Raw genomic sequence first — 72,089 nt, 5'->3', positions numbered from 1 at the left:
AATTATGTTGTCACGTACCCTCGCCATTGCCAAATCTGTCAACTTAATACCGTATCATTTACAACTCGTCCCAGCCTATTGTTTTCTCTCTCTCTCTCTTTTTTTATTCTTTTTGTTTAATTTTTGTATTTGGAAGTGGCAGCTGCGTTTTTGGCGGGAAGGAAAATGTGTTCTCGCTTATTAATTTATGATAGAAGCAATAGTCATCGAATAAATTTCACTGACCAATTTTGTACGTGCTTCTTTGCAAGTGATTTAGAGCAAGCTATGAATGTCCATTCTTTTGAGAGCTTTTAATTCTTAATTCGGGAAATTTATTAAGAGAACGTCACGAGTATAATTTTGATGTTTTTACTCTTAGTTGTGTAGTCAAGATGAGTAAATGGCTGCAAATGAAAGGCTTGAACTCAAATGAAATAATTTTTATGTGCATATTTTTATATTTTGTCATCTAAACTTTTAAAAATCACGGTTATTAAAAGTATAAATCTCTTGTTTTAAGAGTATACTAGGTTTAAACTTTCTACGTTTAATCTCTCTCTAGGTTTAATCTCTTGTTTAAAGAGTATACTAGGTTTAAACTTTCTACGTTTAATCACTCTCTAGGTTTAATCTCTTGTTTTAAGAGTATACTAGGTTTAAACTCTCTACGTTTAATCTATCTCTAGGTTTAATCTATTGTTTTAAGTGTATACTAGGTTTAAACTTATCAAAGCAGTTCTGCAAAAGTTACAAAATGATTATTCAGTGCTAGAGAGTCAGAGTCGAAGAAAATTTTGCGAGCCATGGTGGTTCAGGGGATAGAGCACTAGCCTCCCAATAAGGTGGCTCGGGTTCGAATCCCAGAGATGTCTGTCGATACAAATGCAGCACCCAGCTCGCATTTACCTCAGTGCTGATGTAAAACATTCGCAGTGGTAGACGACAGAACACGGGTTAGAGTCCCCTTGCCATCAGGTTAACCGTGGGAGTTTTTCGTGATTTTCCTCTCCATGTCACGCAAATTAGAGTTAGTTCCATCAAAAAATCCTCCCAGGAAACAAGTTTCTCCCTATTGATCCAGGAGTTCCCTTGTCTTATGGATTGGATTCAAAATTACAAGGCTAAGGAGTTGAACATTGGTTGTCGTAAACTAAAAGTCAGCTGTTCGACGACGGTTATATATATATATATATATATATATATATATATATATATATATATATATATATATATATATATATATATATATATATATATATATATATATATATATATATATATATATATATATATATATATATATAAAAGTCGTAAATTAAAAAAGAAATTTGCTCAGCTTCAGCTCCTGATCCGGTTCGTTAAAAACTGAATCATGTAGATAAAGAGAGGAAAAAATAGATTTATGATCTAAGAAAATTATTTAGACAAATATTTATAATTATTTAAAGTAAACAAACATCTTATCGAATGGTTGTTATGACAATTATTTAAATTATTACTTATCAGAATTATTGAAATTAATTACTGATGAATTAAGTTATCGAATAAATTTATAAATTAAAGAACCACTTTTATTTAACAAAAAAAATATGCAAATAAATGGAAAAGATGTGCGAAAAAAATTAAATTTAAAGTTTTTAATAGTTTCCTTGTTCATGATGGAATATTCACAATATACAATTTTAAGAGGTTATAAATTGGTTTAGCACAATTTTAATTTTTATAAAAAATACTAGCTGTACCCTGCGTGCGTTGCAACGCTTTCAGTTTGAATTTAAATTTTGTATTTAAGTGTGTAAATGAGATTTGTGGATTTGTGATTATGATTTGAATAGAGAATTTTATTTAATGGGGAAAAAGCCAGTGACAGTCTCAACAGTTAATTCTCCAGGATATCGTTAGTGCATTTTCAAACAGACATGTATGGTGACCATGAAACATATTTTGGATGATAATCTGAAATAATTCTGGATCAATGGCGTCATGAATATTTCTGCTGATATGAGCTGACCAATTTGTCCTGGTGTGAGTTTTTCAATAAGCCAAATCATGTGGCAATTCTCTTTTTCTGCCGTTCAATAAAATGCATCAAACACCGTGTCTCTCTAAAAACATGACTTTTCGCAATAAAACCAAGTTTAGAGCTTAATATTTGTTTTAACTCACGTGTGATAATGTATCATGAAGATCCGATGATGTTTGCCTAAGTTACTAAAGCTCTTTAATTTTAGCTCAAGCAGGATTGCATGTGAATGTAATAAATAACTCTAGCTGTCCATATGCGCACCGATATTTGTAGCAGCACCGAATGAAGTCATTTGGAAACACGAATGTACTGACCTATATTCGCCAAGAAAAGTTTCTATTGATTTGCTTGACCCGATAACAACGTTGATAATGGCTCGGCTGGCGATGTTAAATCTGGTAGTTACACTTTGCCTCCAGAACAGCAAATTCCAGCTGTTTCATTCTTAAATTTGAGAGTACTACAAAACATACATAATTGATCCATTTTTCCGATGATGACGCTTGGCTGAAAGACTATAGTTGGTTGTCGGATCATAGTGAATTGCACTGAGATTCAAATCAGAGTATTGGCAGCGTCTGAATAGCGAAGTGCGTTCTTGATTGATTTTTATTCTTGCATCCCGTTGCTCTGATGTTTCCAAGGAACAGGCTTGAGTAGTGCGTAGTTGATTTGTTAACAGTCTTCTTTCCCGCTGCTCTGATGTTTCCAAGGAACAGGCTTGAGTAGTGCGTAGTTGATTTAACAGTCTTCTTTCCTGTTTCTCAGACGTTTCTAAGGAACGGGCTAAAGCATTGTGTTCTCGATTAGTTTCAAGTCTTTCTTCCCGTTGCTCCGATTTTTCTGAAACACGGGTAGTTCTCTTCTTGCGTGCTTGAGATGTTGATCGACTAAGAGCGATTCGTTTAGGCGGCATATTTTTGCAAATATTCTCTTTCAAACAAAAAGAAATGTAGAAGTTGACAGTGGTCGCAAATTTGCTAATTCGAAAATTCACGTATTTATTTTAAATAATAAAAAAGCAATAAAAATGAAATAAATTAAATAAGAAATATAATAATGATAAAATTTAAAACAAAAATCTATTTTTGGTAAAAATATACTTGTGGGTGCCCCTTGACGAAATTGGTAACTTATGTTTATCATCATTCCTGTTTGCGCGGAACACCGCGGTAACAGGAATGGCTGCCAAAACATAATGATATTTTAATAATACATTGGAAAATTTCAGCAAGACATCGGCCAAAACTTTATAAAATTGCAATGAACCCAATGTAAGCAAAATTAATAAACCCAATAAAATGCATTTTGAATCGAAATAAAAATTTATGGAGTAAGCACAGAAAGAAAAGGAAAAAAAAACATCTCACTTATTCATTAAGCTTGAATTTCCTCAGTTTTAGGTGCACAGAATTCTCTAATAGCAGTTAGATACTGTCTAAATTTATCATGAATAGAATCTGTGTTCCTCCATCGCCACATAAATTCGGCGAAATACGAATTGAAAATGGCGTCTGTGGTATCGGAATGGCGGTGACATTTTTTTCTAAAGTCCTTTTTTTATGACTGCCCACATACCTTCGATCCTATTGATCAGAAGCAAAAGTAACCTGACCAGCCGGTATCCAACATAGAACTAACGGACTTCTGAAATTACATATACCGTTGAACATTTAAAAATAACGCTGAAATTTAAACGAATCAGAATCACGATTGGGATTCAACATCGGCCAGCTTGGAGATCAACCGCTATCACAACTTGGTGAGAGTCAAGGGGCACCCTCAAATATAGTCTACTCCTATTTTTTAAATGAAATAATTAAAATGAATGTGAATTCGCAAACTTTGTAATAATAAACAATCTAATAGTTTTCAAATGACAACTGCCAGCAATGAAAAATTGCATACTGAATTGAGCTAAAATTGCATACTAAATATAAATAATTATTAAAAGCGTGCAAGATGAATAAAATTTGCTTTTGCCTTGATTTTTATTAAACAGTCTTCACAATACTAAATCCGTGATACGACCAATAATTACGAAACTTATTCTCGTTGATTTTACGTGCTTGTGCTCACCTGAAATAAAGAACCGAATTATGATTAAATATTAAAGTATATGTAATTTACTTTTCTAAAAGAATAGAGCTATAAGATAGAAAATATCACTGTTGTTATCTTCAAGATATTTGAAAACTGATTCGTGTACAGCAAAATTTAAAACAATGGCTAACTTTTAACCAATCAGAAAATTCCATTTCGATTTTCGCTGATACCGCTGGAACGGTTTGTGGCAGAATGTTCTATTGTGAATCTAAACCATTCTCGAATCCTTCTGAAGGTACACAGAAAATTACATTTAAATCAGTCCAGCCGTTTAGGAGGAGTTCAGTGACATACACACGAACAGTCGAAATATATATATAAAGATTATATAATTTTTTTATTTATTTCTTAAAACGTTATGTTTTAATATCAAATGTGACTTTAAATAAACTCTTTGATTTTTTATAAATTACTTTTTACTCTAATCTTACATGAAAAATAGGATGCACAATTTGAAATAACATTTGCTGTGTAATAATACTAGTACTTTACAAGAATGTATTCAACATTAATAATTTTCTAGGATTAGGTGGAAAGCTTAATTACGAATCGAACATTTCTATTACCGACTCCACTGTTTTGCTTAAAAGTGTACAGAAAATGTTTGATAAAAATATACAGAATTATGTCCAGTGAAAAGTACAACGACGGTTATAAAATTATAAAACCACCATGCAGATTTTCAGTGCTGTGATGCGTGACTGTTTTATTTATTTGTTTTTGACTAATCATTATTCGAAAAAAGAATTAATCAAAATCAGCACCGATGTAAAACTAAATTTTTGAATTGAACATTTATAAGTAATTCATAAAACAATTACATGTTTTTGCAAAAGAAGATAGGGTTAGGGCATTCTTTGTGTTACGTAGAATTAAGCGAAACAGAGTGTTTAAAGCACAAATACGGGTATGGACATACTGTATATATAAACAAGAAATTCTTTCAACACAAAATGACAGCAGAAGAGTAAGGAGACAAACAAGTGCAAAGTGGTTTAATCAGTAGGAAAAGAAGAATATAAAAGATATATTAAAAGAAGGGAGATAAGAAATACGTACTAGGGGGTTTGGGCGTGACCGTCGTCTCGAAGGTCACGGTTTGGGTCGTAACTCCACCGTGCAAGATTCAAAACATTGGGATAAAGGATGGAACATTAAAAATAATAATAATAAGTAAATAAGCAATTAAATTATTTTAATCATCAAGTTATTATCTTAATTTGGAAATTATTATAGTAATTAGCAACTTATTGTTATAATTTATTTCATTTATACTTACGTATTTAGTTTATTTTTTTTAAAAAGCTTTAACCAGTTTTTTTTTAATTTATCTAAATTGAAGCTTCATTTCGGGGAATTATCGTCGATATTAATTTCATTGGTATGGGGCGGGAGTGTGTATTGCACACGCGTATATTGTACGTGATGTGCATTTTAAATGATGATGAATGAAATGATTATGTCATAGAGGGGGGGGGGTATTTAACGCGGCATTGACTAGGGGAAATAAAATATAATGAACGTGTCACAGTCATTTCAATGGAGCCCCCACTTAACGATGTTTTTTTGTTTGGTCAGGGTTTTTATCTTTATGGAAGCGGCGACAAATATAGCATTAAAACCCAATTTATGCTCCATTGTTATTATTATAAATATGAATATATAAATGTCTAGTATATTTAGTCCAGTACGTGTTAGCAATATAGGACTTAAACAAAATAGGGGGGAAGAAGCGAAATTAATGAGTGTAGATATTTGTCATTATGCCTTAAACTGGTTAGAAATTTGCCCGCAAAAAAATAAAAGCATAGCATATCTTAATGATATAATTTTAATGGCTTACTACTTTTAACTTTAGCAAGACAAGAATATTATTTTTTTTTTAAAAGAAAAGGGTTCTAAAGATCTAAAAAGATAATCATTTTATATAAATTTTTTAGTTATTTTAAGTGAAATTTCAGATTTCATGAGTTTTTTAACTGTCTATTAGAGACGCTATTTTTTCTCCCCTTAAATTATGACGGAGATTTTTCCGCAAAAAAATCTAATGAAAATTTTCTTTCATATTTGAAAGAGAATTTTTAGTATAAAATTTTAAAATAAGAGCCATTTTTCAGATACATTTTCTTACCGTCGTTGAACAGCTGACCCAATTTTATGGGTTTACTGCTACCAATGTTCAACTCCGTAGCCTTCTAATTTTTAATCCAATCCAGAAGACAATGGAGCGCCTGGATCGAGTATTTTAGGAGAAATTTACCTTCGTGGAGGACTTTTTGATGAAGCTAACCCGCATTTGCGTTACATGGAGAGAAAAACCACCACGAAAACCTCCCACGGTTAGCCTGACGGCAAGGGGACTCTAACCCATGATCCGTCTACCACTGAGGATATTTCACATTAGCACTGTGGTCGGTGCAAGCCGGATGCGGAAGTCGTATCGACTGGGATTCGAACCCTGTTCACCTCATTGGAAGGCGAACGCTCTATCCCCTGAGCCATCGCGGCTCAAAGTAGATACATTAACTAAAGTTTAGTTACATAATGTAATTCAGCTCTTGATAAACTTTTATTACATTACATGGGGGTCAAGATCAAGCCCCTTGTTCGCAACCGCTCACCAACCCCATGATTGCTTTGCAATAATTGTTGTTTCATGGCAGAAAACAGTTTTTTTTACTAAAATTAAAATTATTCACTTAACATATATGTACTAAAAGGAATTCTGTTTGCTTACGCTTGTGCATCCACTTTCCACGTCCAAATATTATTATTTATTAGTATTATGAATATTTAGATCTATTGGTGAAGTAATTTTTCTAAGTAATCATATTTTAAAATAACATTTATATTGTTGTAACATTATATTGCTCAAACAAATGTTATGAGTTCACAACAGTAATTTAATATTTTCGTTCACCGAATGGGCGGATATATTAAATACTATTTTTCATTGAATCTTATTTGACCATTATTTTATTATTATTTATTATTTTTTTATCATGTAAATTTACATACTTTAAAATGATGTATAAGATTGTATACCTTGCAATTCAAAATTTTTTCGACAATTATTAAATAAGATAATAAAAAATTTAAATAAAATAAAATAATATAAAATAAATAAATGTAAATAAAAATAAATTTAAAAAAATTTAAAAATAATTGGTGCACTGTACAAATATGCTAAAACTAATTAAAACACTAAAAAAAAGTCAGTTCTAAGCTTTTTAATGTATTTTAATTGTATGAATTGGTTTATATATACACTGTAAGAAGTTTCTCGGAAAAAATGGTTAAATATCAAGTTTATTTGTTGTTATTTTACCACATTCAAATAAAATAGTCAAAGAACCGCAAATAAGATGGTATTCAAACTGTTAACTATGAAGAAAGCCATTTATTAACTGCTTTTACCTAATTCCGTTAAATAATCAGACTTTTAACGCGCCAACTGGGAGTTAAAAGTTTAATGAACCCATTTAGTTCCTTGCAGCTGGGTACATCATTATAGTCGAGAGGGCTAATCTGTCAATCTCATGACCGACAGAACGAGGGTTCGAATTCCAGCGTTGACATCACAATATTTCTTCCATTCCCTTCAATACAAAAAGAGTTTCCAGTGTCCCGCACTCCCCAATTTGCGAACCTAGGCTATTAGTACACGATACTCTCGTTTACAGTCTTAAGCAGCTAAACTATCTCAAATGTCTAGCTAAAGCTCATTTTTCTGGTTTTGAAACTATAATAGTAGTAAATGGTTTGAAAAAAGCGAAGTTAAATAATGATCTTTATAGTAAACTTTACGGTTAATTAGATGGACAGGACGATTATTTTACCATAATTTTAGAATGAGAATTCTAACAATATATAAAACATTCTATTACGCAAACTCATGTGCACTCGATTATATAATTCTCTTCAACTTTAGCATAAATGGTGAATAATGCCAAAAACACACGTACGATTTTTAAACATGGGTACTACTATTTTTCCCACAGCTAATGCCTCATTTATTAATTTGTTTACAATTTGGCTTATTGTAGTGGAACACCGTATGTTCAATCTAAGACAAACCATACGCCATCAAGTGAATCACATTTCGAGACAAACATACCACAATACGTGACTGTTTTAAAATTCGGCATAGCGGAGTCAGTTTTTTGTGTGAAAATAGATACAAACGGGAAGTATGCGACGCGTTCATCAAACAATGCTCACAACATTGTCTAGTTATTGATTTAATGAATTTAATCTTGTGTGTGAAAAGTTGATTTTGGACGAAAATAATAATTCTATTCCTCCTGAGGACCCGAATAAGTTTATTGATCAAATTATAAAAGAAGAGTGCGGTAAAAAATGTGTCGCAATATTTAGATTTTCAATTATAATTGTATTAAGTTGGGTGATTACAAAACAATAGCTGTCTTGCTTAATAAATACCAATAGTATTTTTATTATTAAAAATATTATAGATTGAAAATATTATTAAAAATATTATAAGAATAAAATTCGTTAATAAAAACTATTTCGTAATTTCAATGGGTAAGAATTTTTTACATGCCATACTAACATTTAAATTTACACTGCAAAAAACATTTTGCGCGCATTAACACAAAAAGTGGTGGCAACAAATCAAAAAGGATGTAGTACACTCAGAATAGTTCTTGTGTAGTAAAACACCAGGAAAGTCCAATTACACTTCTTTTGGTGGAAAGTATTACCACCAGTTTTGGTGTTGACCACAAAATTCGTTATGACAATAAGATACAACGCAGACAAGAGCAATCAAAGTTCTTTTTATGATGCATTTTACAGGAAGAACAATTAATTTAGACTGAACAATTCTTGAAATAAAATTAGTTTATAATTCAATCATATACGAAGCTCATAAAAAACATTAAAGCGAACTCGAATTAGGCTTAATGCAACAAAAGTGAATAAAATTAAAATGTTATGAAATTACATTCAACAAATGAAGCAACAGAAACGTATAAGAATCACTACACTGCTGTGTAGTATCTCTCTTAAGTAGATTATTCACAATCGAATATGAGATGGCGCGGATTTGTTTTTCTCTTTTATGTTATTAATCATCTACAGAAGTAAAAGTTCACCGTTTCAAAATGTATGTTTGTTTTTAGCTGTGGTGGTTGGTTTGTTGTGTTATGCACATGGAAAATAAACCAATAATAAATCAATAAGACACTATATGAGATCGAATGTCCTATACACTTTTAGTTGTGTAATAAGGATAATTATATTTAATTTTTATACGCTCCTGTATTGTTAAGCCTAGTTCGAATTCATATCAATATTCTCTCATTGATGTGTGTATGCTTGATTAACGAAATAACTTTATTTTTGGAAATATTGTTGATATGTATGCTAAAGTTATCATAAAAATAACTGTATAGACTCTTATGTGTAATCATATCTTACTGTAATTGTAAATTTTAGTATTACAGAAATTTAAAAAAAGAAAATGGCTGCTACTTTACACCAAATAGTGTAAAAGAACATTCTTGGTGTCCCACTGCACCTTGGTATCGTGAAACACCGAGATTCAAAAAATTATATATGGCGTTTCACTGCAATTGACATACACTGCAAATTTTTTACAGATAAAGATAAAAATTAAACGTATAACGTCTTATAATAAGCATAACTATTTCACCTATAGGCCCTTTTGTTTACACTACTTGCACTTTAGAGGAAGAATACAATTTTTAGCAGTTTTATGTCAAAAGTGTTACTCTTATAGGGAAATTAAAAAAACTTTAATACCCATTATTATTATAAAACTTTTTGTGAGTGAGAAGGTGCCAAATCCTATATGCAAATGTTTTTTCAATGCAAACTCATATTAAAAACAAAAATCTATCGAATTCCATTGTTTATCTTTCTCTTACTCCGAATCGAGTTGTGAAAGAAGTTTGAGAAAAATACTTCACAAAAAGTACGAAATACTCAAATAAATGTTTTTCTAACCTAAGCAAGAAATATGGAATTACAAAATAAATATTACTTTTGCGCCCCTCCTTAAAAACTTCCATTTTCATCCCCATAACAATGCTCTTCTACGAGAAGATATTGTATTTTATTTGTTCAACCTTATTTTTCTCGCTTTTCTTTAGATAGTCCTTTTCCAACAATGGAAAGTTCTACTCATACTAAGGGTTAGATTTCTATTATCAAATAGAATAGGTGTGTTGTTAAAAAAAAAGTTTTTTGCAAATTTGAAAAATATATACATATATTATCTACAACAAAGGACTTTTCTAAATTATAAAGAGATTGCTTTGAAGTTTTCAGTGTAAGTTACAAACAACCTATTTACAAACTTTCAAAAAAGTATTTCAAAATTTAAAAAATTTAAATAAATTAAAATTTGGGATTATATTGATTTTTTATATCATTCCTCGTGTCTGAAATATTGCTAAAATGACAAAATCCTTTTAAAATATGATATATTAGAGTAACATAAAGAATATTTGGGACTACTTTTCCTATTTTTTACTAAAGAAACAAATAACAGTAAAAGAGCTGTCAAGAACCGGCTTTTCGGAAGAAAAAAAATCATCAGATTGTAATAAAAGATCATATATAAATATAATACTAATAACTAAATTTAAAAAAAATTTCCAACAAAGTGTTAATAACATTTATAAGTGTATAGTATCAAATTTTCAGTACAATAGAATAAATATACATTTCGCTGAAACAGTTTGAAATTCGTAAATTTGCCAAAAAGGACATTTTTAGAAAAATGGCTCTTTCTAGTTATTTATTGCAATTTCTACTTTTGAACAAATATTTCCTTTTTTAAAGCAACTATAATTATAAAGCAACAACTAACTGTTCTTTTTTAACTGATAAATTAATTAGATGCTTTAAAATTTAAAAAAAAAAATAAACACAATTTTGAAAAACAAGCAAAAACTTATTTGGGTATACAGTTAGCTGCACACAAGAAAATGTAAACAAAGTGGATAAGCCGCAAATAAAGTCATAATTGATTTAATTCTTAAAATGCTAGGCTTGAACAAATTTTGAATGGGTATAAATTAGTAGCGGGCGAAGCGAGCATGATTGTATGATGAACCATATACATACCTGCCAACATTCCCTCTTTTCAAGAATGGATTTTCCAAGTGGTAGTAAAATAATTACCGAAAAACTATGTTCCTCAAAAATATATTTATATTTTAATCAGGTTGAAATTCGCTATTGTAAGAACTAATATGCTTTTATATATTTGTTGTAATTATTCATATGTAGTGGTGGTCAAACAGTTTGGCAGCCATGATGCATATAAGATTGCATAGTAAGCTTAGGGAATTGGTGAGCGTCAGAGTTGGGGATTCAAAGTGTTCAGACTTCAAAATTAGTTGTCAAGTAGCAATAGCTATCGTAACAGATTTGATATTTTTCGCACCAATATTAGTTGATTAATTTGCTACATTTAAAATAGTCTTCCTAAATGTTTTTCTTTTCTTTCAAACTCATTCCGTAACTTTCAATTTAAAATATTTTTCCTTTTTTTTCTATTTTTTAAGAATATCATGCTTGATGAGATTTTTTAAGTAATGATCTATAAATGATATTTATCCTATTTAATGCATTAATTATAGTAAAATATGTATTTATTTCTATCAATGTTTAATAATCAAATATAATGCGACAAATAAATTAATAAATCTCGAACAAAAGTTATCTGTTAAGAAACATTCGATGCCCTTTAGACTATAAATTCAATTTTAAACGCACAACTAATATCGAAAATAATATTTTATAATAAAATCATAAAGCAATGTAACTTTCAAAACTCTAAACGACTTTTTTTCTATAGAGGGGTGAAGAAAAAAAAAATTTTTTTTTCTTACACAGGAAACAGTTCCAACCATGTAGCTCATAATTATGAAAAAATATATATAAATAAATAAAAATAAAAACGTAGAGTTGCGCGTTTCCTTCTAGGCAGGATCTGATTTAATTTGTTTTTTTGTACAAGAAATAACATGCTTGAACGAGATATTTCAATCAAAGGGACAGCAACGTCACTATCGAATTTTCGATAAAAAGCCATGTCCTTTATGAATATTTCATATTTGACCTTCGTTCTGTATACATTATTGATTTATGTTATGCAGAGAGAGTCATTATAGATTGATGATTGTAATTACCCTTCTTTAGATACTCTGGGAAAATTATTCGCGAAAAAAATATATATTTATATCAGTATTCTCTGCAATAAATGTTCTACAAAACATGTAGATAAGCTTTATTCGTTTCATTGCTCTTTCAATTGATACCGATTCGTTTTTTAATTACAAAAAGAGTTTTTGATTTCGCAAACTTTTTTCGAGCCAATATTTTTGAAAAAGAACTGTCCATCAGATAACGGGGCAAATATATCGAAATATCGTAATCATTATTACGATATATCGATTTTAATTATAACGAAAAAGAATCGTGAATATGATAAGCTTCAGCACTCGAGAAATATCGAAAATATTGACTAACGATTAAAAATGGTAAATATCGATGTTCGATACATATTAAAAAATATTAGCGCATGATAAATTTCGAGAAATATCGAACTCGTGATAAATACTGAAAAATATCAAAGCACGATAAACAAAAAATTAGTTTCTTCTTTCAGTGAACATAACAGTAACGCATTGCTTCCAGTGGCTTTTTTTTTTTTTAGATTTCTCAATTTAAATTTAATAAATCTTTAATTAAATTTTTTAAAATTACTTAGCTAATTTTAAAATTACGATTATTGAAAGTGTATCAAAAAAAATTTCCTTTTTTTTCTTCTTTTGGAAAAAAATTAGTAGAAATTAGAATGTAAATTAGTTGTAATAGAAAAATATCATATATCGTAAAATATAGATATTTTCTGATGTTATATATCGATATTAAAAATTCCGATGCCCATTTATCATATATGATAACTTTATAAATGAGTTATCATATATGATAACTCATTTAAAACACCGTCATTTATTTGGTATACCACCGTCATTTTATTTTGTTTCATAACCGGCCTTGAACAGCCGACCCGGTTTTAGGTTATATTTTTACTTCTTTAGCTTGTAATTTTTAGCCCGACTCAAAAGACAAGGGAACTAACTCTCAAGCAGTGGGACAAAAGTGTTTAATGTACTTTGTGTGACTTGACATTAATTATGAAAACAATTAAAAATTAAACATGTCATATTACCACATGACCTTCGTTCGATTTCTAGCTTTCAATTTGACTTCATTAACGATGGTAGAACATTTACAAAAGTTTAACTCAAGCTCTTAATGAGGAACTAAACTGACAAATTGGAGAATATATTATTTTTCAAAAAAAAGAAAAAAAAACATATGTTAGGAACTAAAAAGAAAGAGCTGCCTTGTTTGTTGAAAATAAAACCATAACATGTATACCAATTTTATTGTAGATTTCTGCACTTCCTGGTTCGTGGCGAAAAATTATGTCTTTTATGTACCGATTTTCAGTTGTTTCACAGTTATGAAATTTGTATTTACGTGTTTTATTCCGTTGAACTTAATAAACTCCAAATTATTATAACCTTGAGATATGTAATTTAGCCTCTTAAATCGCTTAAGACGATAGTCATAAAACAAAAGAATGATTTTAATTATTTTTGTGTGTCATATATCTCTTTTATCAAAATTTCTTTTATGTTCGGCAACAATTAGATGGATTTTAAATGTCGTATGTTAAACCGGGGAATCAGTGAAGAACAAAATAACTCGAAATTAAGAGCAAGGAAATAAGTACAAAGAAAAAAAGCACCACTTAACAAAGGCTTTAAAAAGCACCGATTTTTTAATCCTTTAATTAAAAAGTGCGAAGTGGGAAAAAATTATTTCCGTAAACTTAATGTACATTAATGAATTTTTTTTTAAAAAAAATATCTAATTACAATCAATATAAAATTTAAATACGTTAAATTCGAGCTGAACGGCCAAAATCGAATGGATTGCTAAACTCGTTTAATTGTTTAAGCGGTGCTTTTTGAATTATAAATACCACTTTAACTATTGTACTTTTCCAGAGTTTTTTTTCTCTCCTTTACCATGCAGGCAAGAGCAAACTAGAATAAGTACTACCAGAATTACACAACATTAATAGCTCAACCTTTTCAGAAGGAAAAAACTATGTATTAATTTAATTTGACGCCCGGTGGCTGAGTGGTAGAGCTTCGCGCTCCCGTACCATGGGTCCTGAGTTCGATCCTCGGGCCGGGCAAGGTTGACTCATCCTTTCATGCCTTCAGTGGGTCGATAAATGAGTTTCAATGATGATTGGGAACTAAACACTGTTAATTTCGCGTTCGGCTGACCATCTAACCGGAGCATCTGCTCCTGCACCCCAGAGCCCAAGGTCAAGAAAACTGAGATGGGCACAGTACAGTAGGCCTTGGCCCTCTATGGGCTGTCGCTCCACTGAGTTTAGTTTTTAATTTGCTTTTCTTTGTGAATCATCTAAGATATTCTCTCACAGTTAAGTATTTATTAAATACTGATATAACTTACAATTCGAAAACAAAAAAAAAGAAGTCAACTGTGACAATTTAAACAATAAAGGTAATTATTAATTAAAAGTTATTTTTTAATGGAATTGTTCATTTGGATTCATTTGTATTCATTCCCTTGGAAGCAGAATTTTTACTAAGTGTATTTTTCATACTTTTTTTTATTATTTTGTATTAATTTAGGTCAAAATAAGTAAAAAATATTATATTTAGCATTTCAATAATTTATGGTTATGAAATACCGGATCTTTCTCTGAGGTAAAGGTTAAACCTCCCTAACGGCTTACCTCCCAAACAATAATTTTTCAAAATTGCTCTCATTTGCATCGATTTAGATCTAAGAGAAACAGTTATTCATCATTGAAATTTCTTTAATTTACAAAATCAATTTATGATAAATGTTTGAAAATGAATGGGAAAAAAATCAAACCGCTTTTTTCGGATTTTATATTTTAATACAAGTATATTTCCGATAATCTAACAGATATTTTTACTTACAATTAGACTGTTTCTTATTTAAAAAAAAATAACCAAAATATATTTTGGCTGATAATTAGAGCATCAGAAAAAAATATATAAAAAAGACACCAGTGTCCCCATCTGTGTCAAAAGATTAATATGTAAATGCATAGGTTTTTTTTTTAAATTTTTTTTTTTATTTTAAGATTGATGTTTTATTTAGGAACTTGAAATATATATAATTCCTTCAAAAGCATAATTATGTAAAAATAAAATTTTATAGTTATCGAGAAATTTGACATAATTTGATTTTTGGCGGCTTTGAAGGCGAGGGGTTTGTTTCGTTGCACGTTTTAATATATATTTCTAAAAAAATATTTGAGTTAAATTTTCTTAACCAATTGAATTCAACAACATCATAATTAAAGTTTCTTTTCTAAAAAAAAAATCGATCGTTTTCTTGCAAAAAAAATAATAAGCGAAAAAAATTTACTTTATTAAAAAGAGCATGAAGTATGTGATTAATATAAAATATAATTTTTATTGGCTTAAGGTTAATAGTGGGCCATTCAGTAATTGAATAACTATTTAACTTTAAAGTATGTATTTGTCATCAGAGCTGTGGAGAAGAAATTGAAAAATATTTTGTAGGAGTCGGAAAAAATCAGCTCAATCCCGACTCTGGTTAATTAGAAACAGCTCAATTCCGACACTGGGTTACTTAAAATTTTGTCCTGTAAATTAAAAGAGGAAGAAAAAATTTTAAAAAAATTATTTGAACAATTATTTTTTATTATACAAGCAAAATTACTGCTCAAATGAACATTATGACAATCATTTAAATTATTACTTAATTTAATGAACCTTATTTGAACTCTTTTTAACCCATATTTGACCGAATCAATTTAAAATTTATTTAGGTAAGTTACTACGCAATTTGAAAAGAAATATGCAAATGAATTTAAAATATAGTTTGTAATATTTCATAAATATTCTCTAAAAATTTTCTTTTAAAAAGACGTTTGTGTATGTATGATAGTGGGAATGAGTTGTTTAAAATGTAGTTCTTTTCTTACAATGGGTTTTGCATAATTTCAACATTTTATACAACTATATTTTTTAATATTTATTTCAGCCATGCTACAGTTCATATTGTAATTTTAGATAAAAAGTGTTTTTTCTAAAATTGTTCATAAAAAATACATAGTCTGAAAATTAATAATTACTTAATGATTATAATGACCTGGGATAAGGTGAAAATTTTGATTACATTTAAGCTCTCTGGAAAATCAGGAAACAGAATCGAACATTTCAACTATAGACTCAGTTTCGCCCAACTAGTGTAAACCAATCAGTGTGAGTCCTTCCTTATATGAGTCTTTAGATGTATTTTTTATTATTTCGAGAAGCAGCATTGCAGTGCAAAAATATTTCAATATTTTGCTCCAATGCGAGACTCCATTTCTCAATTTCGCTTGACGAGTGTTTTTATTTATTTATTTTGTGACAATTGGGTACTTGTACTTGAAGAAGAAAAAACCCTTCCATACCAACACACGTGACTTATGACGCTAGCACCAGCTAATCTTTATCAGCAAAATGGCTGATTTAAGTTGAGCTAAGTAACTCAAAGTAAGTTAGAATGTTAATTAACGAAAATTTATTTAAATACGGAGCAGCATCGAACATCGAATTAGTTGAAATATAATTTTTTCTAGCCTACTTCTTTTATTTGACTTAGATTTATTATTTATTTATGTATTTAATTGTAATCGTGATCTATTTTTGTTTTGTGTACCTGGCAACTTCGTTGCATAACTACTTTGTTTATGTTCCACGTGGCTTCGTACCTGCCGTTGTGTTAAGCCTCTGTGTAAATATATAGGAAAAGTATTGAAATCTTTGAGGAAGAATCTTTGTGAAAGAATTTAGAATGGGTTACTTAACAAAATTTATACTTGACTGGCTTGGTTTACTCGAAATAGAATGGAAAAAACAGTAACTAACGTAAACAAATGCCACGTTTCAACAACCAATCAAGATCGAGATACCCACACCACGTGCAGACATCTCATTCAATTTTATTATTTACTATTCTTAATGATATTTCTCAGAATAATTAAAAAATATAGTTACTAACACATATAAGCAAACTAATTATGCGTCGAAGTTGATAGGTACACAAAGCAAAAATATATCATGATTAAAATAAAATAGATAAATAATACATCTAAGTTAAGTAAGCACTGTATTTAACTAACTTCATTTTAATTAACATTCTAACTCATGTAGAGAAACTTAGCTCAAATTTAATACGCCATTTTGCTGATAAACGATCAGCCGGAGCTGAAGTCATTAGTCACATGTGTGAGTATCCGTGGTCTTCTTCTTGAAATGCAAGTCCCCAATTATACTCATCCAGGTAAAATAATAATAATAATTTTATTCATTGTCATTGTTATTCATTGAAAAGTGAGTATTAGTTGTGTTGTTAGGCTTTTTAAGTTAGAAGGTCAACTCTAAAAAATTTTTCTTTATGAGGTAATTTTGATAAAAAGTTTAATTGAGGTTCCATTAGAGATCAAATAACATTTAAGAATCTATTGAAATGATACCGAGAATGTAAATTTATACATACTTTAAGTTAGAAAAAAAATGTCGAATTTATAGACCAAATATTGATTTAATACATCGTTTTTATCATTATATACTAGAAAAATATCATTACACGTTATATTTCAAGTTGTAAGCATTATTTATGAATTCCACTTCACCTCTTGTTTTATCGGAGATGCCTCGATATGAGAGGTTTAATTTATGTTATTTGGAAAGCTGTTTTTTTTTTTTTTTTTTTTTTTTTTTTTTTTTTTTTCCTAATCATATTTTTTGCATATTTTACATTTTTGTATAGTAATTAGCTTTTGTCAGGGACTCATGTTAACCAATTAAACAACAGTTGCAGTTTTTCTTTTTTAAAATTTTAATTCGTTTATTACTTTCCGTGTCTTTGTCAGCTTTTTTTCTGTGTGAAAATATTTTTCATGGTCATTTGATGGCAAAAAGAATTTTTAAGCACTGTTTAATAAACTTATTAGGTAAATTCTTTCGAACAAGGATCAGTTATTTTTTAATAATCAGGTTTCTAACATCTAAAATTATTTTTTTGGATACGCTGTATGTAATCTAAAGTAAAATGCTAATTTATAAATTTAGTTAAAGAAATATTTTATTTTTAAATAGATTTTTTATGCATAAAAACGTATTTTCAAAGAACATAAATATTTCTAAGGAGAATATATTTCAATGGATTCGTTACTCTCTATAGTTCTTTTAGTTGCACGGAACCCTTAAGACTTTTCGTGGAACTCTATGTTTTCACTTGAGAAGAAAAAAGGACGAAGTGTAGGAGGGGGAAGGGTGATTTGACCCTGGGGAGGCTTGACCCACTTTAACTTCCTCTGTTTCTGCAGCCTTCAGAAACTCTCAATAGATGGCAGTGTCACCCCGTGAAGTTAACGACAAGATGTTCCATTTTGGGTTGTCGTTCGATGCATCGTCTGCTACAGAAGTAGAAATTTCTGTTTTCTTCATCAAAAAGTATGTAATTTTGAATGAATTTGTCTTGACTTTATATGGATATATTCTAAATTATGTATCAGAACTGTTTGAGCTGTAAGCGATAAGCTGAGGCTGGTTTTGAAAGGGGATTCGAATGCTCGTTAAAATCCATTATTTCTCTTCTGAATCGAGAGTTAATATGGCTGCCTGCTTTAGGGAGGATTGGCCCGTGGGTCAATGTTTTCGAATTTACGATATGTTCGTTTAAAATTGCGATCAGTTATAGTTTCTGTTGATGGAAAATTTATTTTATTTTTAGCTTATTATTATTTGATGTTCAAAAAAATAATATCATAAGCACGTTTTTTTTTTTTACATAATGTATAATTACATATTATAAGTAGTTCGTCAAAAAATAAAAAAGAATAAGTTCAATAAAAAAATTATAAATTTTATGTATGAAATTTAATGGCGACCATAGAAATTTTTATTTATTTAATTTTTATTTGTTTGTTTGCGAAATTAAAATATGCTGATATTTTTTTAAATAAAATCTCTCTACATATATACATATTATTCCTAGAAGTTAACCAGCCATTCTACGAATTTAATATGGATAAAAAAATTGAAAATGAATTTTAAAAAAAATAAAATTGCAGTAGTTTAATTTTGTACAATTATCACAATTTAATGCTGACAGTTAATTTTTTTTTTTTTTCATTTACCGTTACAAAATTAAATTATTACAGAATTTTGATAAAAGGTGGCACATTTTTCATTTTTTCTTCATGTTTGACGGGAAAAAAATATTAAGGTTTTTAGGGAGAATCACTGTTTTTATTAAGAAAATAATCATTCATAAAATTTAACGTAGAATAAAATATAAAAAAATAATTTAATGTTGCTGTTTTTTTTTATCATGATTAAAGAAATTTTTATTACACGAACCGACGATGGTAGACCGACGACCAGTGCGCAAAGTCGAGCAATTTACGGCAGAACAGTTTAACAAAGACCGATACCGCTCACCCTCGGTCCCTACGCAATCTGATCAAAGTGGTCACCCACCTGCCTACTGACCGCAGCCAGTGATGCTTGACTTCGGTGTTCTACTGGGAACCGTGTCTTAACGATCAGTCCACTGCGGGACTGTAAAAAAATAAAACCATAAATAATAGTAATAGAGAAGTAATTTTACTCCTTATTGATATATTACGATAACCTTAAGTGTTAAGATCACTCTAAATGTTAAGGTTTAGATTTTGAAGTATTCAATCTCTCTCTTTCTTTTTTTATTTTTTTTTGCTACGTTTATCATTAACTCAAGTGCAAGCTTTTAAAATAAAGATCTAGAGAAAGATGAATTCTCTTGCAACAATAGATAAATGGCCATTATTTTTATTTGAAGCAAAAAGAAAGAGAGAAAAAAGTTGTAAAAGAAAAGCAATTAGAATTGCGATAACTTTCGAACAAACTGAAATTTTGATAAATAAAAATGGCCGTTCTGCGTACCATTCCAAGTAGTAATAAAAAGCGCAAAATCAAGTTTGGAAATATCGCAGTATGACAATTCACTTTTGTAGTAAGATAACAGTCTATAATTTCTAGAAATACGTCGTGTTATAATTTAAAATTCACATTAACTTTTGTTAAATACAATCTATATAGATCAATCGATAATTTTTGTCAAAAATTAGAGGAAGATTGCAGGAATGGGATTATTAAAAGCACCTCTCGATTTCTCGTGGCAATTAAACAAGTTTGGTTATTTTCCGACCCGCTTTCCTTAGTAATGATTAATCCTATTTCAATAACGTTTTTTGTCTTTTTCCTCATTTAAATGAATTTTTGCGAACCCTATGCATACACATTTTATTTTTGGCAAGATTCTAAAAATTATATATGGTTAGGGAACAACCTGTATATTTTTAGAATCCGTATCATAAATTGAGGCTTCTGGATCTGGACATACAAATTAGAGTGAAAGTTTTAAAAACTCTTTTGTGGATTGTGCTTCATAATCACCACCCTTAATCTATTCTTTTAGAATCTTGTGATCATTATGAGTCATAATATATATATGATTTATAATTCCAAATATATGTTTCTATATAAACAATTCGTGTAGATTTTGAGACATATATTGGGGGGACCGGAAAGTAATGTCGGGCAAATGTAATACCGGGCAAATGTATACCGGGCAAATCTAATACGTGATTATCAAAATTCACCGGTGGAAGCCAACAACCACCAATTTCGGTCATTCACAGCTACATATACTATAACGTAAATTATACGTTGTACAAAATAAAAAAGCAGATCACATTAGTAATTTTTATTATAATTATCGGATTATTACGTACTAATGCAAGCTTAACGAACTTGAGGGGCTAACCGTATGTAATCTAATAAGTTTGCCGATACGGTATTTTGTATTACAAAATAGGGCGCAAAAATTTACGGAACATTACCCTTTTTTCCGACGTATTCAGATTCTTGGCTCACAAAATATGTCGTAGTAAGCTGCTTTATGGCAACAATGGTTACTGAGCTGTAGTGGCTCAGGGGATAAAGCATTCGCCTCCCAATGATTTAACCTGGGTTCAAATCCCGGCGATGGCTGGTCGATACCAATTCCGCACCCGGCTCGCACCGGCCACAGTGCTTACTTAAGATATCCTCAGTGGTAGACGGATCATGGGCTAGTGTCCCCTTGCCGCCAAACTAACCGTGGAAGGTTTCGTAGTTTTCCTCTTCACATAACGCAATTGCGGGTTAGTTTCCATCAAAAAGTACTCCACGAAGGCAAATTTCTCCTATTGCTTCATCCAGAAGTTCCTTTGTCTTCTGGATTAGGTTTAAAATTACAAGGCATTAGTAGTCGTAAGTAGTCGTGGGTCCGTTGTTCAACGACAGTTATAAAACAATGGTCACTATAATTTAGCCTGCGGTCGAAAGTTTAGATGCCATATTTGACAATTTCACCGTACTTTTGAAATTATTTACGCGAATGAAAAGAATTTCGCACCCACTTATAAAATTCATTATTTCACTGATAATTCCATATAAGTTTTATGATTAGTTATAATTAATTACTAGGAGGTTTCATCCCCTGTTTGCTCCGTTCATAAACCCCTTGGTTGCCTCTATATTATCATTTTTTACTCTCTCCTTAACTCGATATTTTTCAACAGAAAAAGGGAGATTATTTTGTTTGTAAAAGTTATACAGTCAGACTTCTATTTAACGAACTTCCATTTTGCAAATTTCTCTATTTTACGATTTCTTTCGAAGAACCAAGAACATTTTGGAAATTTCTTCGTAAAATAACTTCCAAATAGCGAAGTGAATTTTCTATTCAACGAACTTTTCTTTAAGATCCACTTTCCCTATTTCCCAAAATATTTCGGAACCTTTCAAACTTGTTAGCGCATTTTATGGAGGAAATGACCTTGAATTGATTTTCGCAGCCACTTTTAGAGAAAGAGATAAAATCTCTTATCCTTTTTTGTTAGCATTTCGTACAGGAATGAATCCATATCAAAAATCAATTTACGAGAAAGCATAACAGAAATTTCTTAAGCATGGAACTATGATGTAACAAACCGTAGGGGAGAGTGGGGTCGATTGTAACAGAGCAAAAATTTCGAGTGTCGGGTTCTAGATTTGGTTCCTAGGTGGCGCACAAGGTGTATTTTATAAATCTACATGTACACCCCTGCTGGCAACCATTTTTATGTACTTTTGATAGAGTTACATCACAAAAGATATTTTCACGCTACGTAAGTGCTTTTTTTGGTATTAGATAATTAGATTGTAACAAAGTAATTTTGTTTAAACAAATAAAAATTATTAACCGAATATGTAAGTGGACACCTTAATTAACATTTCAATAAAAAAGAATTAGTTTTGTTAATTAACTAGCAATGTTTTTAACAAATGAAGCTGAAATGGCGTCTTGGGGACGATTGTAACAATAAGTAAAGGGACGATTGTAACAGCTGAAAATAAATAATCTTATGTTTACAAACCATTACTTAACTCTTTAAGAACCACCAATAGTTTCCTATATCATTTATATTATGTTGCATGTGCATTATTTTATTTGTCACCTTTCACAGCACAAATTAAAATTTTTAACCCCTTAAAGTTAAAAGTTGAACCCTTTAGGTCTCCGCTTATTATTATTTTTACTCCTAAAATATCACTACTATTTTGATCAATAAAAAATCTATCACAACTATGATAATATGTATAATTAACTATGTTTTAGTTGAATTTATGAACTGTTACAATTGACCCCGTAAGTGGGGACTGTCAAAAATTGTTAATAACTAATATAATAGCATTTAAAATAAGGTATTTATTTTTTTTTCTAGTAGAGGATAGCCTACTTTACTCGTCTGTCAATTAATACTAATAATATATTGGATTTTTTGTTAGTTAAAAATAGTTAAGTAAAAAATGTTACAATTGACCCCACTCTCCCGTACTATTCGTAACAGTTTTGCTTAAGCTGGATTCTCAGTCAGCGCGAAGAATTTGGAAAGTGTGGAGGACGAAAATTTAGAAGAACTAAAAAAAAAAAAAAAAAAATTAATAAATTACAGATAAGAGAGAACCACGAAATTAATGATGATATATTGATTAATGATATTCTTTTTATTGATTCTGAAGCTGCAACCACTCAAACATTAACTGAATCGGATATTTTAGACAGTGTGAAAAATATAAGCAGAGCAGTACAGCAGTAAATTGCGATGAAGACGGAAATGAAGAAGTCACCAAACCTTCATATGATAAAATGTTAAAATCATTTGAAACAATTCGATACTATATATTAATTTACGAGATAAAGGTGTATCAATTGCTATTTTAATTACATCTAGTATTTATGATTTTAAAACCTGTTTTGTATTGTTTAAGTATTTCAAATGGTGTTTTACTATTTAACGAATTTTCCATATAACGAACTTTTTATCGGGATTTCGCTACTTCGTTAAATAGAGGTCTGGTAATTATTATAATTTTATCTAAGAATTTTTTGTTAGCATGTTAATCGTAATGATATGAACGATTATTTGAATTTTAAAAAAATAAATCAACTGTAATTGAAAGAAAATGCTGAAACGAAAGAACATGCAAGACTTTAAAAAGTATTAAACGAGAAGGAATAGGATACCTACAAGCCACGTAGTGTGGGTATTTCGCTCCTGATTGGTTATTGAAACGTGGCTTTTGTTTATGTTAGCATTTGTTCTTTTCATTCTGTTTCGAGTAAGCCAAGCCCTACAATTATCAATTCTCTTTGGTGAAGCATTTTTTTATTCTTTCACAAAGATTTCAATTCTTTCACTATACATTTTTTACTTATCATTAAGACAGGCACGAAGTCACGTCGAACATAAACAAACTAATTATGCACCGAAGTTGCCAGGGTCCCGCAGTGAACTGATCGTTAAGAGACGGTTCCCAACAGATCACCGAAGTCAAGCATCACTGGCTGCGGTCAGTGTGCGGGTGGGTGACCACTTGGATCAGTCTGCGTAGGGACCGTGGGTGTGCGGTATTGGTCCTCGTTAAACTGTTCTATCGTGAAGTGCTCGACTTCTCGTGCAGGTCGTTGGGCTACCGAAGCGGGTGTGCCATCCCCTCTGCAGAGGATCAAAATTGTGATGGCATGTCTTCGGATCATCCTCAGGGATGCTTCCCAGACCATCGCCAATAGCCTATTGTGCAGCTCTAGTGCGACGTAAAGGAACTACAACAACGAAGGTGCCAGGTACACAAAAAAAATATATCACGATAGCAAAATATTTAAACAAATAATAAATCTAAGTTAAATAAACGATGTAGGCGAGAAAGAATTGTATTTCAAAAAATTCTATCCGTGATACGGAGCTATATTTAATTAACTTCACTTTAATTAACATTCTAACATAGTGGGAAAACTTAGCTCAACTATAACACTCCATTTTGCTTTTAAACGAACAGTTGACACTGAAGTCGCAGGTCACATGTGTGGGTATTCTGATCTTCTTGAAGTGCAAGTACCCAAATTTATTTTTTTATGCAAGGATATCCTTATAATGTCTATCAGAAACTGCTTTAATCTCACTTGACTTTAAAAACATAGAAATAAATGTTATGATTTATATCTGGAAATATCTAATCACTTTCACTTATTTACTTATATCTCTTTTTTTTTTTTAATTCATTTTTTGTTACTCTTGACATCAAGTCAAGCGCAAGCTTCTGAAACTAATTAGTCAATAAAGATAAATATATTTTTCTACAACAATGGGTAAATAATAATTATTTAAAGGGGGGACAACACGGTAAAATTTTCAGATAAATGAAAAAAAAAATTATTTCTGTTCTCGATAGTTAACCTTATAAGATTATTGCACTCAAATATTGAATTGATTTTTGTAAAAATGTTTCAGCATCCGTTCTTAAAAAAAGAAGAAAATTGGCTGAGACATAAAATTTCAAAAAAGTATTTTTAATTTTTATGAGTGTAAAAATTTGTATATATGTAAAAATTTATATTTGTTTCGCTGATTTTTAAATTAATAATCTAAAAATAATAATTATTTGAATGGAATGTTTTTTTTTTTAATGAATGAAGCAGTTAGGCAGTTTATTTTTAGTTTGTTCATATAAAAAACATGAAAAAAATAAAATTATCGTTATGGGGGCTCAATTTTCGACCATCTTACCTGACTTTTGGGCCCTATTGTTAACGATTGGGACTCTCTAAACCCCAAATTGTGACTGTCTCTTATAGGGTCAGGAACAAAGAGCTATTTCGTCGATTAACTAGTTGCAAATTGCTAATTTTAAATGATGTTAGTAGCAAAAATTGCTACTAACATCATTTCTGCTTTTTTTTTTTTTTTTTTTATTTTTTTTTTTTAGAAGTTATACTTCTTATGCGACTACCAACAAGGTTGCGTTAAACGTTTAACGCTACATTTTTATTGGCCGGGAAATCACGTGGTAGGATACAGTTTTCCCTCATTCATTTCCGTATTGTTTTGGTTCTCACTAGCGTTGTTGTTGTTGTTGTTAATTTACGTCGCACTAGAGCTGCATAATGGGCTATTGGCGACGGTCTGGGAAGCATCCCTGAGGATGATCCGAAGACATGCCATCACAATTTTGATCCTCTGCGGAGGGGATGGCACCCCTGCTTCGGTAGCCCGACGACCTGCGCGCGAAGTCGAGCACTTTACGGTAGCACAGTTTAACGAGGACCAATACCGCACACCCTCGGTCCCTACGCAGACTGATCCAAGTGGTCACCCACCCACACACTGACCGCAGCCAGTGATGCTTGACTTCGGTGATCTGCTGAGAACCGTGTCTTAACGATCAGTCCACTGCGGGACTGGTTCTCACTAGCATAAAAGTCATAAAAGTATTGTTTTTCTATAAATATTTTTTTATTGTTTTGATACACATATAATTTAATAGGGTAGTATTTTTTTTATTTTCAAATTCAGTGGATAACAATTGTAAAAAATGAGTGAAAACAATCCCACGGACAGTGCGACGGATTTAAGGTTATGTCAAGGTACGTCTCTTGTGAATATCAATTGATTGTTAGGTTTTCTCTTTTGAAATTACATTATGACGCATTCACATACATTATTAATACAAATACATTTTCCATGGCGAGACGATGAGGCAACCACAAGCACTTCCACTGGTTCAAGAGGTCCACGAGGGAAAAATGCACAATATTACCGTGATTACAGAGCACGGAAGCGAGCGGAGCAGGAAAAAGAGTCGTTGAGTGGAACTAGTGATCCTTCTACGACTGCTGATTCTTCTACAATTAACTTCGCAGGTTACGAAGTTTAACTTCTTCCGAGCGGAGGGACTCCACGCACTATTTTTTTTTTTTTTTTAGTTCCACTTTTCGCGTGATTTTTTAAATTCCAACATATTTAACACAACGTTATTACAACTCGCGAATTTTGAATTCGTATTATAACGTGTGAAAACACTTGAATTACTTCATTCACGATTATTCCATTGTAAATTCGGATCTTTTTATGATAGTTTTATCAATAATTATTTGTCGCTTTCTAGGCCATTTCCATGTGAATTTTAAAATTCTGGCATTCATGAATTCCGCACCCGGCTCGCATCGACCACAGTGGTAGACGGATTATGGGTTACAGTCCCCTTGCCGTCAGGTTAATCGTGGTGGTTTTCATGGTTTTCCTCTCCATGTACCGCAAATTCGGATTAGCTTCCTCAAAAAGTCCTCCACGAAAGAAAATTCCCCCAATGTTTGATCCAGGAGTTCCCTTGTCTTCTAGATTGGGTTCAAAATTACAAGGCTACGAACTTGACCATTAGTAGCCGCAAACCCAAAATTGGGTCAGCTGTTCAACTATGGTTATAAAATAAAATAAAAAATATGTCACACAGTAATGATTTTACTTAATTTTCTTCATCAAAAAATGTATTGTGGTTTTCAAATCTGTGGTTCTGAATCAAATGTGGTTCTGAATCAAAAATCTTAATTCGTCTGAATAAATTATATGTTATTCTGAGAAAGAACGTTTTTGTTTCTGATTTCGTAATTTAGTACTATATCTTATGCTCAAATTAATTTGCATATTTTAATGCTGTTGTATTCAGTTTATGTATAGTTGTGATAATTTTCTCAATTATTTTTGTTTCAACTAACTTAATATTCAGGATAATGAAAATGTAAAATAATATTTTGACTTTTATATACAAAGGGTGGACAAACTAATAGAAGCACTTCTATATACATTTTCTTATATTTCTCAAGAATTACTAAAAGAATCATTTTATAACTTCAAGAAGTTTTTAGTGGTTTGAGAGACACACAGTAAATTACAAACGGAAAATAGTGTTTTTGAACGCCCTATGCCCAAAAAAATGTAGCGAAACTTTGTAACTTTTATTTTGGTCATTATATGCAATGCTTGAACAAAATTTTGTAAGCCTAGCCTAAATATTTATGGAGATATAGACATTTTTATTTAAAAAAAAAAAAAAAAAGCACTGATTTTTTTTTCTTACGTTTTTTTTGTTGCAATTTTAAAAATATTCGATAAAATTAAACAAAATTTTCAGAGCAATTTAAAATTAATTACAAAATTTTTGCTCAAAAATTTGAAGAAAAAAAATTCGTTTAAAACTGTGCAATATATAAGTAATTAAATTAGTTCTTTTAATATTTTAAATTTTTCTTACTTCTGAATTTTGTAGTATTTAGCAATTAATGAAAAAAATGAAAAAAATCCGATTTGAATATCTTAAATATTTAAAAAGTTTCAAGCAACTTTCAAAGTTGTTTCTGTACTTTTTAAAAGAAACTCAAAGTGATAAGAGGTTTTCGATAAGTATTATTTTGTATCATACGATGAAATTGAATAACAAATAACAATACCTTACGATAAATGTTCATACACCGAAATATGATTTTATAAAGAAAGAAAACATACGAAAGAATAGATAATTTTATGGGGATTGATCCCTAACAATGCCGGTGTCCTTTTTAATAAATCTTGTTTAATAGTACAAAATGAAAATTGGTTGAAAACCCCTTATCATTTTGTGCTTTCTTTTAAAGAGTACGAAAACTACTTAGAAAATTGCTACTTAGAAAATTTTTAAGATATTTGAAACAAGTTTTTTTATTAGTTGCCGAAGACGATTCACTACAAAATTAAGTTCCCGCGCATGCGCAGTATTAAAGAACTACTTTAATTACTCATATTTACCCCAGTTTTAAACAAAATTTTCTCCAAAATTTAAGTTATAATTTTTTAACTAATTTTAAACTGCTCCAAACATTTAGTTTCATTTTAATGAATTTCTTTAAAGTTATCGCAAAAAAGTAATACAAAAAAAATAATTTTTGTATAAAAATGTCCATATTTCCATAAATATTTTAGCTAAGTATACGAAATTGTGTGCAATTATTGCACTTAATAACCAAAATAATTATTACAATTTACAAATATTTTCAGGCCCCTTGCCCCTTTAAACCCTTGCAGCGTTTTTAAAAAGTGCTTATAACTGCTTATTTTTGATTTACGTTTTTTAAAAGCCCTTAAAGGTGCTTTTTTATTCGAGATTTGTAAAAAGTGCTTAATTTTCTATCTTTTAAAAAGAGATCTTTTCTTAGCCATATCAATTGTCGTTCTAAATACAAAAAATGCACGATTCTCGCAATTTTCTCTGCAATATTTATCAGAACCTATATCATGATTAATTAAAGTTTTTGAAGACGTTTTTGAATTTTACTGATTTTATGTTTATAATATAAGAACTTTAAGCGATAGAGAAAAAAAATTTATTACTGCACAGATCCCAATTATGTTTTTTTTTTTTTTTTTTTTTTTTTTGGAAAGCGATTAAAAATATTTTTTGAGTGCTTAAAAAGTACTTAAAAGGTGCTTACTTTTTGTTGAAAAATTTAGCTACTCATCATGATTTTACTAGATTTTTTTGACATGGGATGTTCAAAAACACTATCTTCTGTTTGTAATTTACTGTCCGTTTGTCCCTCAAACCTCCAAAAGCTATAAACTTCATTAATAAGTATGGGAAATCGCATATCCTAAACACTTTTAACTTTATAAAATGATTCTTTAAGTATTTTTTGAGAAAGATCAAAAAATGTGTTAATACATAAGTGTTTCCATTATTTTGTCCAACTCCTGTATTTCCAAAACCTATCAACTGAAGTGTAGAGTAACTATCAGATTTGTATGGTTGTTTGCTGTGGTGGCTGATCGAAGACATACGACCTCTCGAAACATTGAGAATGCATGTTAGCTGAACGTGATAATCATATCTTTAGATCAGGGGTCGCCAAAGTGGTCTATATCGACCCTTTGGGGTCGATTAGGGAACAATGAATGAATACCAATGCTATTCAATTGCAAATATATTGGCATTAACGCACTATTTACAGTTTAATTTGGAATGCCATTTATAATTACGATATAGTAAGTAAAGTTTTTATCATAGATTATACCTTATTTAATTTCTCATTCCTGCATATTTTTTTAAACAATAATGTATCTTCTTTTACCGTTTAAAGTTTGCACGTTAAGAAACTATTCGGTAAAATATTAAAAGTTTGCTTTTATACGTTCACAAAACAGTTGTGCCTTCTTTATGAGAAAACTTTTAGCAATAAAATTCATAAAACTGGTCAAAATTAAAGAATTAATTTAAGATTAAATAATTTAATTATTTTTTTTCTTTCTAATAATTTTTATAAGGGGGTAGATAAGACAACCGTCACTGAACATTTTCGGGTTTATGACTACTAACTAACCATTAATTAACAGAAAAAAAATCCCTTACTTTTTGTTCTTGACAGTGTTCTATCTACTCAGCTTTATAATTTTATAACCGTCGTTGAACAGCCGACCCCAAATTTGAGTTTACGGCTACCAATGTTCAACTCCGTAGTCTTGTAATTTTGAACCCAATCCACAAGACAAGGGTATTCCTGGATCAAGTATTTTATTTTATTTTATAACCGTCGTTGAACAGCCGACCCAATTTCATGGGTTGGATCAAGTATTGGGAGAAATTTGCCTTTGTGGAGGACTTCTTGATGTAACTAACCCACATTTGCGTTATATGGAGAGGAAAACCTCCCACGGTCAGCCTGATGACAAGGGGACTCTAACTCGTGATCCGTCTACCACTGAGGGTATTTTACTTCAGCACTGTGGTCGGTGCGAGCGGGTGCGGAATTCGTATTGACCAGCTGTCCTTGGGATTCGAACCCTTTTCACCTCATTTAAAAGTAAACACATTATCCCCTGGGCCACCTCAGCTGTTTGGGGATCGATTCTTAAAAAAATTGAGCAGCCCTGCCTTTGATCAAAAGTTTTGCAGTTAGAAGATAAAAATTTCAATAACACTGATGATCTTAAGTCTCACTTGGTTGAGTTTTTTAAGTATAAGGACAGGTTAAAGTTCATTTTTTGTACAGAAAGTAGAAAATAAGTTTCATTTCACTCTGAAAAGAACGAAATTAATTGCAATTAAATCGAAATTAATGCTACCTATTTAAATATAAAATCCCACCGAAACTACAGGTGAGATGACAACTATAATTTGAAAAAATACGATAAAATTGTATTTAAATGCACTTAAAATACGATTTAAACCTTTGACGCAGAATTTTCATTCAACATATTTTTTCAACTTCTTGACAATTTCACTTATCTTGGTTCAAATATTAATGCCTTAAAAAACGATATAAGCATAGAAATAAAGAGACGCATCATAGCAGCTTATAGATCAGTGGTTTCCAACTGGCGGCCCGGGGGCCGCATCCGGCCCGCGAGGCCTTTTTTGTGGCCCGCGAACTAAAATATATTAGTTGTCATTTTTTGCGGACAATTTTCGTAAAAAATCTATAAGAGTTTAAAATACTTTTCTCGTTAATAAAAACCTAATGTCTTCGTTTCTGTGAAATTTTTCATACTAACGGTGCAAAAAAAAAATTATTTCTCAGGTTTTGCATCCAAGAAAATATTTATTCAAATACAAAAATAATCGTGTATGTTGCTATTTTTTATTAAATATTTTGGTATTTCGTGAAAATAATTTAGCATGTGTGTATCAAAAATTTTCTCGAAGAAATTCTCCGATTTAACTTTTTGAAACCACTCATTTTGGACGAAAATATTTACACACATTTGTAAATTTTAAATTTAAAATGTAAATATCTACTCTCTGGTGGTTGAAGCAGACAACCCTTAATTTTGTCATTGAACATTTTGTGTGCTACTATATAAGCTTTAATACCAACCTTCTTAAAGTTTTATATCTTAACAATTAGATATCTGTAGCACATTAATTGTTTAATACTTACATGGGTGCACATTCACGTTATTGTAGCTCAAATTTTTTAATATGCAAGTAAATATTTTTGAAAATCTGATTCTTATTTTAATTTGTAACTAAATACTTTTATTTTGTACAACTTGGTAAAAATCTGACAGTAATATTTAATGTTCCTTCAAACATAAAGTCCTACATAAAATTTTGCTAAAGTTGCGGCCCGCCATTTGATTTGTGTTTTTAATTGTGACCCCCGGCCTCATGTAAGTTGGAAACCCCTGTTATAGATGCTTTCACTGTTTAAGAACACATTTCGTAATTCAAAATTAATTAAAAGACGAACAAAAATAATGCTATATAAAACAATCGTTATACCTGTCTTACTTAACTTATGGATCTGAAACATGGTCTTTAACTAAATCACAAGCAGACCTGCTTGCTGTTTTTGAGAGAAAAACCTTGAGAAAACTTTTCTGTGCTTTAAATGTGGATGGCTCATGGAGTCATGAATAATTTTGAACTATTGTGGGCTATTCAGAGAAGCTGAAATCAATAAATACATCAAAATAAGTCACTTGTGGGTCACATCTCTGGAATGGACCTTCCTTACCTGACATTTAAGATCTTCAGTTAGAAACCAAGGAGAACTAGAGTTATGTACTAGTATGCCAAAGATTAAATGGCTTGACTGTGTGGAAGGGGATTTCAAAATCCTAAGAATAACTAACTGGAGAACAATCGCAAAGAAAAGAGCAGAATAGAGGCAGGTACAAGGGAAGGCTCTGGCTCACAAAAGAGCTGTCTTGCCAATAGAAGAATATTTTTCATTATTTTGTATTAAAATATTATTATGTGTAAATTTTGGCCAAAACAAGTGAAAAATATTACATTTAACATTTTAATAACGTATGATTATGAAATACATCTGAAAAACCGGTGTATTTTTCTGAGTAAAAGATTAAATCTTCCAGCCACGACTCGCTTCCTAACAATAATTTTTCAAATTTGCAGCTATTTAGATCTAAGAAAAACAGTTATTCATCATTGAAATGTTTCTATTTTAGAACAAATATAATTTAGATAATCTGTCAGATTTTTTTTAGTAATTATTAGACAGTTTTTCTTTTCAATTAAAAAATACCAAAATTTATTTTTCTCATGGTTAATAGCGTCAGAAAATCTATATAAAAGTTACACCGATGTCACAGTGTTAAAATATGAGTTTAAACAAAATGTAACACTATTTTTTAGAATATATTAACATAAATTAAATTACTTTTAATTGAATTGCAATAAACTTTTCTCTCGTAGATAATTCTTTACATTCATCGATGTCGACGAATATAATGGGAAAAAGAAGCACAATTTTAGTTACGTTAAATTTAATAACTTGGAAATTAATAACAAAGAAAAAGGCGATAAAAAAACAAAGATAATTTATCATTGTTATTCCCTCAGGCGTTTCCGGAAACATTCATCAGTAGTAACTTAACTACGCTAACTGGAGATAATTAAACTAATAGTTAAGCGGGTAAGCTTAAATTAAACAAAGGGAATTATTTTCAGAGACGATTTACTGTTAATTCTTGTCAAAAACGTAATTTTTCACTTTTTATTATTTTTCTGAATATCTAAAAATTCGAAACGTATACGATGTTAATAAATTTAAATTAATTACACGACATAAGCATCTATTTTGATGATTAAATTTTATGAAGACAAAATTTACCCTTTTAATTTAAACAAAAGTGCTGTTAGACTTTTTTTCGAACGTGCGTTTTAAAAAATGCTTTTTCCCTAAATGAATTAATTTAAAAAGACAAATGAAATAGACTTTCTGTTTTACAATTACAATTTATTTTCTTCTTACTCTATAACGTTGTTGCTTTAAAACACTTTTTCTTTTTCAAAAATATTTAAAAAATTTCATATCAAATATTTTCTAACACACTAACAACAGAAATAACGTACTATTTACAAATATAAAATCAATAACGTAAAAATAAATGTGATAAAAACTAAGTTCTTAAAATAGAGTTTATAAGGATTCAACTGATTGAATTTATAAGAATTCAACTCAATGAGTTATTTCCGTAGAGTGAAGTAGCTTACGACCCAAAAGAATAATTTTTTCCACTAAAGGTATATTGCCAGCCATATACGCTGGAGATCCATTGCAGGCTAGTAAATTACAGTGCCCATCTATCAATGAATGGAACAAGTTCTTTAGTCCCATGGCGTCCCATAAACGATCATCAACAGACTTTGCAATCTTTTGTATTGCTTTATGAGAGGACCAAGAATCACTGCTGCGACTTTCGATACCAGACTTGGCTGCTTGGCACAAAAATCTTTGAAAGCAACGAGGATCTTCCATGCTCCTGGCGCCATATTCGTTGATAACATCCAGAACTCTGTCGGCACTAAGAGTGAAGTTTCCCCCGTCCAAATTCCTGGCGAATCTGCTTGCAAAGGTGGTGGTTATTTCTGGTAAAGAGTTAAAACTTCCAAATAAATCTGAGAGGGATGGCAAAACCATAAGTCCCAGGAAAAACAAAGGAATGGCAAGAATCGTCATCAGGAATGTGGGACTGAAGAAAACATTTCGAATTACAGATAGAAATGTAGGTGGCTGGTACATTGGTACGATTGTAACTGGTGCTGGAGTGTCAGCTCCAGTGAGAACTTTCGTCTCCTTTACAGGTAGAACTGTGGGTGTTGCCTTCGGTGGAACTTCTGTTTCCTTTTTCACTTCCACTTCCTCAATCACGTAATCAGATTTGGCTTTAGACGATTTTGGAATATAAATACCACCGGCCCCATAAGTGTACTCAGTAGATTTGTCAGGAACAAACTGGTTCGATCCGGATGGAACATCATAGTGGAGAGAGTTTGCTGATTCATAGGCGTTTGGTTTGTATTGGTATCCTTGGTGAACTGGATCATAAAACTTGTTCTTATAATCCGGACTTAATGGAAGGCGATTGGTGGAAAAGGCATATCGCTTACTTCTGTCATGGTTTTTTGTTGTATTAAAATCTTTGATAGCCAACACTGCACATGCAAGTAGACAATGTAAGTAAATGAGAAAAGAAGTTTTCATGTTGATAGGAGTCTATAAATCCACTTGAGAATTCACTAAGTAACTGTTTTGCACTTCTTATGAGCTGATGGTAACTGTTTATTAGATTTAAGCTCGAATGATGAATGAAAACTGCTTGAATTGCTTTTTATACTAAACCGCTGTTTCAAATTAACGCATTGTGAGTTTGAGGACTTCAAAACACGCCGAAAGTCACGATGTTTATTTTATTTTTCATTAATGAGAAAGGAAATCCTAATTCCTCACCTTCTTCTTCAATAAACGATTGGCCTTGCTCGTTCTGTAAGCGTAACGGAGTCAGAATTATAATGTTACGGGATTTGTTTCTCATGCAAAGGAAGAAAATCAAATGCTTGTAGTCCCTCTCAAATATTTGTTTTTTAGAACAAAACATCACTTCTGAAATATTACGGAGTTATTTTAAATCAATGAGATTTAAATGAATAGAGACTATTCTCGAATATAAAGAAAAATTCTACACATTTGTATTTAAGCTAGGGTTTCTTAACCTTTTTTCAGTACCTGTAAGAATTGGTTCGATTTTTTTTTAGAACCGCTTATTAAGTATTTATTGATCAATCTTTCGTGAATATTTATACTTAAATTTTATGTGTAACAACATTTTGAGTTTCCGGAACAAGTAAAACCAATCGTTTTAGTTACTAAAATTTCTGCTTATATTTAACTAAGTCTCCATTGTTAACATTTTACTGTAAATTTTGTTTTAAAAAGAAATTGCAATCCTTTACTTCAAGGCTGTTTTTCGACAGTTCTTTTGTTTCATAAAGTAATAATCTTTTAGAAAATATAAATAATATGCTATTTTTATAATTACTGTGACTATACGTAACATAAATCTTATACATAACACTTCGGTTACGTCTTGTCTATCTTTAAGGCTTTTTTTTTTGAAGACTCAGTAGTCGCATGAAAATATACTCTTGGGCTATCAATATGCTATTCTCATATTTGATGTGAGTTTGCCTAATCTATGAATTTTAATTTCATACGTTTTGAGTTTCTTTTGTTGCACATTTTGTATGAATAAATTTGCATTCATAAAAATATAGTTTTGCAAACAAATCTAATTAGGCCTTTTTTCAGTTGTTACTTTTAATTTATTGCATGACTCTTATCAATATGAGGTGTATCGCAAGCTTTTTTACTAGACATATTGTCCCAACAAATATTTAATTAGTAACTTTTAATTAAACTTATCACTCATCTCCTGTCCAGGACATGAGTTAACAGGGATCTGTTTAGAAGAAATTTGGGTCCATTAACGGACCGGACCCTTCACAAAATATCTTTTCATAAAAACGGACCCTTCACAAAATATTTTAACTTAGAAACGGACCCTTCACAAAATATCTTTTCATAAAAACGGACCCTTCACAAAATATTTTAACTTAGAAACGGACCCTTCACAAAATGATTTTTCTTTTAATCGGACCCTTCACAAATTTGTTTTTCTTCATTATTGTTTTATTAATCGAATAAACTCTTCCCAGGGCAGAAAACAAGAAAGATGGATGTAAACGAATTAAGTTTTGTCTTCGGCAGACGATTCTTCCATCATTCTTCCGAAATGAAGATTCTGCGTTTAGCAGTATAGGCTAAATACCAAATATTTGCATGTTGCATCTCTAATTTAGAAGCAGCAATTGCTGTTTATTTTTGAAAATTTAATTTTTTTATTATATTTTTACTGTTGCGAAGCATAATCTTGTAATTTAGAATTTAAAAACTCCTTGAAAAAGTTTTTTGCAATAACCGGACCCTATTTGCACAAATTCATAAAAGCGGACCCTGCTTGAAAGAATGTGAGTGATTTTTTCACAATTTCACGAAAAAACGGACCTTTCACAAAATGTCAGGACAAACCCCTGGTTAAGCATTTCTTTAAAAGTTAATTATTAATTTGTATTTTTCAAACAAAATGCAATCGCAAAAATACTTTTGTTCTCAGAATTTCATACAAATGTAGATTTTTGTAGTATTTTTTATTATTTTTTTATGTTTATCGTTGCGTTTGAAAATGTTAACAATTATTATTCTTTAAATGAAATTAAAAGGTTTTTTTTTTTTTTTTTTTACATAAAATTGTTTTTGAATTGGGCTCCAATTCATATTTTGTGACTTAAACATTATTATGTAAATAATTTCCTAAAATTATTTCAAATTGAGCTTTATGACTACATCGTTGGCAAGTGTACAAAATAATTTTTGAATGACAATTTAATATATTATATATATTTATGTTTGCAGATGCCGTTTTTTTGGAAACACGAAAACAAGAGAACTCAGATTTCTCCTGAGCGAATGAAATCAGCTGTACTTCAAGTCGTCGTGGAAGGCAAAAGCATCAGATCAGCCGCAAAAGAACACAGAATCGATCGTAAAACACTCGGGAGGTACGTACAGAAATTTAGAAACACGAAAGACGAAGAAATAGAACTGAAACCAAATTATTCTTCCGCTCAAATATTCACAGACGCCGAAGAAAAACTATTAGAAGAATATTTAACTCTGGCCGCAGAGATACATAATGGATTGACATCCAAAGTCGCGAGACAGTTTGCTTATGAGCATGGAATAGCGCATAAAAAGATTCTGCCAGACAATTGGTACGCAACGAAATGCGCGAGTTACGATTGGCTCAGAGGTTTTCTGCACAGACATAGGTCATTCTCGTTAAAGAATCCACATGGTGCAGGATTTGGTATGAATGAATTTTGTGATGACCTTAAACCTAGAAATAAATTTATTGCGGAAGTTTTCGAATCTGGTTTTGCAAATGCTGAAACCGCAAAGACTGTTGCAGATATAGATAAATCTAGCATTTACGATAACAACTGTATCGGAAATGTTGATAAGCCCAACGCCTCTAGTGTTTGCGACTCCGATTTTGTTGCAAAAGTTGTCAAATCCGCCACCCCAAGTGTTCACAATTCCAAAAAGGTTGTCACCGCACATGGGAAAAGTTGCAGCGAGTTGAAGACAGTTCACGATCCGGACTGTTTGCTGAATACAACAGGATCTTCAAACTTCACCCCTTTTTGTACTTGCCAATATAAGAGCGACTGTCCTGTATCTATCACTCCTATAAATGATGTTTCGGATCCGGAAGAGATCTATATCTTACCGACCACCGATGAACCAAATGACTCTGTCCCGGAAGTTGACGAATCTTCACCGGAAGTTAACTCTTCAAAAAGTAATCAAAAAAGACATTGGGGGGAATCACCGGGATCTTCAGACCACGTGATAGTAAATCAAATGATAGAAAACGAACTAGATCTGAAAGAATCCAAAAGAACAAGAAGAAAGCGTAAACTATAGTCACGTGACATTTTGTATTGTGAATTAATTAAATTCATGCAAGAACAACCAATGACCATGTAATTATGTATTAAAAAAATGACCTAATTTTTGTCAGCTGGACTGAATGAAACCATTAGAAACTAAATAAGACAAAAATACTCAGATTAATTTTTTTTAAGTCGAAATAACGGCTATAATTAAGGTAGAGAGAAAACTACTGAAAGAATTTCAACTTGCATATTTCCATGGGAATTTAATTTTGTAACGATTGAAAAATTATTTAGCTTTGTGTCACTAGGGATCAAAATGGAACTGTAAGACAATTTTTCGGGGTAAAATAGACGTTTTTTTAAAAAACAAATTTCTATGGTCTAAATTTAAATAGTATCTACTTGCAAATTAGGATGCGTTTAGTTTTACAGTTTTTTCTCTATTGGGCTTTAAAACACAGCTAATTATGAGAAGTATTTTAATTTCTAACCTCTTGGCACATTGGTTGCTCTTGTATACAGACGCGATTGAGTAACACTTATCATCCATAATTGAAATATTAAGATAACAAACAAATAGAGTGTATTAAAAATGCCGCTTGAAATATTTGTGATCATTTTTCTATAAATCGAAGAGTTACAACTATACGTTTTCGAAAAAAAAAATGAACTAGCAAACGACTATTTTCAATTTACTAATATAAAACAAAAATAGAGTTTTTTTTTTTTTTTTTTTTTTTGGTCTCTAACTCTACACACAAACTTGATCTGAAACGTGTAATTTGTCCAGTGACGTAAACGCAAAACAAGAAATTAATTTGTGCTCATACCTTACACTAAATTAGACTGATGAAAATAATTTTTAGTAACCCGTTAGTTAAACGTATAAATGAAAATTTAGGACTGCATGGCATCGAATGCCTTTACCGTTAAACAATTGAAAATCGAAGTTTTTATTTTTTTTTGAGGGGGGGTTGGCAATCTCTTGATAATAATGATTCTACCTCTATTTTTATTATAGGCAGATATTAAGTCATTAATTATTTACACTCGTCACTTCTAAAATCGTAATCTATAACATCATGAATGTAAAAATATGCAAGCAGGCAAAAATATATGTTTTTATTATTTATATGTTACACATTATTCAAGGAAATTTCCCTGGAGGAAACAAAATTTCAATTTGAAATTATAAAAAATATGTGTTTTTATTATATACATGTTGCACATTTTGTCAAGGAAATTTCCCTGGAGAAAACAAAATTTTAATTTGAAATTATAAAAAATATATGTTTTTATTGTATTTTATTGTATTGTTACACATTTTTCAAGGAAATTTCCCTGGAGAAAACAAAATTTTAATTTGAAATTATAGACTCAAAAAAATAAAATTTCAAAAAAAGTTAACCAAGTATCGCCAAAAAATAGGGGACACTAGTTTTGATCATAAACCTTGTTGATTTAAAATAATTATAAGCAATGGAAATTATCACTATTTTTTAATTTAAGAGTCACTTTTTACCTAATGCTCAATAGCAATAAATTAAACTTTTTATCATAGATTTTTCGATTACTAAAAGTTTAATTTATTGCAATTAACTAGTCATTGGTTTATTCTATTTCTTGAATTAAACTAGTCATTAGTTTATTCTATTTTACATAATTTAAACCATATTTATTTATTTATTTTAATACAGCTTTGTGTAATGACTATTGTTAAACAAAATGTTGGTATATTGATCTTGCAAGCATGAATGGAAAACCTTCAACCAAAAATTTTCAATGAAATTTATTATATCTACAAAAATTGAATTATATATATATTTGTTTTTTCAAAATAAAATATATAACAATTGCTCTGCTTTTTTAATTTTTATATGAACAGCAAGAATAAATTTCTTGCCAAATTACTGGATTATAAGAAGAATTGCCAATTGCTTCATCACGACTAATAATTTACAAAATACAAAAATTAACACCTTTAAAAAAAAATTATAACGGTATCTCACCCATTAATTATATGAAAATGAACTAAACTTTTCAATAATGGCCCTCACTACTAGAAAGATTCCCTCTCTATGCTTTCTCTACTTTACAAATACCAATTATGAAAGTTTGAAATATTTTTCGTACAATTTAAAACTTGCCGACACAAAAAATTGACTTGTTCCAAAAATGAGATAAGACGATATTTAAAATTCAGATTCATAATAATACATTTAAAAAAATGCCTATAGATCTTTGCATGCATGTTATTTCGCATTATAAACTACAATTAAAGGAAAGTAACTATATTTAAAGGAAATGATAATAAAATTTTACTTCGTGAATTGTACGGAGTGATATATATATGCATACCCTCCAACTGCTACGGAATTTCCGTAGTTTCAGAAATCTTCTTTTCAGACGGTAGCAAAATTAATGTCTTAATATTTAAAAAAAATTAATTTTAGCGTAACTTGTCCACTATTACTTATAAAAATGCAGGCCATATGGCTAGATTCTTAAGTTCTGATAAAAGTCTTATGAGAGATCCATTTGCTTTAAAAATTTCTACTTTGGTTCGCTACCACTAGAAAGAATTATTTTCAAAATCCTCATAAGTTGAAGGGTATGTATATACGTAACATAAAAAGCTTCTGTTAATCTTTTTATGTTATCCTAATTATTTATTGTAATCGAAATACTTTCTCACACTTTTAAAAGTCACATCCTGTTCTTAAATCTATTTTTGGCTCAAGTATGCATTTAATTAAAAGCAGGACATTTTTCCCTTTGCTCTCTGTGGGAAACGCTCAATCTATTTCATAAACCAATAGCAACTACTAAGATTTCCCTCTCTCCCTAAATTAAGACATTTTACGGATTTTACTTTGCAAGATTTTCCCTAACATATAACCAAGGAGCGCAACTTTTCGTGTGCACTTTCACACTTTTCTCATAACTGCACTGTCTAATAATTAATAAATAAATTTTGTACCCTCCTTCCCGACCTAAGACCTGTTTTAATCCTTCCACTCGGCAGCGACGTTATATATATACGTATATGCTGTTTATACTATAAATATTCATTTCTGTCCTGTTTTATTTAGCGATTTGTTTTGTTGCGGTGACTGAAAATAATGGTTAAATCGTTGCTTATTGTAAAATTCTTATCGAGTGTCTTGAGAGATAGGCTTTAAAATATCCTTATAAATTAGTTCTGATAATATTTAAAGCACCGGAATTAAACGTAAGATATAGATTCTTGACCTTAAATTATTTGAGTTTTTTTGGAAAATATAGTCCTAATAGCTTAGTCATAAGAGCGGTCTAAAGTTTCTTTCTGTTAATTTCAAGGTGAAAGTGTCTTGAAAGTTAATCTCATTCTTTAGTGCATTTCGTCATATATCGAACTGTATTTAGTCAAACAGTTTTAAAACTCGTTTGTCCAAAAATTATTCCATAAAAAGAATGGTCGTTAATAATTATTTAATTTAAAAATGATCTGAAATATTGGTTAATGCACTCTTTAACTTCCAAATTGTCGAATTGTTTTATTTTATAACCGTCGTTGAACAGCCTTCCCAATTTTGGTTTACGACTACTGATGTTCAACTCCGTAGCCTTCTAATTTTGAACCCAATCCAGAAGACAAGGAAACTCCTGGATCAAGTATTGGGGAGAAATTTGCTTTCGTGGAGGACTTTTTGATGAAACTAACCCACATTTGCGTTACATGGAGAGGAAAATATCCCACAGTTAGTCCGATGGCAAGGGAACTCTAACCACAATCCGTCTACTACTGAGGATATATTACGTCAGCACTGTGGTCGGTGCGAGCCGGGTGCGGATTTCGTATCGACCAGCCAACGCTGAGATTCGAACCCGGGGACACTTCATTGGAAGGCGAGCTGTCAAATTGTTTAGAAGATCTGAATATTTAAAATTCAAAGCTTTTTTTCAATCTTTTATTGCTCATTAATGAGTTTTCATCGGACTTTGGATTTCGCCTCTTAAAATGATTTAAATAAATGTAAAAGTTCAAAGCACTCTGTTAAAAATTGTTTTCTGCGTGAAATTAACTTTGAATAAGCGAGTTATATAACTGTGAGCCAAAGTCTACTAAGCACGTTATGCTGTGAACATAGAAGCGAGTCCAATGGGATCAAAATTTCGACCGATTTCAAAAAATATATACATACAGAAAATATACATAGAGAATAAAAAAATTGGTGAAAAAAGTGTTCATTCAGCTAAATTTGCTTTAGACTAAATAATTAACGCACATATAAATTAATTCTTGAAGCATTAAAATGTGTTTGAAAATCCAATAATTTAAAGTTTGAGTTTCTCTCCCCTTTCCGAACTGCCTGACTTTTAGACGGACATCTAATTTTTATTTTGCGTTCAAATAAAAAGCCCTGCTTTCCTTTTTTGTGGCAGATTAAAGAAAAATTATCATCAGTCTATTTCCAAAATAAGAGATAGCATAATTTACTTAAACGTATTGATCCCTGAAGAATTAAAAAACTTTGAAGTTGAAACTAAAATCCTTTAAAAATATATATCACCTTATCAGGACTATTAGGAATGTATTAAAAGAGACCCTTTATCTCCTGAGGCGAATATTTTCTCCTCCATCTTTTTAATCCGTCCTCCCGGCTCATCTTAAATTTTAACAAATTAGAGGAGTTGAAATATTTCGAAAGCTTATAAATAATTTCATTTTTCCCCCCGCGATTATCCAGGAAAATATTTCTAAATTCATTTTAAATAATCTCAAAAGAAGCACGAAAGAATAATGAAAACTTTTACGAAGAAATTAAAAATGGTGCTCATTTATTTCAGATCCAAATTTTTTTTTATATGAAGGTACTAGTAAAAAAAAAAAAATTTTCTCCAATGCCCACCCAATTGCCACTCTTTCAGGGGCACCATATTAGGTAGGCTAACGTTGCTCCCACAATAAGGACAGAGAATGAAAGAACATCCATACCTTGTCCGGGACTCAAAACCAGGACCTTAATGATGTGAGATCAGCTACACAGTCCAGTCGGCTTAGTAAAATTGGACATAAATTAAAAAGCATTAAATTAATAAAAGCTTTAATGGTATTGTAACCTATTTTTGACCTTATTTTAAAGGTGTTTACCTGTTTTATTAACTTAGCATCCTTTCTTAGTATTATCTACTTTTAATACTTTTTATTTTGATTAACCATTCTAAATTAAAAGTTTAAAACTAAAAATTCTTTAATTCTATTTCTTTAATGTGAAGTAATACCACTGCAATATTGTATGATAAATAGGTTTAAATCGATATCCAAATTAACCGTTTGTCAATTAGTAAACGGTATTTTTTTATTATAAGATTTGTATAAAACTGTGCCCGGTCAACCTAAACAGTTAAAATAAAGGGTACAAAATTGTAAGACAATATTAAGAATTTACTTCCTGTACTATTACTAGATGATTCCTAGTGCTAAAAACATTGAACAAATATATTTTAAAAACCTGAGCCATTTTTTTTAATGCAACCATTTTATTTGAACCTCTTTATGCACAAAGAAGTAAAAAAAATTGCTAAATGGTGGACGTTCGTAATTAACTGGAGAAAAATGTGTTCTATTAGAAAGTAATGCGAAAATTATAAGACCAAAAATTATGAAATTTTTTAATTATATTCTCTATAAGTTACTTTGTAACCAAAGAAAAATAAAAAGGCCTTTTTTATGATCAAATCACCCCACTCGACGCTTTTATGACCGACGGGTTTGGAGGCATGTTTGGATTTAATTTGGTTTTGCTTCAAATCAAATAAATTATATTTAACTATTTAATAAGTTATATTGTTCTATTAAATGTTTAAAAAAAACATGAACTATGTATTTGTTTATCCTATACAATAAAAAAGTAATAATTCAGCCGAAAACTATTTTTTTACACATACATCTCTATGCCTGAAATATATTTGTGCTTCTTTTTTATAAATATGAATATCTAAAAATAGATTCATTCATATTTAGAAAAAAGAAAACTATAATATTACCTTTAAAAAAAATATTAGAATTTTTAATTAAACCTGACGTGGAATATTGTATTGTTAAAATTGTATGAAATAATTATGGTGTGTTAAAAAGTTGGAAAAAAAGTAGCTCAAGTGTCTTAAAGATTAGTTAATTAAAAATAAATAAATAAAAAGATTTTAAAAATAAACTCTTCTTTTATTACAGAAAATTTTTACCTAAAAAAAGTGATGCATGCTTAGTCGTTGAGATGAGACAGGCAAAAGCTTAAATATAAATCCATCTTACTAAAATACAGTCAAATCTGTATCCTTCATTTTAAGAGGATTAACAATATGAAACACTTAACAAAAGAAAACTTCTTCCCAGTGAACGTCACCTCATTTCAATTAACACTCCGTCTGTTTAATTAACTTTCCTGTCCTAACCTTAATTTAGTTAAATTGTCACCACAATCGAAAACAAAACCTGGAGGTTACAATAGGAGCACCCCTTTTATTAAATTCTTTTCAAAAAGAACGCCTGCACCATCTTCTCCTATTCATCAACAAATAAGACTCTTCAGTTCATGTCGAATCATGTAACTAATTGAAAATAGTAAATTGCTGAGTTTCTTCTTTGTATTTTCGAACGATTTTTTTTTCAACTTCAGGTGTTTTTGAAAACATGATTTAAGAAGACAGATTAGTCTTTTCTTATTGTTTTTAACGCATTTCCACAAATTCTTGACGATTATTAATGATATGAAGTAATTAAAAAAGATTTTTAAAACTAAATCCAATTTTTGCAAAAGGGATTTTAGTTTTTTTTTCTTCTTTAATTTAAAAATGAATAATAAATCAACTTTAAATGTGTTTAGATCAAAAATGTTTCATTTTCGAGGAAATGTATTTTGATTACCTTTTCGAAATAGCCTCTCAATCAGGCTGCTTTTCTTTAATTATTTAGTATTGTTAATTAAACGTTTACGGTTATTTAATCATTGTTATTTATTTATTGTTATTAAATATTTAATATTAGTGGAGTTTTTATTTATTTATTGTAATTAATTTTGTTTTATTATCATTTATTTATTGGTTATTTATTATGCTGTTGACAGATTTTGATGATAATTTCTATATTGTTTTTTGTTAGTTGTAATCTTTTTTTAGTTTGTTTTATACCTGTCGTTGAGCAGCCGACCCAATTTTGAGTTTATGACGACCAATGTTCAACTCCGTAGCCTTGTAATTTTGAACCCAATCCAGAAGACAAGACAACTTCTGAATCCAGTATTTTATTTTATTTTATAACCGTCGTTGAACAGCCGACCCAATTTCAGGTTTACGACTACTAATGTCCAACTTCGTAGTCTTGTAATTTTGAACCAATCCAGAAGACAAGGAGATGACTTTTTGATAGAACTAACCCGCATTTGCGTTACATGGAAAGGAAAACCTTCCGCGGTTAGCCCGACGGCAAGGGGACTCTAACATATGATCCGTCTACCACTGAGGATATTTTACGTCAGCACTGCGGTTGGCACGAGCCAAATGCAGAATTCTTATCAATAAGCCATCGCATGGATTCGAACTCAGTTCCCCTCATTGGATAGGGACGATCTATCCCCTTAGCCACCACGGCAACAGTTTTAAAAATAAACAATTTTTTAAAAGATCTTTCTTATCTAACTTTAGTTTTGATGCTTAAATTTTTCTCGGTTCTAATCATAGGCTTTTAATTCCAAATCCAAAAATAACAACTTACAGTGATGCACTCGATAATATTAAATATTCGCAGAGAGACCAGATCATCATCATTTAACAAATTATGATTAGTTGCGGTTAATAGCACTCTAATGGCCAAAGATAATCATTGGCGACGGCCATTTTTGAGTCAAAGACATTGAAAGAAATAAAAACAATTTTCTATTTCGAAGAGAGACACACTTTTGTCATCATTATTTCCGCCCGATCTAAATGAGAAGTGATATTTCAGAAATATTAAGTGCATATTCTCACGCGAACTTCAGTTAATAATTTAAAGGTTGTTATTAGATTGCGATATGTTCGTTTCTCAGGTGAATATCTGTAAATGTCTATCATTTACCGGAGATTGTCTATTAACCCTCCAATGATGGACATTTGTTTAAAGTTCGGGAGTTGTCATCATTCAATATCTATTATGGATCGCCAAAATAAATAGCTTTCCCATTCTTTAAATTGCCTTATTTCTAACTAGAGTGGAGTTCTAGATCGGGGATGTGAATCGATATTTCAAGTCACCGAAGTGATTCGTTGATTCAAACTATCATTTTCAATTCTGATTCGAATCAATTATAAATTGTCTTATTTCTAGCAAGAGTTGATTTTTAAATCAGGAATATAAATCAATATTTCAAGTCACCGAAATTATTCTTTGATTCAAATCAGCGTTTTCAACTCTGGTTCGAGTTACTTATAAATTTCTAACTCGAGTAACTAGCTACTCTAAATCAAGAGTATGAATCAAAATTTAAAGTCACCAGTGTGATTTTTTCTTTTAATATTCAGATCATTATTTTCAACTCTAATCGAATTATTTACACTATGCCTTATTTGAAACCAGACTAGAGTTAACTTCCAAATCAGTGATATGAATCAATATTTCAAGTTAATAAAGTGACTTTTTGATTCAAATCATCGTTTTCAACTCTGAATCGAATTAACAATAAATTGCCATCTTTCAAACTGGAACTAAGTTCTAAATCGGTATGATTTAACATTTGAGTCACCGTAGTGAATATTTGATGCAAATCATCATTTTCAACTCTAATTCAAATTATATATAATATCAATTACTAGGAGGCTCCGACCCCTGCTCGCTAACGCTCGCCAACCCCCGAGAATTGCTACGCAATCCTATGAGGTTCACGCCGTGAACCATGGCTCGCTGTGCTCGCTCGCCAATGAACACAATGTTCTAGCACAAAGACATAGTATATTATCATCAAAGACATAGTATTTTATCATCAAAGACATAGTATTGTACTTATGTAGAAGAATTCTATCAATGTTCTTATTGGCTTTTAAAAAAGTATATTAGCTATTTGGATTGTACATGGTGAAAAAATCAAAATATTAGCTAAATTAGGAACATATTAGCAAAATAAATTATCAAATATTGCAGTTACTCACCTAAATTCAACTAAATGTGCATAATAAATTAGTTAATGCTAGAAATTCTGAAAGTTTTAGAAAAAAATTTTATTATTTAAAAATATAAACTTTAAACCCTAACTTTTCCTTGTGAGATAATAACCCTCAAAAAGTCTTTCATTTTCAGGAACACAAAAATTTGTTTTATCGCCAAATGAAATATTTTTTGGTGATCAGCATTATTGAAATCAATTTCTATATTAATTAACATTTGTGATAAAGTGTACATAACATTCGATAATTTCGTGCCTCAATCGAATTATCACTTAAGAATTTTTGCAGCAACTCGGGAATGTCCATTAGTGTAGGCAAATTAATTTTTCCATCGTGGCAGCATTTCGTATATTTGCCAGAAGAATTTCTTTCTTTGGCCCAGAAGTAAGCATTACAATAACTACATTGTTCCGTCATTGAGCCAATATTATACTCTTCGACATCTACTGTTACATCTTGAACAGTTATTATTGCACTTGATCTCTGCTATCTACGTTACATTACGTTAAAATACATTCCTCAGCACTTTCTTGGGCTCTTCGAACACGTTTTCTTTCATTACGTTTAAAAGCTCTAGCAGCTTCACTAATATTCTGCATTTTAAAGCGTGAAAATTCAATACATAAATAAACGCGAATTATAAAAAAATTCAATGCATTCAATACACAAACTTAGACGTTTTTTAGACGTTTAGGTAGCTCCCAGTAGAAAAATATCAATTCAACAGCGGCCTTTTAAAGCATTCTCACTTCAATTAATTAATTAATTCCTAATTGGGTATAATATGAAAAAAACACAACTACTTCGATTTAATAGGAACAACATATGACGCAATGCTAAAAGAATGGAATTTAGTTGTTGTTTATTTAGTTATTGTTATTAGTAGTTGTTGTTATTTGTTTTAGTTGTTGTTGTTTATTTAGTTGTATTTAGTTTCAATAACTTTTCTTTATAATGCAATAAAATCTGGCGAGCAGCTATTTAAACGATCGAACACTTCGTTTATTTATTTGTGGCTTGAAGTTAGGCTCGCAGAAAATGCCGTTCATGGGTTAAATTTAGTAGGAACAACACAACCTGTGACGTAGGCTATATTATACCCAATTGAGTTTAAATTAAATATTATCATGTTTTTAGGGCATGAATCTGAATTGAACAACCTGATAATGCTCACTCTGGTTATTGTTTCCGTTTTTAAAAGCGCTATGTGTTGAGCCAGTTTAAATTAAATATTATCATGCTTTTAGGGCATGAATCTGAATTGAACAACCTGATAATGCTCACTCTGGTTATTGTTTCCGTTTTTAAAAGCGCTATATGTTGAGCCACCTGAGCTGGATTTGGCATGTGACATTTTTACCAGCAATCATTGGTCGATTTTCTAACGTTGCCATTCGGGGAGTTGTAATGAGGCTTTCTTTTGGTGCCGTGTAAGAGAAATATATATAGATTATATGCCTTCTTTCTAATTAGTAGAGTTCTAAATCAGGCATATGAATCAATGTTTCCAGTCACCAAAGTGATTCTTTAACTCAAATCAACATTTTCAACTCTGATTCTAGTTCAATATAAATTTTTAACTAGTTCTAAATCAATATTTCAAGTTACCGAATTGATTTTGTGATTAAAATCATCATTTTCAACACTGATTCAAATCAATTATGAATTCTCTTATTTCTAACTAGAGTTGAGTTCTAAATCTGGAATACGCATCAATGTTTTAGTCACCGAAGTGATTCTCTGATTCAAATCATCATTTTCAACTCTGATTCGAATTAATTATAAATTCCCTTATTTATAACTAGAAATTAGTTCTAAATCAAGGATGTGTTCAGTATTTGAGTCTCTGAAGTGAGTTATTGATTCAAATCATCATTTCTCTTCTGATTCGAATCAGTTATTGAAACTCAAGGGAATCATTTGATGGAATTGTTTCGGTTAATTCAAATTATTTAATTTAAATCTATTCATTCACGTTTGTTAATTCGAATGAAATTTCTTGATCCACTTTTACACTGATTACGCTCAGTGTATCGGTTTCAGTGATAAGAATCAAGGTTGCATAATCCGTTGATTTCAGTAAAAGTGAGTTATTATTTTAAAGCTGATTTAAATGGCTAGTTTTGCCCTAATAATTCAAGTGAAGTCCTTTGATTCAAATTACTAATGTAGTTAATTTAAATCACTTTTTTTGTTTGTTTGTTTTGCACTAACAAAACGGAGTAAACAAAAACAAAATAAAATTGAGTAAGAAACGCAAAAAATCATATATACTTTCTTTTTTTACTTTTGTTTTTTAAACATAGAAAATAGGATTTTAATAAGAATGCATATTTTTTCATTTTGTTAAGAAATGGTTTTTAAGAGGGCACAGTCTCACTACGTAGTTTTTTTTTTCTTTTCTTTTTTTTTTTTTTAAAGAAAAGAGTCTTATGGGACTGTTTTTTAAGAATGCCCCCACACAAATGTCGGAAAGGGCTGGTCTTTAACCTAAATATTTTTATCAAAAAATGGAATTTTGAGTTCTGTTTTAAATATATTTTTCTTCTTCTCCTACCAGCACTACAGCCGATTTCTAGGCAACGTTGTTTCAAGCAGCTTTAGCCATCTCGATCTATCACTCTGCATCTAGTGTTTCATAAACTGCTCAGACACTTTTCCTCGCTATCTTACAATCTTGAACGGGGTCTATTTTTACCCCTTCCCTTTTGAGCAATATAAAGTCATTATTTTATTTACTGAGTTACCATTGCCATACTTATAAACATAAGCAAGCCATCTCATTTGTTAAATTCTAATAAATTTCACCATATTTGGTTCTCTGAATTTGCTGTATATTTCATATTATTTGAATATTTTAACAATAGAAATTAAGATAAAAAGTGGTATTTCAAAATGTTTGTTTTAAGGCGATCAGATAGCTCTAAATATGCATACAAAAGAGTGACGATGCAGCATCACTTCATTGCTATTACTTTGTTTGTCTTAAGAATGAACTGCGAATCAGCAAAATTTTATGAATAGCATTTTCTTTGCGCCTTGTTCAAATACTTCTAAAAAGCAGAAATGATCTTAGTCCATTCATTTTATTGCCAAAACTCGCAATTTTTAAAATAAAATATAATAATAGCAAATGAGTAGGTATTTTTCTTAAAGCGAAAAAAAAAGTGGAAAAAAATATTATTCTGTTTATTCAACGACTCAATGAAAATTTGTATTAACCATCATTTATGCGACTTAAATTCAGTAGGAAAAAAAATGCGGTAAAAGAAAAAAAAACACAAAAAATTTTATTTTGAGAAGAAAAAAAAAATAAGAGCATAGATACGTGTTGTCATTTTTACGACATAGGTTTGAATATTTCAAGGAATTAAATATCGAATTTCAAGGGCCAAAAGTTTAAAAAGGGATAATTCACAGAACTTTATGCTGCGCTTTCTGTACTACAAATGTAATATTCCTAACTAATGTAAACTTATATTCCTAATTAATTACTTAAGTCCGGTCCGATTTTAAAACTAACTTTCTAGCAAGGTAACAGCCAAATTCATATAATTTTCTTTCGAAAAAAAAAACTTCTCATTCAAAAAAGTCTTTCATGATTTTTTTGTCTTAATTATATAGAACTTGAAATAGCTCTAATGGTCATTTAATGATTTTTCCGGCTTAAATGAACGGGGGGGAGGGACACTAAAGACCAATGTGAGAATGGTCAGGATAGAAAAAAGAACGATGGGGCGAGTGGTTTGTTCGAATCTGTTCAGAAACATATCACTCTCTAGGTTTGACCGCCCCCTTCCCTTGCATTAATATTGCTCAACTAATGATCTCGGTAAAAAGGGTAAATGGGAAAATCAACTACCAAAAAGAAACGCCTACATTTATCATAAGGGAAAAATTACACATTGCAGCTTTGCTAGTTGTAAACAGAGTTATCTCTATAGCTATCTATCTATTTCTAGTACAACCTATCTCTCTATCTCTATTTATTTCTATCTCTATCTATTTATTTCTATCTATTTCTAGTACAACCTATATCTCTATCTCTATTTATTTCTATCTCTATTTATTTGTATCTATATCTATTTATTTCTATCTCTATTTATTTGTATCTATATCTATTTATTTCTATCTATTTCTAGTACAAACTATATCTCTATCTCTATTTATTTGTATCTATATCTATTTATTTCTATCTATTTCTGGTACAACCTATATCTCTATCTCTATTTATTTCTATCTCTATTTATTTGTATCTATATCTATTTATTTCTATTTATTTCTATCTATATCTAGTACAACCTATATCTCTATCTCTATTTATTTCTATCTCTATTTATTTGTATCTATATCTATTTATTTCTATCTATATCTTTTTTTGTCTGTCTTTCTCTCTCTATCTGATTTACCAGCAAATTACAAGTTTATTTCTAACTTACAGAATAGCTGTCTAATAACATGAAAATGAAATCTCTACGAACAAAAACTTAAAGTATTCAGAAATTCGATTTTTTTTTTAAAAAATCAAACAGCTTTTGTGATTTCCTTTTTGATATTTTATATTAGATATTTTTATTATTTTATATTATTAATTTTTATTATTTTATATTATTCATTTTTTTATTTTATATTATTTATTTTTAATATTTAATTAACATCTCTACAAACATCAAAATAAAATCTCTACGAACAAGAACATAAAACTTAACGTATGCAGAAATTCGATATTTCTTTTGAAATCAAAAGGCTTTTGCGATTTCATTTATTAATACTGCTCCTCTACATTTTTGGGCATTTAGAAAAACGAAAAATTATAAATTATTATTTTATTTTAGCGACTTTTATCAAAAGGCAAAACAATTTCACCAAATTGGTGATTTTTAAAGATTTGCCGTATTTTTTTTAAATTGAAATATTAAAAAATAATTGTCATATTTTAAATATTTCGAAGATTTGGCAGTTTATACGTCCAGTCAGTTATTTTCAATACAACAAATATAGTATAAAATAAAAGATTTATTTCGAATTTAACCATTTCATGCGATTTTTCCTTCAAAGTCTAATTAATTTTCTTTCAAGTCTATTTAATTTTCACGAATAAACTGATGTTGGATATTTACTTTAATCGGCAGTATTTTTCGATACATGTAAAATACAAGGCCGCCACCCACTCACAATTTGAGATATATTTTTGATTCTCTATAATTTTTTTACTAGACAAAACTATACCAATACTGTTCTGCAATCGGCAGTTTATGAAAAGATATCTGTTTTTGAATTTTTGACAAGTATCTTTGTTGCTGTGCATTGGAAGTCAAAAGAATATTTGGGCAACTTCCAAATCGTTTTTCATTATTATAAAATGTAATAAATTTGAATTGTTAAAATTCAAAAAATGGACAAACGTGTAGTTTTAAATGAGTGACCCAAAACATGCCGCATTTGTTTGAACTTTTTGAGGAAAAAATTCACGGAAGTTCCAAAATCTATCAAGCACTATTTCTCCTAATTCAATAAAGCGATCGTTTTATTTTTCACCTTTTTTTTAAAAAAAAAGGCATAGTGCTGTCAAATAATACTATATTATCGAAAGTTTGTAAAGTACAAAAAAAATATACCAAAAAAATGCAAATCCAAAATTTAACCTGAAGCAGCAGGATAGCAAAGTTAGAGGCGTCTTCAATTAGAAAAACCTTTTTAATACACGGTCCCTTTGGATCCCGAAGATTGGTAAAAAGCAACAATTAATATATCCTTTTCATTGATGAAAAAAAAAGCAGACATTACTCCATATTCAGTGCAGATGGACCATGAAGGGTGGGTGTTGACGTGAATGGAACGAAACCAAAGGGGTCAGAAGACATTCGAATGGGGCTTAATTTTGATTATGTTCCGCCCCTCTGCGTGCATGCATCTCCCCTTCAGTCTGATGCACCTTTTCCGCAAAAGAGGGGAGGGGGTTGAAAATTCTGCATTATAAGCAATTAGAAAAATTCTCTTTAGAGTAATTTTTCATTTAGCAGACGACGTAATGCTCAGTTTTCGTGGTTGGGGTGGTGTTGCGCCAATTAACGATTAAAGGGACTCTTCCTAGTTTCTCTAATTTTCTAATTAACAAACGTTTGCTTCTGGGAGAAAATAGATGAGAATGATCTGATACGAAAGGTGTGAATACCAGCACGTGCATCACAATTTTACGTCTGATTGGCGATATATATGAAGGTATAATGGCCAATTATGTTCGCCAAATTGCTTTTAAATTGGTCCGTGAGAAAGGTGAAGTTTGAGTCACAAATGAATATTATATGATGTGAATCGATATCTGAGGTGATTTCGTAAATGGTCATCTATTTTAATTTTATTCTATTTTAATTTTATTAATTTTATTAAAATAGATTACAGTTGTGTAACGCAGAAATTATTAACAGTTTACGAAAATTTAATACAGTAAGTTAGAATTCAGATTGTTTGTTTTTTAATTTTATCGTATATACTTATTCCATACAATTAAAAATTTATTTGAATATTTTAAAAATTTTGGAGAATGATACAAAAAATTTTTTGAATAACAAAGATAACATAATTTTTTTTATTTAAGGAATAAAGACGGATTTTAATATTTGAAACGATTTCGAAAGTGATCTTACAAAACGTTTTTTCAAGAGTTATCAACAAAAAAAAATTTCTGTTGATAACTATGTTGATAACACAAATTTTTTCTTCAAGAGTGGTCAACACAAATATTATTATTATTACTAATATTATACTAATAAAAACAGGCTCGTATGTGAGGAACGTGTACACTAAAAAAGTTTTTAATTTTTAAATTTTTTTATTTGGGTGTGTGTATTATATGCTAAAAACATGATAAGAATACAAAAGAACAAGACAAAATAAAGAGAAAACACTGTTAAAAAAACTGAAAATCGACCTTTTTACAAAGTTATATAACTTTGATAAAATTTATTATTTTCTCATTATTCTTGTTTTATAATATTCATAAAAGCTCAATTAAGGGAATGAACTATGCAATAAACATAATATTAATATTTATATATTTTAAATTAATTATAAAAACCTATTTGTTAAAAGAAGCTAAAAATTGTAAAAAATAACTCTTAATTTAGCTGTAAAATATAAATAATAGTTTAATCAACTAGTTCATAATTGCACTTTTGAGAGTGATTAAAAGAATTTTTTTTTCTACTAGAATGATCGACGCAAAAAGATATTCCAAAAAATAATTGGCAAAAAAAAAATGAAATGCAATTTTTTAACTTAAAACATTTAATGCATAGTCAATTTCTGGATATTTCTGAGAACTAAATAAGCTCTAAAATATAACGTTCTCTTTATTTGACAACGTCGTAATTTAAATGATTCAATTGTTATTGTACGTTAGATTTTGTAAGAACTAAATTTCCCACGTCCAAATATTTGATTTATGATTTCATAATATTAAGATCTATTAGTGAACGTAAATATTTTTGCTAAGTAATAATTTTTTGAAATAACAATTAAAATTAAAAGTATATTGTTATAACAAATTTGGTGAGCTCGCACCTGTTATTCAATATTTTTGCTTACCAAACGGACCGATGTATTTTAAATACAATTTTTTCATTCATCACTTTGTGCATGAAACTGAAAGTTAAGTTCTAAATCTCATTTAACCAATATCTTTAACCATTATTCAGAATAGTATATTAATATAGTTTGAAGCAAAAAATAATAATTTTAAAATGGTTAATACGATTGGATGCCGATTTAAATAACTTTATATTAAAATGTAACGCAGAATTATGCTATTCTAATAATAATAACAATCCTGCAAAACTCCTACTTTAGAAAATAAACAAAATCAAAAACGTAAAATAGCAGTACAGGAAAATACCTTAACATAAGGGATGCAACAATGTTTATAGGAAAACAATACTTTTATGACTTATGATGATGACAACCAAACCAATATGAAAATTAATGTGGTAAAATTGGATCTAACCACGTGATTTTCCGACCAATAAAAATGCACGGACAACAATGAAAACTGCAACACCATCATTAGATTTTCAAATATAGTTAACGAGCAAATGATAAACTTATTGTGACATAATTACATCACATCAATTTATTTTTTACTTTAAATTTGATTCTTTTTCAGCGCTGTTAAAAGCATTGCGGAGCTAAATATCTTGCATTGCTATACAGTATTTATAATATCTTGTTATATAAATGCTCTAGTGATTATATAAATTACAACATAACTATTATTTTCTCTTACTGCTTAGTAATTACATGTTTTCTTTCATATATGCCCTGAGGTTTTTCTCAATTTTATTTTCATTGTAAATATATCTCCTATTTCGAACTTCCATAAATATTTTTTTCTTCCATAAACCTTTTTTTCTTTCTAAAAATGCAAAAGGAGAAACATTAACCAGCTTTAGTATTCATGCAAGTTTTCTCCATTAAATTATAAAAATAAAAAGTTCCTTTTGCGTTTAAAGTATTTCTTAATCAAATATTGAAAACTGATGAAATGTTTAACTGACGGCCTATTTTTAAGATCAATTTTAAATTCATATTGCAACAAATTACAAAAACTGTGGAAATGAAATTATTAACTGGTCGGACTCTTTTCGATCTAAACCACATTTGAAAAATTATTTTTTCACCGGCGTCGTTAACAATTTCATCACCTGAGAGATAGCCATAGAGCTAGAAGAGAGCTAGAGCTAGAGACCACAAAGAAAAAATAATTGTACAACTTGTAAGTTATTTTTTTAATGCGTTTTAGATTCATTTAAAAATGTAATATTTCATTCATATCCTTATATGACACATAAACATTTCTAATCCTTATCCAGGAATTAAACTGCGCAATGATGACGTCAAATTCTACGTCACGCTACGAGCCTCTTTTTATTTTTTGTTCAAACAACCAATCATGAGATATGATTTCACTTTTACAGAACATCCATTTCTTATAATTTGCATCGAAAATGCCCAGATACTGGTCATCTCATCAACATGTTGTTATTCCGTGACAATCCACGCATAACAGCTAGGTCAACCACCCAGAGCGACATAATAATTATAAAATAAAGGATGTCTGACTGAGATCTTTTATGAAGGAACGATGAGGAGACAATTGTGATTCAACTGTTTTTGTCCGTGGTTTTAACGCTACCTTGCACAGGAGGGCGAGTGGGTGTTTTGTTCCAAGAAAAACATTCCGTTTTCTATTCTAAACTGTGCTCCAAATTTGAGAAAACACACGGATATTTTACGCCTGTGTCACAGTGGGAGAGTTAATCGGTTGATTCATTCGAAAGGAATCCCTGGTTTCTCCAGTCACAATATCGATCCGTTGACCGCTGGTATTCGGCACTCCATTATATTCGTTTCGCCCTTAGTTTTCTAGCATCTGTATTTATAATAAGTATATAGTATTTGTCGTAAATCAACAAATGAAAAAAGAAATGAAATAAAAATTATTTAAATAAAACATTTTTACGAATTTTATTTGCATAAAAAAATTTTTAAATGCAGGAAAACAAAATTTAAAAATAGACAAAATAATAAAATATTTAAAATATAATAAAAGATATATATTTGCGGATATAATCGTGTGAGCTGATGACGAGATTATAATTTTTCGTTATTTTGCTTCCCCGGCTTTGTAATATTTTTTTTCTTTTTTTTTTAAAAAAAAATAATTAAATTAAATTTAAGTATTTTTAAAAATATTTTATTTTAAAAATTTTTCTTTTCACTAATCTTTATTATATATACTTTATATTTTTAACTATTTTATGAGCTCTATATATTTTCAGCTTATGCGCAGTAAATAAAGCTTATTAATTTTCTTCGTTTTTTTCTCTCTTTCCTTTTTGTATATATATATATACACAGTCAAACCCAGCTATAGTGAACACGGTTTATAGTGAACTCCCGGATATAGTGAACGAAATGTTCGGTCCCGTGCCTTGCTATACACGTATAATGTTATTTTTTGTGGATATAGTGAACCAAAAAAGTCAGAAAGTTGGATATAATGAACTTTCTTCTGTCTTCGACTGATTTTTTTCTTCATTTTTTTCGTAATAATTTTAAAATTTCTACTCAAAATAAATACATATACCGATTTTTAAAACCATCTATAGAGGGGAATGTAACGATAAGCATTTTTGCTTGTTTGCTTCTTTTATCTCGCTTTCCCATCCCTAAACAAACCAAGCAGATGTTTCCAACTCGGCAGATGATGCACCTGTAAGGTGTCAGTGGGATCAATAAGCATTTTCTGTCAGAGGGAATGAGTAATTATTCATTATTGGTCAAAGGGTTGGACACTAATATGTGTAGATAAGGTCCTCATTTCAACTCTTTTTTTCTCTCAGTTCAGTTAAAAAAAAACCTGCAAACAAGTGTCTCAAATTTAACTATGGCGAGCGAGCAGTAAACGTTCTCCATTGATGATAAAATGGGCATAATCAGAAAAATTTAAAATGGATGTAATCAAGCTGATATTTGCAGGGAATATAAACTATCCAAATCTGCAGTTTGTAATATGTGGAGAAATAGGCAATTAATAATTTCTGCTCATGAAAAAAATTCAAATGGCAGAAAAAAGTTGAGAAAAGCAGATCACAAGGATGTTAAAGAAGCATAACTGAAGTGGTTCACTAATCGAAGAAGCCGCAATCTTCCAGTATCTGGACAAATGTCGATGAATTTGCTAAGTGATTTTATGAGACTACTTTCATGTGCTCGAATGGCAGGTTAGACAGGTTTAAAAGAGGAATAACATAAATTCAGGAAAAATTATCTGATAGTCGGGAAGTGTTTCCATATCTGATGTTGAGGATTGCTCATCAGCTAAAGATTACTAATTTTTTTTTTGTTATCAAGACAAAGACTAATGAAAAATAACACATTTTTTGCTACTACATAATATTCTTCAGTCATTTATTTGTATAATGTGTAATAAAAGGGAGGAGTTTGGGAACCATTAGTTAAATTGCCTGCATAACGGATATAGTGAACTCCCGGTTATAGTGAACCGAAATTTCGGTCCCTTGAAGGTTCACTATAGCGGGGTTTGACTGTATATATATATATATGTATATATATATATATATATATATATATATATATATATATATATATATATATATATATATATATATATATATATATATATATATATATATATATATATATATATATATAGAGAGAGAGAGAGAGAGAGACAGATAGTTAGAGATAGATAGATATAAATGAAGAGCATTTGCTCATTTTTACTAAAAAAAACATTAATATAAAGATAATTGTTTACCGAAATAATAATGTTAATATATTTTCGCTAGTAACGTTAAGAAAGCTATTTAATTATATCAATTACTTTAACCGTATTTTTTTCCTTTTTTTTTTTTAAAGAGCCTAAATCTTTCAGTCATAAGAGATACAGTCGGCTCTTAGTTTTCTTTGAAACATTTCCAATAAAAATAATTGTTTATGAATAATATTATTTTTAAAAAATTAAACAACCATAATTTTAAGAGAATGAATATCCTTAAAGGGTCTCGAGCAAAAAATATGAATATTGTATACTAATATATATTGAAATTGAATATATTGATTTAGCCTTAAAGAAAATAAAGAAAAATAAACATACTTATTATAATTTTAACTTAAACGTTTATAAATAAGGATGCATTGCGCATTTTATTTTCAAACAAAATAATACGACATTCAATTCATTTTTAATTTGAAATTAATTATACCGTATCGAGTAGAAATCCGTACACCTTCGAAAACAAAATTTAAAAACATAAACTAAAATAACAGAAACCTATTATTACTAACCGTTTCAATTCCTACGGGTTTCCATTTAAAATTGCATTTTAAAAACCGAAGCAATAAATAAAGTTGAAGGCGATTCTTTAATTTCAAATTTAAATTCAGATGTCTTTTTTTTAAATTTTTTTATTACGATTGCTTACGTCTAATTTTTCATCTAGTAAACTGGATTTCTCTAGTTTATTCACTGTTTTTACGAAACGACAAAACTTATTTTGAATTCAATTTCACTTCTTTATTCTTTTCGTCTTGCAGTTAATCTAAGAAAGCTGAAACGGCGGAGGTTTATTTAGAAATGAATTTCAGCAAGACAAGGTGAAATTTGAAATTCTGTTTCGGTAATTGTTTGAGACTTAACTTCAGCAGAGGAATGGCAGGCAGTTATAAGATCCGAGCAGGCAGTTATAAGATCCGTTGTTTTTGAAAGTGGAATAAGTCCACTTTTGGAAAACAATGAGTTAATTGCAATTTTCGTAAGATGTAGATATCCTCTTTTTTATATTTATAATCATAACTTCAATGGAGCGCAATTTGTTATTAAAGCAATAAAAACAATGTTATATGTTATCCAAATATGTTATAAATATGTTAGCTAAATATGTTATCCAAAAAAAAAACATTTTTTTTGATATAGGAATAAATCCATTTCTTAAAACTCCGGCCAGGTGGCAGAGCGGTTAGCGGGCTTGTACATTCCGAAAATTCAGTACCTGCATTTAAAAAAAATTCTAATAAGCAAAGGTAAAGCAAATTTCTTTTTTCCGCCACAATTCATATTCCAAAGTAATTTTACCTGATTTTGTTAAGCATTCTTTGTCAAGTTTCCTGTAACAACAATTGGCAGTTCAAATCATTTAGTTACAAAGTTATTCAAATAATTTAATTGGTATGAAAGCAAATAATAAAAAATAAAAAAAATAAGTTAAAAGATTTCAGCAGGATGTTGCCAATGTATAAAATGTCAGCACCTATTGCAAGAGAAAAGTACAGAAATATAAGTACTGTTTTACATTTTACCACCTATTTACAATAAATACTTAATTGTTATTATTAATAAAATTAATTATTCATGACTACATTCATTTATAATATTTTTTTCTACATTAAACAATCAAAAGGGTCACTGCCGCGCCACTGTTTTGGGTGTTCAACTTAACATTACGTTATGTTTTGCAGCACGAAAACTAAAATACTTAAAAGCTTGATTATCACTAACAAGTGTAAAAAAATGCACAGGGATTACGATGCAAAAAAAAAACAATTTAACATTCGATATTTTGTTCAAAAATTATTAATGTAAAAAAACATACAGACAGTTCTACAAGCCGCGGGAATCCCTCAAAGTTGAAATTTAACAAGCTGAAAGGGCCACATTTGTTTATGAACTTGACACAGAATTTTTTTTTCTTCCAAAATTTCAATTTGTTCAAAAGTTATTGCAGCATTGGTTCGATTGAATTAAAAAAAAAGAAATTCGATTTTAAGTTTGAGAATTATTAACTGTTAAACTTATGGTAAAAGAAAAACTCCGTTGGGGGATCTACTGTCCGCTGAAATGCAACTACAGAGTTATAAACATTTTGTATTATAACTTTAAAGACAGTTTTTGTGGCCGGGATAGTTTGGTTGGTGGAGAGCTGTACTCCGACCGAATCCAGTCGAACGAAGACTCCCCATGTGACTGGTGCTCATTAAATCTATCCGGTCGCAAAGTCCTCCAATTTCCCATTGCAAATCAATACCTATGAGGGTACTGATCCAGGAATTAGTATCTCCAACAACTATAAAATTACTTCGTATTTATTTCTTCTTATTGAGTCTTGCAATCTGTATTCCTTAGGTTAATTTTTTTTCAAGTACATATGAATGTTTTTCAAATCTAAGTAATTACCGATTTTGTTACCATTAACAAAATATTTTTGCATAAAGCTACAATAAACGTACATTTTGAATTACAAATATTCAGTGTTTTTTTGGGAAATAGTTACATTTTGGAAGAAATAAACAATAATGTAAGAGAAACATTTTCGGGGATTGACGAGCGGCGCAAGCAGGGTGAAAGCCTTTTAGTGCATTAAAAAATTCATTCCAGTAAAGCCAATATGAGTAGTATAGGCGGCACTACAGCGTACAGCGGGGGGTCCCTATACCTGACGTCATCATGGAAAGTCAACGGATGCTTATTTCTGCCCAACCGGAAGTTGCTTATTTCTGCCCGTCTACAAACCGGAAGTTGCTTATTTCTGCCCGCCTGAAAATCGAAACTTCGTCTGCAGCGTCATGGGGAGCTTATTTCTTTTTTTCTTAAGCCTAATATATTTTTAGTTTCGGTTTCTGTTTTTAATTTAGTTTCGTTTTTTAAATATTATTTAATTTATTAGTTTCTTGAGGGTGGCAACACTTATTATTTTTAATATTAGTTTTTAAGGATGGCAACACTTAGAAACTTTGTTATTTGGGGAGATATTGTATATTATGAAGTTATGACGTCATCTCTTATTACATAACACATAAATGATATCATACTTTTACTCTAGTGGCGCCATCTATATGAGAATTTTAGAAATAAAATAACTTTAAATCTATTTTAATATTTAAATCTGTTTTAATATTATTTATTAAATATAATTAAAGCTGAGGATCGAACTCACGCCATCAAAAAGCCTTCGTGGGTCAGTAGTTGGATATCATAACCACTGACCCACGAATGCTTGGTTAGATATGTGTTAATAAGTTAGACTTTTGTATTCTGAACACGTGTATAAATGAAAAAAGGATTTGATATCGATATCATCCTACTGTTTCATCGATATATTTTTCACTTAACCTTTTAACAGTTATTAAATAATTATTTCTGCCCCTCTTAATGTTATTATAACTTTCTCTGGGTGGCAACGGTACAGACCATACACGTGTTAATTATTACATAATAAATAAATGATATCATGCACATGCTTTTTATTTTAATGGCTCCATCTATACTTAAATATTAAAAAGAAAATATATTAATAACTCTTAATTTTAGTTATTTTTTAATATAAATATAGTTGATAAGACTTTAATTATTATTAACCTAATCAATATTAATGAATGCATTTTAAAATAAATTAATTCAATATAAAAATAAAAATTTTATTTATTTAGTACTGTGAATATTAAAAGTATTAGACTTAAAGGTTTATTAATTTTAAATCAATGAATATTATTTTATAAGATTTTATTTTATCATCTTCGTTTGGATTTACGGATATCAATATAGTCTTGTCATTTTTGAACCCAGAAGACAAGGGAACTCCTAGATCTTGAGACAATGCATGTGTTCGAAGTGGACTTTGTGAGTACGCATGTTATATGAAGAGGAAAACCACGAAAACCTCATACGCTTAGGCCGACGACAAGTAGTGGGCTTGGTTTTTGTTAACCAGTATCCTGTGAATGTACAGAGATCAGAGGAAAAACTTAAGGTTTTAATAAAATAAATGTTATCAAATGATATATATTCTAATGGTGTCATCTATACTTAAAATGTTAGAAGTTTAGTTATTTTTTGATATATGTATAGTTGATATAAATGACTGTAATTATTATTAAACTATTCAATATTACCTATTATTATCCTATTCAGTAAGAAAGTACACCCTTTAATAATTAATACAAAAAAAAGTTTCAGAACAATATATAGAATTCTCTGAAAAAAACTAGAAAATATAAATAACTTTCTTTTAAAAACTAGAAAATTTTTACAAAAAGCAAAAATATTTTACTAAAAGAGAGAAAATTTTCATAAAAATAAGAAATATTTTCTGAAATGTTAGAAATTTTATACGAAAATAAAAAATATTTTCTGAAAACTGGAAAATGTTAATAAAAAGTTTGAATTATTTTTACAAAACTAGGATATTTTTTACAAAAAGCAGAAATATTTTACTGAAAGATAGAAAATTTTTACAAAAATAAAAAATATTTTTTGAAAACTGGAAAATGTTAATAAAAAGTTTGAAATATTCTTACAAAACTATAATCTATGATTTAATTAATCTATTACGCAATCACACTAATGATGAAAAAATGAATATGATATTAGCAATGAATGGTTGTTAGTTGAAAACTGGACAGATTTTGAATTCACCTAATTTTTAGTTTTGCAAGAGCTCCAACACGTATTAATATAGATATTTAAAAAATATAAATTTTACTAATTTTCTATAAAATCATTTATGAAAAAAAATTATTATCTAATTGAAAAACTAATATATAACAATATATCTACGGTGTTTATTCAAACATACTTTTAAATACATTAATAAACATTTTTCATCTTTAAACTTATAGTTTTATCATCTAATATAGTTTAATTATTATATTAAAGTACTTATTTTTCAATCTCATGAAAAAAATATCTGAATTAATTTTATTTTCTATTAGAAAATGAATAATGACATATTTACATAATATTATCAATTATATATTAAATTTCTTTAAAATTACAAATGAATTAATTTAAATCTAAGAAACACATAAAAGGAATTTTTGCCGCTATAAATTCATTTATGTTCAAAAACATAGTCATTTTATTTTTATTTAATATTATAATAATGCAAATAGCTTACTTTATTTTGAAAAATACTAGTAAATTTAAAAACTATCTATAGCCATTCTATTTGAAAGTATATATTTAAATGATACTGATTACAGAACTTGAACATGATATCTATTCCTCACAAAAGTTTACAAAGATAATGTCTGTCCAGGACGTTTGGGGTTTATCCACGTTTTATCAATTAGTCATAATATAAAGTGTAACATACTTGTTATAGAACGTGGGAATACAACTATTTCTCAGAAAATTGTTAAAAAAACATATGATGTATGCTCGCAGAAGTGGTTGGATGAAACTTTGAATGAAATGTTATTTATTAAAATATATATTTTGTCTTTATTGATCATTTTTCACACGTGAAAAAGTTTATATTATCAAGAAAAAATTACACTCTTTAATAATTAATACAAAAAGTTTCAGAAAAACATATAAAATTCTCTGAAAAACTAGGAGGTTTTAGCAAAAAACTTAAATATTTTTATAAAACTAACAAATTTTTCACAAAAAGTAAAAAATATTTTCTTAAAAGAGAAATTTTTTGTAAAAACATAAATATTTTTCTTGAAAGATAGAAAATTTTTAACAAAAAGTTAAATTTTTTTCTTGAAAGACGAAATTTTTTATAAAAACATGAACATTTTCTGATAAAATAGAACATTTTGTTAAGAAGTTTGAAATATTTTTATAAAACTAGCAAATTTTTAACAAGAAGTTAAAAATTTTTCTTAAAAGATAGACATTTTTTGCAAAAACATAAATATTTTCTTAAAAGATAGAAAATTTTGTTAAAAAAATTGAAATATTTTTATAAGACTAGCAAATTTTTAACAAAAAGTTAACATTTTTTCTTAAGAGCTAAAATTATTGTAAAAACGTAAATATTTTATTAAAAGATGGAAAATTTTGTGAAAAAGTTTGAAATATTTTTATAAAACTAGCAAAATTTTAACCGAAAGTTAAAATATTTTCTTAAAAGAGAAAATTTTTTTTGCAAAAGCATACATATTTTCCGAAAAAATAGAAAATTTTGTTAAAAAGAAATAAAAATGTTACATTATTTCCTAGTTCGTTAAGATTTTAAGATGATTACTTTAAGTTAGATCAATAAATATTTTCTATAAAATCATTTTAACATTAATTTTAAATCATGAAGGCAGGAGAATCCGGTGGTTCTATGAACCATTCAGAGTGCGGGACAAGGACCCATATTTAAATACTACTTTCTACAAAGTTCATCCTCCATCCAGACTCCCATCTCTATGAATTAGCTGAAAAAAACTTTCCAAAAAGCTTGAGATATGTGGGACTCGATCACAACTTCATAGTTTCCTAATTCTCGTTGACTCTTTCTTAAATACTTCCAATGCATTTTCACAATTTTTTGCTAATCTTTTTATTGTTATTTGTGGAATGATCTATATTTCTTTTTTCTTGAACAAGATGGTGTGTGAATGGATCGGATATGATTGAGTAAATCAGATTTTAACTTAAGAAATTCACGACACAAATTAAGCTTACGCGAAACTAAATGAGTCAGTAAGTGTCTCTTTAAATTATCATTTCGAAAAAGGTCTTTTTACATTCTTCACATTCAAAAGTTTCTCGATTTTTCATGAGTTTTTAAATGTCGTTTCAAGTTACACTTTCGATTAATCACCTTATCACATAAACGACATTTAAAATCTTTTTCAGTTGAGTGAATTTTCAAATGTTGAACCATATTCTTTTTATGCGTGAATATTTTTCCACATATTTCACATATCTACAATTTAGGCTTCCGGTTTGTAGACGGGCAGAAATAAGCAACTTCCGGTTGGGCAGAAATAAGCATCCATTGACTTTCCATGATGACGTCAGGTATAGGGACCCCCCGCTGTACGCTGTAGTGCCGCCTATACTACTAATATGCATTAAAAAATAAGCTTAAATTTACTCTTTTTTCATTTCTTAGAAAATGCTATTAGTAAAAGTGGAATAAGTCCATTCGGAACAAAAATATAATTTATTTATTTATTTAATTTACAATTTTATTAATCACTACTGCTTTTTAAAGTTTAATTATGTTATAGTGATAAAACATTGGCTACGTTGGTTAGCTTTTGTCAATAATTTTTAATTCATTTAAACACTAGCTCTGCAATATCCCGATAAATGAAAAAATTGACTTATTTCACTTTCAAAAATAACGACTCATATATAGATTACAACTACTACGACTCTTTAGGTCTCTCATAAAATTGATATAAATTGAATTTTTCGAAAAGTAATTTTGTAGTTGGTTGAATTTCTTTGGGCTTATGAAACAGAACAGAAAAACGGTTGACAGAAGAAAAACGGTTGAACAGTTAAATAAACTTTATTATGCAGACAGAAAATAAAGTTTATTGAATGTATGCAAGTCTATAAACGTATATATTCCGTACGTATATTTTTCCGAATAATTTAAATATATATTATAAAATGGATTAAGTTAAATTGATGTCTAAGCTTTATTGAAAGGATGACAAACAACACAAATCGCCTTTAAATACACATTTTAAGAAATACATTCAGCTCTTAACAATTCTCAAAAGAAGATAGGTTTAAAACCAAAAGAACAAGAAGAAATTTTGCAATTCTATTTCGGGATTACGTCTCTTTCAGATGGAATGATAATCCGAAGTTGGATATTGGACAACGGCCTAAGCATGCTGGTCACTCTGGGGACATAGCGAACAAGGGATTGTGCTTGCTACAAATTACGGTTGAAGAACAAGAAGTTTGAGAAATATTTGATCCCCTTCTTTTTTGTCTAAGTAAAAATAGAAATTCAATCAGAAAACTAAACATATGTCATGCACCAGTTTAGATGTTTTAAAATATGTGAATATAGATTTGAAATTGTTAAGCTTCAAGTATTTAGTCTCTGAAATAAGCGCAGTAAATAACAGAATGCTAGAAAATTCAAAATAGAGTCACCGTTTAATTTGATCATCGGTTTAATTTGAGCATTAATTTTAATAAAAAAAATATTTCATGTATTAAATTACTCTGATAAAAGCAAAAATATTAAATGAATTATTTCTTCTACATTTTATTCTTTTAGTTTTAAAAATGGAATAAAAACGCTTAATGTTAATTCAAAAAGGTTAATATTTTAAGTTCATAATTAATTCAATATTAATAAAATTTAGTTTAAAAAATATATAAAACGCTCAATGATAATTTACAAAAGTTAATATTTTAAATTTTTATGTTCATAACTAGTTCAATTTAAGTAGAAATAAAAATATTAAATTAATTTTTTTTAAACATTTTATTCAATTTTCAATTTTAAAAATAGAATAAAAATCCTTAATGTTAATTTAGAATATTTAATGTTTTAAAGATTTAATGTGTTTCGTTTAATTTGTAAAAAAAGTGAAAACTCACTATTTTTAGTGAAACACCACTTTAGTGTAAAGTAGTTGTCTCTTTTTTTGGGTTCAGATACACGAAAATTTTTTACAGTGCATATTTTTGAAGAATGAAGTGTGACAAGTATTGGAGAAGGACTAATTCTGAACTATTTAAAGAACCATACGCCATCAAATTTATTATTATGCAATGGTTTGAATTGCCAGGACACTAATAAGATTGGAGGACAGTCTATCCACTAAGATCTTCTTAGCCAAACCGTTTGTTAGCCGGCCAAAACTTGACTGTGTGGAAGAAGATCTTAAAACCATTAGAATAACAAAATGAAAAACCTTAGCTAAGAACAGGAGAACATGGAATAGAATTTTGAGGAAAGTCAAGGCCCACCCGGGCATGTCGTGCCAGCAAATAAAAAGAAAAATATGCATGTGTTCAATATAGTGGGAAATAGATAAACGGAAAAAGTAATCACTAGGCCCAAAGAAAACCCAGAAAACTGACCTACAGTCGCTTTCGGAATTTTCGCTCCCAGTGAGTAATGAATTTAATCAACTACAAACGATGACTAGTTAATAAACCTAAAGCTCATACTGACAACAACGCTTATATAAAATATCATTAGTAGAAAACGGATCATGGGTTTACCTCTGCTGCCGAGCTAACCGTTATGTGCTAACCGTATTTCATGTCCGTGTACCATATATGCTGGTTAGTTTCACTCAAACAGGATTCGAATCGTTTCAATACAGGATTTCAAAGGATTCAAGTTAGATTCAAAACAGGATTTAAGTTAGATTCAAAATTACAAGTTAAGCCACTGCGGTGTTGAAATTTAATGTACACAAACAGGAATACAATTAGATCCAATAAAACTAGCCTCGAGCAACTCGCCTCCGGATTTTTAACCCCTCGTGAGTTAATCAGCTACAGGCTAGTAGAGTTGAGTACTGATTTGAATCACACTGAATTGCGGTGATTCGAATCACCAACTTGCAACTGATTGGAATCAATTGATTCGTATCAGTTGTTTTTATCGAAACAGATTTAAATTATAGTTTTTTTTTAAAATTTCAGTTAGATTTGTTTCACAGTGATGCTATGTCATATACAGAATAAAATTTCTTGTAAAACCTTAGAGATTCTTAAGCATTCATTATTAAGGACTTAAGATTTTCTAATTAAAGAATTCGATGAATTCAGATTTAAAAAAATAAAATAAAAAATAAAACATTTCTCATGTAGTTTCTTAAAATTTACCAAAGTTAAAAGTTGTTTTTCGAATTTTTTGCAGTTTCGAATTTAAAGCATTTAATTCGAATCACGTGATTCGCTATTAAGTCATGTTATTCGAGTCAGTGATCCAAATTACTAGATTCGAAATACGATTTGAATCACTCGATCCGAATCGCACGATTCGAATCAGTGATGTGAATCCTTGATTCAAAAAGTTATTTAAATCACATGATTTGAATTAGTTATCCGAATCTAGTGACTCAACTCACTGATCTGAATCACTTGATTCGAATATTGATACAAATCACATGATTCGAAGTGATCTGAATTGCATGATTAAAATCAATGATTTGTATAGCTTGATTTGAATCATTGATCTAAGTCACAGATTTGAATCACACAAAAGTTTACTGATTCTATTGATTCGAATCACTTAGATGATTCGTTTTGCCTAACTCTTTTGACTAGTCAATAAGTTTACAATTTTCGGCTGAAACTGACAACATTATTTACGTAAAATATCTTCAATAGAAAACAGATCATGATTTAGAGTACTTTTGCCAACGGACTAACCGTAGAAGGTTTTCCTGTCGGTGTATAGCGAATGTTTTGACAGTGTGCATTTTTGAAAAACATTATCCAAAAAGTTTTATTTAAAAAATCAATGCCTATGTGGATGAAATAAGCCTTTGCAAACTTTAATAAACCATGAGTCCATAAAATATTTTAAAATTCTATTTTATAAACGAATTAAAACAAGCATTTAAATTTAGTTTTGACAAATCAAATATAGTTTTCATTTATACACTAATTCAGATGATCATTTCTTTTGCCCTAGACGTTAAATTTGCTGACTTTTATATAATAGTAAAAAGTCTAGTTAAATGTGTAGAGAAATTTTAAATTGAAATAAATCCAATAAAAACTGTTGACCTATGTTTATACAATTAAGTATAGATATTTATTGCATTTAAATTTTGTTTTGTATAACTAAACATTGTTTTCATTGATAACGTATGGTCCATTTTTTATCAGAAATTGAAGCCAACATTTTTCATTTTGCCCACTGCCTTAAAGATGTCAAAATTTTCTCTCTAAATAATAACTTACATTTCGCCGTATCTCATTTGTTAATTTCATAAATGGGCTTTGTACTATAAAGTATTTTAAAGTTCACCTGTGTATGTACAGTCATTCGTCCACCATTTTAACGTCGCCATTAAACATGGCGGACATTACCGCAGACGAAAAATTCCTCTGTACGCCTCGCTTTCGAATTTACGATGACAGATTTTTACACTACAACTTTTGATCCTTCAGAATATGGCGATTCTGTTGAGTTTATTAATGTTTTTAATCCTTCCCCTGTGGACATAAATTTATAAGTTTCTTCTAGAATCCGGCCGCGAGTTATGTTCTATTTTATGATGGCAGACGAAGCTACTGGCAACAGATTTGAAAGCCCGCACTAAAATCAAAATGCGTGTAAAATAAAATATAAAATGGGGCCCGAATTAAATTAGGTTGCCAGGTTTGTGCTCATAACAGCGCGCAGGAATGATATTTCGTCTGTAAAATAGAGTTATTTATTGCCTTGAGTGGCATCGTTTTTAGACCCTTTTATTCTCGAACCCAGACATAAAGAGATGGCCTGTAATTGAGACAGGAAAATGCCCTTACTCCCAACATGCGATGCGTGGTTGATTCCAATTTTCAGGAAGAACAGAAGATTTGACAGCATCTTCTTTTGAAAAATCGAAATTTTAAGAAAGCGGAATGGGTTGTAAATATACTTGTATTGTACCATTAAATTGATTGCGTTTTACATTTTTTATGCTTAAACTTATTTACTTCTTAAAGCAATATCAAATTTGTTTGGCTAAAAAATAAATAAATAAATAAATGAAAAACACATTACAGTATATTCTCGATATCTCAGAGTTAAAGGGATGCTAAAAAAATTTCGAGATAGCAAATTTTCGAGCTAAATTTAGAATTAAATATGTTCTGAAAAGTAGAAAAATGCATTTTAAAATATTGCTCTATAAAGTTGAGTCATGATGCATAAGAATAACTATTAATAAATATGTATGTATGGATAGTTGACTACTAGTCTAAATACAACAATGATAATTTTATTTATAAAAGCAAGTCAAAAATAATTATGCTTTAAATAGAAAAGAATTTAATACAATAAATACAATACAATAAACTTGCATCCTGATTTTTCCGAAAAAATTTCTTTTCTATTTCGAAAAAAATTCGACATAACAAGATTTTTGAGAAGAAACTCTTCGACATAGGAATTTAAATTAACATTAGATTGATATATAATGCCAAGGGGAAAATATTTATTTGTTATAAAAGGATTTTCGATGTATAAAAGTTCCAGATAGTGAGAGTATACTGTATTTGAAAATATTTTATGCTGCAAATTTATTATTACTAATCGCTGATAAAATTATTAGAAAATATTTGTTAAAAATTTTTTTGATATTGTTTTTAATATTTTTTTTAAATTTGAAATCAAAAAGTACATTTTTAATGTTATTTGGTAAGTAAAGTCGAAATATATTAGTAGTTTTGACTGGTATTGGTAATGTCAGTGTGTGTTGGAGAAATGGATTTGTTGAAAATCAATTCCAATACTAACTTAGTACTTCCAGTACTAACTTATTTAAAAATAATCGAAAGAAATAAGTTTCACGTATTTGAAGACGTTTCCATAACTCCAAAACACAAAGATATAACTTATTTAAAAAAGTTAAAAAAAGAAGCAGAACAAATAATTGCTTCATTTTTCAAATTATGCTGAAGTCATTTTAGACTTCTGGAGAAAAAAAAGTATGAAGTGAAAATTCTATAAATATGAAATATTTCTTTTTCTAAATATTTGAAAAGGCAATGGAAGTTAATTTATTGCAGCATTTTATATATATATATATACATAAAAAATATGGTTCACAATAATTATTTAAGAAAATGACTTCAGTTTTATCAGTTCTTTTAATTTTCATTGTCGTTTTATTAATAGATCCTCACGGGTATAATCTCCCGTATTTCATGAGAAAAGAACGAACAGAAAAAAAATCTCAGAACGTAGAATAGAACGTTTCTAAGGAAACTGATGCAAAAGGTTAAAAATATGACGTAAATACTTGAAGTTATTATTGTAGATATTTCACAGTTTAAAGAATATTTTCGTAACTTAATTTATTTTTTTTAACTTTCTACTAATTTTGTAGTTTCATTTACTTATTGACTTATTTATTTATTTATTTTTGTAACATCAACTGCTCTTTGTTCGAAAATACTTTGTTACGATAATTTTATTAGATAAAAGATATTGAACAACATATGCAGAAAACATTTCGCTGAAAAATTTAAAGAAACTTATTAAGAATATAGTTTTATTATTATACCTATGTATTTTAGCATTATCTCAAGAAGTTGTTCTATAGAAAATACGTTGCTTGTTCATTTTTCATAAATGAATCAAGATAATTCGATAGAATATCTCATTATCTTTTATATTAATTGAGCAATACAATAAAATTAAATTATTAATTGCTTCCGACATCTTAGATGCACTCTCAAATTTCCAGTAGTTGAACTTGATGTTTAATTAAATTCAACGAAATATCACTTCATCAAATCTTCGCAAGAAGCGAAATATTGTGGCTATAAAACTTTTATGGCTAATTGACTAGCTGCTTGTATTTTTACAAATGTAATTGAATTATTTTGTGGCTTCAGCGTACTCTATACCCTCAGGATTCGCGAAATATTAGATATAAAGAATGCATTTCTTTTAATTTTGCTAGATCGCAAAGTATTCTTGTTTTAA

General features: G+C 29.6%; 1 protein-coding gene across 2 annotated transcripts; it reads left to right on the top strand.

Moving 5' to 3' along the window:
- The first annotated feature begins 18,624 nt into the window (after positions 1-18,624).
- LOC107456508 (uncharacterized) lies at positions 18,625-38,715 on the top strand. Of its 2 annotated transcripts, XM_087159020.1 has the most exons (3): positions 18,659-18,729; positions 26,199-26,269; positions 36,929-38,072. In XM_087159020.1, exon 3 carries the CDS (start codon positions 36,929-36,931, stop codon positions 38,000-38,002), a length of 1,074 nt encoding a protein of 357 aa, XP_087015146.1. In that variant the 5' UTR covers positions 18,659-18,729; positions 26,199-26,269; the 3' UTR covers positions 38,003-38,072. The 2 variants fall into 2 exon arrangements, with proteins under 2 accessions (XP_015929869.3, XP_087015146.1); XM_016074383.4 differs by lacking the exon at positions 26,199-26,269 and having other exon boundaries at positions 18,625-18,729; positions 36,929-38,715.
- The last annotated feature ends 33,374 nt before the right edge of the window (positions 38,716-72,089 follow it).

The sequence above is a fragment of the Parasteatoda tepidariorum genome, chromosome 3 (genome assembly GCF_982258835.1).
Source record: "Parasteatoda tepidariorum strain Cologne lab strain chromosome 3, Ptep-v5.0, whole genome shotgun sequence".
Taxonomy (NCBI): domain Eukaryota; kingdom Metazoa; phylum Arthropoda; class Arachnida; order Araneae; family Theridiidae; genus Parasteatoda; species Parasteatoda tepidariorum.
The sequence above is the reverse complement of the archived record's forward strand: the minus strand, read 5'-3'. Positions and strand labels throughout refer to the sequence as shown.

What these genes read in the sequence shown, in the direction of transcription:
- LOC107456508 (XM_016074383.4), top strand. Translation starts at nt 36,929, where the DNA reads ATGCCGTTTTTTTGGAAACACGAAAACAAGAGAACTCAGATTTCTCCT.